The following is a 72,089-nucleotide window of genomic DNA, read 5'->3' as shown; positions in this document are numbered from 1 at the left end:
ACATGTCGTTTATGTATATTAGGAACAGTAAAGGTCCCAATATACTGCCTTGGGGGACTCCACAGCTCACCGAGAGGGGGGGGGACACGGTGCCGTTCACCTCTACCACCTGCTCCCTCCCCTCCAAGTAAGATTGCATCCAGCTCCATGAGGTTTTGTTAAATCCGATTGCTCTGAGCTTATCCAACAGTATAGCGTGGTTAACGGTGTCAAAGGCCTTCTGAAGGTCCAGCATGACCATGCCGCAGTATTTGCCCGCGTCCACCTCATGTTTGATGTGGTCGGTCAGATAGAGAAGGCATGTGTCAGTGGAGTGGTTAGTTCTGAAGCCGGATTGGAATTTGTACATGAGTTTATTAGTGGCAAGGTAACTATCGACCTGTTCATAAACTATTTTCTCCATTACTTTCGAAACGGAACTGAGAATAGAAACAGGTCGGTAGTTGCCAGGTTCCAATTTGCTTCCTTTTTTAAAGAGGGGAGTTACTATTGCTATCTTAAAATATTTTGGTACTTGGCCTTGTGTAATTGATAGGTTTATTATGTGCGTGATGATCGGGGCAATGATGGAGGCAGAGTCCCTAAGGAATCTGGAGGGAATATTATTAAGGACGGTGGCCTTGTTAGGGTGGAGCGCGCTCAATTTTTTAAACACCTCATCAGCTGTGACCATTTCTAATTTGAAATCATCGTTGGATACTCCTAGCTTTCTGTAGAAGGCTTTAATGTGTTCTACACCAAAGCAACCAGAGTGGTGGGACAGCTTGTTGACAAGAGTTGCGACAAACATTTTTGCAGCAAATGACCAAAAACACAAGTGTGCTCCTGTTGTAATGAAGAACTTGGACCATTTTTAACACATTGACAGATCCTTACGTTGACGTGTTAACCTAGCTAGCAAACTTAGAATGAACACTGGGGTCCAAACTTGTGATTTACATAACTGAGGCATTCCTTAAAGCATCCCCTTAGTCCTCTCCTTTTTAGCAGTTATTCATGTTTTTCGTAATGTGATTTATGTAACTAAGAAGTTTATGTTGCTTGCTTATCCAAGATTCTGTCATGAGTCATTTTTTTCAACTTCTTTAGTTATACCAGTAGTGTTCCTCAAGATTCCATTTAGGTCCTCTCTTTTTTATCATTTGTGCTATTCAACTGGTGGCTCGCGAGTACTGTTCAAAAAACTTTTGAGGGACTCACATTTTTGCAGCAGATTTTTAAAAACACTAGAGTGCTGTCCTAGGCATTAACTTTGACTAGATTTTTGCAGAAGGTCCGTGAAAACAGCAGAGTGATCCTGCAATGTTGACAAAGTGAATAGACCAAAACCAAATGTCTACTGTAGAAGATGCTGGTTCTTTGGAATTTCCAAAATATGACTAATAGTGAAGGGAGAAGTCCGGTCCCTAGGTCTTTAGCTTTCTGGAAACCTGGCTTTTAAAGCAATTTAGTTGAGTATCCCTCCTGTAGTTTGGACTTTGTCATTGTGGTTAAGCAATGGCTATTGCATTTGTTGTGTAGCTAGCTATGCCTTGTGTATCATTATGACGTTCAGCAGGGTAATTACACTGCTGAAATGTAAATAAACTGCATTTCATATTGAGAACAAAAACATCCCAGAAGACAATTCAGGTCTTGGAAGAAAATCTATTGCATAATATCATCTCTTGAATAAAACAATTTTGAGGTAAATCAGAGGGCATAAAGATATCATGGAAAAAAACAAGGCAAGGCTACAACAGTAATAGTGTATGGCTACACAAAAATATATTTTTTCTCTCGACATTTTTTCCATGCATGTAATAATATACATGTACATGCCAGACCAGTAGATGGTGATGAGCCACACATGCAAACCAGCTGCTCCTACCTCCTGGACAAAACCATCTGTTGAGCAGGCTTTGACAGCATGTATTTGATAAGTGAGTTAAGATTCAAATACGAGTGACACGGCCATATATACGATGCAGTAAATCTACATTTTCTCTGGGAAGCATTGCAAGTGTTGTACAGCAGCATTGTATACTGATACTACTGCTTTTACTGTGACATATTTGTACATGCCCAAACTGAACATTGCAAGGGCATTCCATACATGTTCACAGACCACCCGTTTTTAAATGTTTGTATTTGTGCAATGTGTCATGTACGCTAACAGTCAAAGCAACATTGTTTTTGGTGATGTCAGTTAAAATGTGCTCATGTAAACAGAGAGAGAAAAAAAAGAGAATACTTGGGCCATATTATCGTCACGGCCAATTTGTCTTTCTCTTCGTTTTTACAAAGAACCAGTCGAGACTGGCTTTACGACCACTAAAAACAGGTGTACATTTTGCGTAGCTGCATTTAAAGTTTGACCTGGATTTGTACCAATATGGAAAGATATTTCGTCAAAGCAATGTTTTATGAAGCTCACAAGCTACTGTCATCCATTGTTTCTACATCTTCTTTCCGTCATAGCTAAGCCTATTTTTGGCAATATGCAAAGTTTTCAGTGCAAAAACATTTAAGACAGTCTGAGCACACACACTCAGCAAAGTTAGGTTATTATAATTCATCAAACAAAATAATAAAAACTAGAGATACAAATTAGACAAAGTAGTAGCAAATAGGTTTTTAAATAATACATAGACATAACCACATAAATCCGGTTTCTCGTAGCTCTGGATTAAATCACATTTTAAACCAAAATTTACTGAAATGGCTTTCTCAGACATGGATTAAAATAGGCTCAGAATTGTCCGAGTATTGAGTTTAATAATCTCCTTTCTTGAAGGGAGAATAGAGCTAATTCAGGTCTAAATCAAGACTTAAGTTAAACCCGTCCAGTTGCAGGTTTCCCTTCAGAGTAAAGGCTGTACATGCATCACGGCGCATAGTAAGGATGAATTACATTGTCATGAAACACAACAATTAAGCAGCACTTCTTACTTCTTTAGATGAGGCTGGAGGTCGGTGTAGTGAACGTTGCTGGTTAATACAACAAATAACAGAATATGTTAGTTTATGGGAACTACAACGGAAATAACCATGGCAGATTCATACAAGGCGTCAAACTGCTTGTTTAAAACAAGGAAAAATGGTTGTTTTATAAATATATCCACAATGCATCAATTCAAAATTGCTCTACTTATTGGGAAGGCAAAAACACAAAAACGGGTAGTAACAGGCAAGAAAAGTGGATTTTGCATATTATGACACCTTCAAAAGTTGTTTTTTTTGCTTTCACTAAAACACTGATTTGTCATAAAAATGTGGAAAATTACTTTAGATTTTCATTTTTTTTTATATAACTGCGTCATAGCCAATTATGCAAACTATACGATGATGTCATACACCACCCGGGCCCCTGTAAAAAAGACATGCTCTGGTTTTACTTATACCCTGAACGCCAAACCGGCCCATAGGGTTTAGTTGGATCCAAACAAATCAAACCATAGATATGTGTCTATTCCAAAGGGCTTGCAAAAATGTCAACATATTCACAATAAAAGTATGCCACATTATTTGGAGAATGCATACAAATAGCACTACGATCACTGGTACCAAAACATCTAAAGTACTTGCCTGTGTTGGGGGTAGAACTGCAAATTTAACCATGACCGAAACAAAAAAAACAGTCAGTGGAGACACTCGATCAACAGGAAATGTGGGTTAGAGGCCTGTGAGCGGTCAGGTGGTAACAGGTCAGGGGTCAGAGGTGGACAAAAGCTGCATAAGCCCAGCACAGAGCAAGGCAGAGGCCCCCGGACGTCCCTCACTGACTGTCTGTCTCCCTTTACTTCTACCGCCCTCATGCATTAGTGCTCTTGTTTGACATTGCGTTCTTGCATCAGTTTTTCTTTTGTGGTCCTTCAGCATATCTGTCTTCTGTCCATTTACGCCGTACATTGTTTACAATACGATTGCCACAGAGTGTCTGCAAGAAAAGGACTAACCAAACACCTGCAGAAATAACAGCAGTTAAAAGCTTTCGCCGCACCAGCATCGTCGTCCCTTTCCCTGTGTGGCTTTACCGGATCAAAGATGTAGCTGTGTTACAGTGAGAAAGTCCTTTGTAGCTTGCACCCTCGCACAATGTACACTTACACAGACAAACAGAAAAAGCTGTGTATGCCCAAATGCACACACACAGACATGATGACAAAAGTGCATAATGCAGTTGGATCTCTCTAATCCAATGGTTCTCAACCTGGGTTCGATCGAACCCTAGGGGTTCGGTAAATCGGCCTTAGGGGTTCGGTGGAGCCTCCGCCACGGAGGTCAAGCCACACCCGACTCATCGTGTAAATAAAAACTTCTCCATATCGGCGTATCATGGATACAGCAACAGCAGAAGTCACACTGATTTGCAGGTGTGTAATTTGTTGTGAGTTCATGCACTGTTGGTTTTGTTCTTTGAACAAGGTGATGTTCATGCACGGTTCATTTTGTGCACCAGGAAAAGAAAACATATAACTTTGTCTTGAATTTGAAAAAAAACATTTTTTTTTTCACAAAAGAAGGGTTCGGTGAATGCACGTATGAAACTGGTGGGGTTCGGGACCTCCAAGAAGGTTAAGAACCACTGCTCTAATCATACCATGCCAACAACATACGCTCCATTCTAAAGCAGACAATTTATACAAAACAGATTCACAACAATTGCAAGCTTAAAGACCTGTTGAATTTAAAGAGTCCATTGCCATCTTCATCAGGGTTGGAGTGTGTGTGCTGGAGTGGGCTTGTGCGTGAGACTGAATTAATGATGTGTGACTGTTTTGGCAGATGTTCTAGATTACTAATCAGCTCTTTGTACGAGGGCCATATGTGCGTGGGTGTGTGCATCCCTCTGTCATATGCCATGCATGAATATCATACATCAGCAGATAAAGTATGTTAGGGTTGTCTGGTCAGCAGTGGTGACATCATGGCAGCTGATCAGATGCTACTACAAACAAGACATTGGTGCCAGTTTGGTCTTGATTGCAGCAGTGACAGGAAAACAGACTTTGCTCAATGACACATTTTAGTGGTCATGTTTGTTGACTTTATGAAAATAAAGTGATTTATACAGTATGTTATATTATAAATCGTGTATGTATACTGTATATTTTTAACACTAGCAATACTTTAGTACTTAAAGCTTCACACAAATCAGGATTTTGAGGGCTGATCACTAATAAGTTTAAATACTAAGTTATAACCAATGCAATTACATGAGTGAGTAATATACCTACTTACAGACCTTGCTTATTTACTTCAAATATTTATGTTCTGTTTACTGGGTATGGACAAAAAGCATTCTTAACCATTTATGACCATTTTTCCTATGCTGAATAATGTTGGAAAAATAATATAATTGTGACTTCCAGCCAAAAATTGCCATTGCGATTTGATACATGATTTCAGTTTTTTATTTTAGTTTTTTTTAATGATTTTGATACAACTAACAAGTTTTTTTCAATTAGCTGCACCTAATGTATGCAATTAATTAAAAGACGCGTAACTTGTAAAATATACAATTTCTATATAATACAAAATGACTATACACTATAATTTAAAAACACTATATTCTGTATATAATAACTTTGTTTTTATAATAAACTGCATACATCTCAAGCTGTGTCCAGTAAATCTGCATTACTCTCCTCGTGGCCGATATGCTCGGATTCCTTAGACTCCATACAGACCGCGCCTGCGCTCTTGTAATTGGTCAGGGGTCTGCACTGTACAGGTATTGTATTATGTTAGACTTGGTATTGAAAGTAATGGGCTAGTAATGTTATTCATGTGTGTTTCTATATTGCAAAGGTCAGTGAAGGCACCATAGACATACCTTGTGCTGACAACGACTTGTAGAAAACAAAAAACTGTGCAGTGTGTTTTGGTACACATATATATGACGTTGCTTGTGATTATGCTGTCGGACATGTTTTTGGCACAGATTGTAGCTGACAGTAGTAACCTGGTATTGTTTGTCAGTAAACGTCCCTATGTCTTTGTTGAGATGCTAATGTATGAACTATTACCCTTTGTATAACTTCCGTATTATGATTGACTAAGGACCTAGATTGCATATGGCTTGTGTTTTATTTGTCTAATTCATTAGATTATATTAGATTAGATTAGATAGCATTTTATTGATTTCCTGGGCGTGTGCCCTGAGGGAAATTAAGGATTATTGCATTAGGAAAATGAAGTTCCCCAACATGTTTGTTTCATTCAAAATATTGAAAGCTGCGTATGGCGCTGTTCATAATGTACAGTAACTGATTGGTATGGTGAACTAGATGTTAATTGTATCAAAATTCATAATTTTTTTTTTTTTTTCTAATTACCATCCGAATCGATTAGTACCAATTAAATCATTGTAAGGTTTACTAATACTGTAGTAGTAAATACTAGTGAACATACTGTATAATCTAAATTCAAGTATGCAAATATTGAAATTTCTAAATTCTCACAGAACGCAATAAAACAACACTATACACTACCGTTCAAAAGTTTGGGGTCACATTGAAATGTCCTTATTTTTGAAGGAAAAGCACTGTACTTTTCAATGAAGATAACTTTAAACTAGTCTTAACTTTAAAGAAATACACTCTATACATTGCTAATGTGGTAAATTACTATTCTAGCTGCAAATGTCTGGTTTTTGGTGCAATATCTACATAGGTGTATAGAGGCCCATTTCCAGCAACTATCACTCTAGTGTTCTAATGGTACAATGTGTTTGCTCATTGGCTCAGAAGGCTAATTGATGATTAGAAAACCCTTGTGCAATCATGTTCACACATCTGAAAACAGTTAGCTCGTTACAGAAGCTACAAAACTGACCTTCCTTTGAGCAGATTGAGTTTCTGGAGCATCACATTTGTGGGGTCAATTAAACGCTCAAAATGGCCAGAAAAAGAGAACTTTCATCTGAAACTCGACAGTCTATTCTTGTTCTTAGAAATGAAGGCTATTCCACAAAATTGTTTGGGTGACCCCAAACTTTTGAACGGTAGTGTAAGTACATCCTGTAATTTCCCTGGACTTATAAAGCATGCATATACATAATATAAATCAATCTGTCCAGTGTCAAAATGTCAGAGACAGGTGTGCTGCTCTACAAAGCTGCATTTTTTTCCTGTTGTATGGTCTTTAATTATAATTTTTCTGTTTGTGCCATCACGGTAACACCTCTGTGGTGGCATACTTACAAAACAAACAAAAAAGCCGAAGAAAAAACAAAACACACTTGTGAAGATTTATTTAGATGCCACCGAGCCAAAAACTTGAGGTATATGCGAGGTATGAGGTATTGCAATAATGTCATGTGACTTCTTAATCTTTGTGCAACTTTTGAGTTTTTCCACCCAAAAATTAGGTTAAATTCCGAATAGTAAAAACTTAGTCGAGTTGTACTTTAGAGCTTAAGAGTGTTTACATTTCAAGTAAATCAGAAGGCTAATTCTCATCTCTAAACTTATTTGTATTTTATTGACTTTTTTAAATTAAGAATGGTTGCTTTTGCTTTGGATTCAAAATACCTTCAACTTCAATTGAATCTACTAGCATATATTCATTGACAGTACAAACAATCAGGACAGGAACTAGTAAATTACAAAGTACATCTTGTGTTTCATTACAGTGCAAAGTCCTTTATACCCGTAACTTTTTTTTACTATATAAACTGATAAAATGTACTGAACTTGCGATTCAGCTCTTTTATTAGAATAACCCTACTCAGTGACAAAATAGCACATGGTATTCACTTAAGACTCTACACCTGCTTGAGGTGGTCGAAGGTCAACAATTTGACTCTGATGATGTTTGTTTACAGAGACACCAATAAAGCATGTAGCATGCACATGTCGGGATATTTATATATTTTAAAAATACTACGTACATATGAAAATACTGATAGGGGAATAACGGTACACCATTGTTGCTTGTCGTTAGTAACAGGTATAATTGCAATAATTACAATTCTCAAACTATCCAGACAAATACAACAGTAACAGTTTGCATGATCTGAATTATTACATATTTTTTTAGTAAATTAAAGTTTGTTATTGCATAAAGTGCAATGTAAATAGTTTCAGTTTATAACCCATTTCATGAACTCTACTGAACAATTCTAAAACAATGCTTTAGTCTCATCGACTTGTCTTTGTCCGTGTACATATTTCACCAAGAGGGCAAATTATTCCCAAAAAAGACACTATTTATGGAAGACAGTTTCAAGAGCTGGTTTCTCCTTCGCATTATCACAAATATCCCCATAGGAGCCAAAGGCTGGACTGCATTGTATTAGTTTACTGAGTCGATACATGATTGTATCGCAAGGCAGTTATACTCCTCTGCATCTCACGCAATTTGTTCCCTTTGGGAACTCGGCCCACCACATGTTCCTTACCGAAAATTGTAGTTACGAATACATTGCAACCTTACTTTCTAATTAACAAAGAAGCAGCAAATGTATCCCACCAAAACACTATTCTTAATAGAGTAAGCGTCTCGTGCTTCCTTGCAACACAGGCCGTCTTTCAGCGAGGGTCAAGTGTCCACAAACAGATTCCGGCTGTATGAGCAGAAGCTCCTCACATTCAAGAGTGCACCTGACAGGAGGGGCAGGGAGTGTGCATCTCGTGCTGCCAAGCAACCAAAGACCAATGCAAGCACCTGGTTGGTGGAGCCCAAGAAGTGGAGAGAAAGAGGGTACCACTTCAGAATGGTTACCATGCCAAAGAAATTCACACTAAGTGTCGGGATTCACAAACAACAAATGTGGCGCTTGTGGCATGAACAAAAAACAAGGTGCTATTTTAATCAAACAAAACAAAAGCCTTGACGTTGTTCTCTCACCACGGCTTCCTATGTACTTTATCCTGTTATTTATATATGTAATGGGTCTATGGGTGCAGGACCCCGGGGGTTATTTGCGGCCTGTGGCTAATTTTTACTGGGCAATGAAACAAACTAGGCAAAAAGGCACAATGAAAAAGAGAAAAAAAATGAAATGTTCATAGTAACACAAAGCTTTGACTTAAAATAAAATAATATTATATATTTATAATAGGGCTGTTAAAAAGATCGAGTTAACTCATGTGACTCCATCCATCCATTTTCTACCGCTTGTCCCTTTCGGGGTCGCAGAGGGTGCTGAAGCCTATCTCAGCTGCTTTCGGGCGGAAGGCGGCGTACACCCTGGACAAGTCGCCACCTCATCGCAGGGCCAACACAGATAGACAGACAACATTCACACTCACATTCACACAGTAGGGCCAATTTAGTGTTGCCAATCAACCTATTCCCAGGTGCATGTTTTTGGAGGTGGGAGGAAGCCGGAGTACCCGGAGAGAACCCACGCAGTCACGGGGAGAACCTGCAAACTCCACACAGAAAGGTCCCGAGCCCGGTATTGAACTCAGGACCTTCGTATCGTGAGGCAAATGCACTAAATCCTGTGCCACCGTGCTCATGTGATTAAATAACAAAAAATAATCATGTAAATACGCATACTAATCATGAAATTGATTTGGACCGCAAATGCTTCTTTTGTTGTTATAGGGTCAGTGATCAGGCCAGGTCAATGAAAACTGTGTGTTAGTGCAAAGATGACTGAGTAGAGTAAATTTAAAACATTTCACTTCAATATAAACCCGAATGGGGCCTTAGATAAAACTGTTACCAAGTTATGAGTGGAGGCTAAATACATTTTAAAAATCACTTTAAAATACATCCAGATGGGCCTTAAGATAAAACTGTTTGAGCAAATAATTGACTGAATTCAAGTTAAACGTTTAAAAAAATGTTTCCACATACACATACTGTACATATACACTCACTGTACAAACACATATACACATACTGTACATATACATTCACTGTACAAACACACACATACACATACTATACATATACATTCACGGTACAAACACACATATACACATACTGTACATATACATTCACTGTACAAACACAGATATACACATAATGTACATATACAAGTACATATGCACACATACACTCATGCACATAATCACGTTTTATCAAACATATATTAATGTTGTTGCCCTAGGGTAAACTGGGTACAACACATGGCACTCTGACAAAGCTTAACTTATTTTTACTATAACAATCTACAAGGTTAATGTTGGTTGCTTCTCTTTCTTCCCCCCCATTTTTCTGCATTCTTTCGTATCTCAAGTTATCATTACGTATATGTATTGTTGCATTTCAACAACTGTATTGTTGATAATAAAGGTAAAGTATTGGTATTGTTCATTATCAATAGCGCTATTTCTATTGGTATTTGTATTGCTCCATTTTTAGTGTAATAATGCTCATTGTCATTTCTGTATTATTTTTTATTTTCGCTAACTGCTTATTTGCTATTACTTTTACCATCATATTTGTACATGTCGTATTTGCTGATGTTGCTCTATTGTTGTTGTTGTTGTGTTTGCTGTTGTTGTTTTTGTCTCTCTGTCTAATCCCCATCTTGTCCCCACAATTCCTCCCTCTGTCTTCCTTTTTTTCTCTTTCTATCCCCTCCTGCTCCGGCCCGGCTGCACCAAATGATAATATAAATATATTTAATAAAGTCAAATACAAATAAGGCAACAAGAGAAGTATCCTACACTTCTCTTTTGTAAAGTAAATCTGAACAGCCGATATGGGCATCTACATCAACTATATGATTTGCCTGAGAAGCTGGACAGGACATAAAAAAAATTAAATAAAAAAAAATTAAAACATTTTAAAAAAATGTTTCCGTATGACATTCTGAAAATAAAATTGCATTTGAGTCCAATTATTGGGGTATTTTTTTAAGTTAATTTAAATTATGCAACCAAGTAATAACCTGTAATTAATCATGATTAATCCAAATTCAAATGTGTGAATAATCTGATTCTAAAAATGTATCATTTGACACCACTATTTTAAAAGTAACTCTTTATTTTTTTTAGCTTTTTTACAAAATAAATATATATGAAATATCAAAGTGGCCTTTGGCTTCCTTTGATCTTTCGGTATGCAGCCCCAAGGGTAAAATATTTGGTCACCCATGATTTAGGTCTAGCAAAGTTTTAGAACTCTGTGCCATAGCAGAACAAATGGATTTGTCCCAAAAACAAACGAGCACCCCTTTGGGGAAAAAATTGTTATCAGCTTAATAATCACCATAAATCATACGTTTAATAGCACATGGCCCAAAAGCAAAATGTTGCACAGCAAATTCAGTTGTTCTGTTATCCTGATGCCTATTAAAACTTTATTGGAACAATATAATAACAAGTATCCATTCATGAATAAAACAATACTTTAGATGAGCTGTAATATAACCCTGTGCTGTTTTCAGTTTAGTAAATTTTTCAACAAACGGAGACAATGTGTCCAACTACATAAGAAACCAAGCATTAGTGGCCCTTTATTTTTTCACTCACCTTTCAGCCTGACTGTCTTCGAGAGTGTCTGCCTGACGAAAAAGGAGAAGTGGAAGAGGAAGAAGAAGAGCGAGACAAGCCTGCTACTGACTGTGTGCGCTACCTGATCCACCACCACCTACGGACAGACGGACATGGTCACAGCAATGCAGAAGAGGAGGGGGCGGCTGCAGAATAAAGTGAAGTGGTGCCGCCATTCCGCGTCACCCTGGCAACCAACGCTCTTTCAAAGAAATCATCCAATAGTAAACACAGGCGATTGTTTTCAGACAAAAAGTCACATGACCGCTCCTACACCACTCCCCAAATTGCAGAGTTGAGAACGAAGGGGGGAGACAGGCGTTTGTGACTGGAGACTTTAGACAAGGAGGGAAAAAATGAAAGTTACAAATATAAGATTACAGTTGAAAACTTACTTAGTTCCATTATTAAATTACAGCACCCATCATAATACAGAATAAAAAGTTTGTTTGTGTGTGTACATGCGTGGTAAATCATCTTAAACTACAGTAGCGTTGGATATTAAAGTCCAAGCACCAAGTATACCAAAAATGTTATATTGTCTTGAATGTATTCCCAAACATACTGCTCTCCTGTTAACATGGAACTGTTTTTGGAATTTTGCTTATCATTCATAATCTTTGTGTGAGACAAAAACACATAGATGATTAGATAACACTTTGTCATTACACTTAAGAAGTACAACAAAATAAACCCGTTCAAGAACAGACATACATTGTACAGGGTAGACAGAACAAGAATGCTGTAAACGATGGGAAAAGGTGGAGGCGGTGGAAAAGGCATTGGGTTTACTGCGTTTCCCTTGAGCCAAGAGAGAAATAATTTACGTTTATATTTTTTGTGCGGTCTAGATAGTAAAAAAAAATTGCAAGCAAGAGGCAGCTAACAATGCAGGTAATGGGATTCATTTAGTCCGCCTCTTAAGCGCTTTAAAAAATATCCAGAAACGCTACGTTAACATGCCGTGACCTAACCAAGATATAAGGCATAGTTATTGTAAGAGCTAACACAGAAGAACTACTTTTCTGGCATTGTGAAACATCGCCTTGCTCACACTGCTCCTCCGACCAATAGTGAGTAGCCGGCTACGAGATAGCTTGAGCTAAAAACGTTGGTTGCCACACGCCATAAAATAAAAAAAGTTTGAGCTACTTCTGCTGCTGCTGTATTGTCTTTGAATTAGGAAAAGTTAATGTAAATTGTAAATCATGCCTCGCCTGTATCGTAGAAGATTGTGGCACCAAGCCGGGAAGTTGGTCAACTTTAAAAGTATTTTTTAAAAATGGCTCTGAACTTGGCTCTAAACAAATGGAACCCAGCATAAAACCATTGCAACATTGCTAGGAAGCATTTTTTTATCTGATGTGTGAAGATTATTTTTAATTTAGCAGGTCAAGAAAGATGCAACATCCCATTTGTCGGCATCTCAGTGAGAGCTGACATTGTGAGTCACTTCTTTATGTTCTTATTTGAAACATTTAAACACATAGCAAGAAATGCGACCATTAGCAACGACCGCTACTGTTGCTCTGCGCTCTGTGAAATCAATGCACCCAGGAAAGAAGTTACGGTAATGCTTAAAATGACTAAAATACTGTAAATATTACAGGTTATTGTGAATGTGTCCTTTACTACATTACATACACACTTACAGCCTGTACTGTATAAAAAACATTGTTGGAGGTTTTTAAAGTGCATTATTGTCGGATAAAATCGTATTGTTAGCTGCCTTTTACGAGCTGTTTTTTACTATTTAGTATACACAGAAAAGGGAAAGACATGGGTTCTTGTTTCATATAAGGATTGTGGATCCATCCATCCATCCATTTTCTACTGCTTGTCCCTTTTGGATGAGGGGCAAAATTCCAAAAAGAGTTCAGTTCTCCATTAAGGCAAACAATGTGAATCATGATTATTTTTAGTATTGACATTGCAATCCTCAATTTTGCGTTCGCTGGCTAGGCTGAGCTGGCTCTAATGTCCTGGCCAGCAAGGCGCACTCAGGGACGAGGGACACTGAGAAAAGCCTTCAAAAAAAATAATCTGCATTCAGAAATCGGCTTGCATGTATTCCTTTTTTGAGCAGCCTTATCTCCTGTACTCTGTGTAGTCAACCAAATTACAATTCCTATCCGACTGTTAACACAATGTACTGCACTTCCTCTGCAATATAATTGTGCACTTCAACACACATGCATTTCCTCTAGCCAGTGCAATATTGCACTCCAGGTCGAGCAGGCATATAACAACTGAAAATTGTCCAATCTATGTATGAATGTGACGAGAAAGCGGACACATTTTGTAATGGAAACCCAAACCAGTGTTGTTCTAAAAACGTGATAAGCTCATTCTGCAAATATTTCAGAAAATATTCTCACTGTTATTCACAGTATCCTCAATAAACTCCATAGAGCTACGAGATACAAAAACTAGATATGGAAAAGATAAAGGAATAAATTGAACTGAAGCATCAAAACACTTGACTATCATATTCAACTTGACCAAAAACAGATACAGTAAATCCTCCTCCTATGAAACGTCTGCTAAAGACATACTCTGTTAAGTGGGCAAGAAACCATGACAACAAGTCAGGAACAGACGATAAAAGTGGGAAGTAATAACACAAACTCATAATGGAGGCAAATACAAGAACCAAAGAAACAAGTATAATCGACCCAAAAAAAGAAACGTAGTTTTTAAGAATAATACAATTGGTAGCAGTCATGCATATATGAGTGCAACGCAACTTTAGGCAGTCTTCAATATGAGTAAAATATTAAATTTAATTGTCATGCGCCTAAATTTAATTGTCATGCGCCTAAATGTAATTGTCATGAGCCTAATAGGTCGAATGCAACTGAAACAAACTCATGTTGTGGGTATGGATCGTATTCAAAATAAAATGATCAAATCTATCCATCTAAATACACTATGTAATACATTTTGTGTGGGTAAATTTATAACACTGAAATATTACAAAGTTCAAAAAAGAGCTGCAGCGAGCACGTCGTCACACTTGCTTCACGCTGTTGCTCCAGTTGGACTTTCTCTCCTTAAAAGCTGCCATTGTCCTCTTAATATTTACACATTTTGTAGCTCGCTGCTTGCGGGTATATCAAGGATACATTAAAATATGTCTACATTGCAGCCATGCTGACTACGCCCAGATAATCACATGCTTCTTGTCTACTTCATCACAATATCCGGTTTTGGCAACGTTGTTTTCGGTGATCAACGTCTTTTTTTCGCGGCCAAATTTTCAGTGCATCAAGAGTCAATAGCGCGCGAATAATCGGCTATATATACCCATTCATAATGGAAAGATCTGCTGGTGGTAATGTTTTATGTTCATGTGGTTTTGATTCGATGATCACTTCTACCATAATACTAAAAACACTGTCGATGACAAAAAGCGGATTGGCGAAGAATGAGTGTGTTGTGAAGTGTTGTTGTGTGTCTGAGAGTGAAGCACAAAGACAAAAGTGTGTGCATGGGAAGTAAAACCTGTTGGAAATGGGCCAATTGTCATAAGATTGGCAATAAAAGTTCAAAATAGCGTCGGTCTTTGTGTGATTTCTTCTGGAGGCTCCAATAAATTAAAGTAATATAATGTAAAACCCTATTTTCAAGCTGTGGCGGCTACGATTTTTCGTGGTGGTGTGCCACGTTTAGTTACATTAAGGGCAAACCTGTATTATGTGTTGCCTTTTGGTGCCATTATTACTCACTACTCCGAATATTATACACATGCACAATTCAACTCGATCAAGTATCGCCTAACCAGAAAGAAGGATGTTCTTTAGTTGCTCTGATTTATCATTACTCGGGCTGTCAAGTGATACATTTTTTTTTTTTAAATCAGATTAATCACAGTATAATTTTGTGATTAATCATGATTAGTCACAGGTTATTTAATTGCTGGCACAAATAAAATGTTCTTTAAAAAATACCCTAATATTTGGATACAAATTAAGGATGTAACGGTAAACGGTATAGTGATAAACCCGAGATAAAATTCCTGACAGTTAGCATAGTTTCTCTTGTTATATTCTTATTTTTACTGTTATATGTGTATTGTTATTGTTGCTTTTTATGGTTATTCTTATTGTTATATTTTCCATTTTATTTCCATTTATACCCCCATTATTTACTTTTTAAATTTGATCTCAATTCTGTACACTGCTGCTGGAATTTGTATTTTCCTGAGGGGACTCTCCTGAAGTAATCAAAGTACTATCTATCTATCTGTCTATCTATCTATCTAATAAAATCTATTTTTTCATTATTGAAAACCCGTCATTTATTAATGCATTTTAGGCAACACTGTGCAGTTCCTGAAAACAAAGTCAGGCGCATGCGCACTAGCGTCGTTTGGCTTGAAAATCTGGAAAAGAAAAAAAAAGAAGAATAAATATATATATATATATATATTTATTTTTTTAAATGTATTTATTTATTTATTTAAATTTAATTGTATTTATTTGTTTATTATTATCATCCAAAGACATGCACCTGGGGATAGGTTGATTAGCAACACTAAAATTGGCCCTAGTGTGTGAATGTGAGTGTGAATGTTGTCTGTCTATCTGTGTTGGTCCTGCGATGAGGTGGCGACTTGTCCAGGGTGTACCCCGCCTTCCGCCCGATTGTAGCTGAGATAGGCTCCAGCGCCCCCCGCGACCCCGAAGGGAATAAGCGGTAGAAAGTGGATGGATGGATGGATGGATTTGTTTATTGCCATTTCCCTATTGGGTGCTGTTTTATTTTTGTCGTTGTTCGTGTTGTACAAGTATATATTGCATCATATTGAGTGGCGTTTTTCATATTTTGGTGACCTCGCAACTTGTGAATTAGCACAACCACCATTAAAACACTGACTAAAACAAACGCTGGTTTTAATAAACGCCAAATGTAAATTTAACACCGATAAAGTATCATTCAGTATCACAGTTATACAAATTCGTCTGTGTGATGTTTATCTTTGAGTCAGCAGGTGCACCACTTGTTGGCACACTCTCACCAAGCGAGGCGTGAGAACGGTCATCCAGTTTTTCACGTAACAAATCACAAAGTCAAACAACTCAACAAAACTCACGTGAAGCATTCAGCAGCGGCGGAGCTTCGTGAAACATTATTAAAAGACTAACAGACGACTTTTGGCAGTCCACAGACAACTGTTGTCAAGCCATTCCGGAAAAGGTCATCATTGAGCATCCGGTCGGTATTTTCAAACTAAACGCCGACTGGTGACGGGCCTGACGGCAGTGGTTTCTTTCGAATAATGTTATATTAAAGTACAGCACGTTTACACTTGAAAAACATGTCTGAAAATATGTTTTAAAAAAAAAGAAAAGAAAAAAGAAAAAAAAAAGATTAAGTTGATTTATTTCTAAAGTACATCACGTTTACCTCCTCCTTCAAAACCGCACTAAAAGAACACCTCCAGGCAACTTCAACCCTAAACTAATCCTACCTCCCCGGATTGTAAATAAATAATCAAATGTAAATAATCAAATGTAGATACTTATTCTTATGCTTTCTGATCTCTCTCTCTATGTCCACTGCTTGCTGTACATATCCTACCAAGTCAGTCCTGCACTGTTGCAATGTCCATTTCTCTGATGATGCAATTGTTGATGACTGAAGTGTTGATAGCAACCAAACCTAACCCCCCCTCCACATCCCACACCCCGGATTGTAAATAATGTAAATAATTCAATGTATATACTCTGATGATTATGTGTGATGACTGTATTATGATGATAGTATATATCTGTATCATGAATCAATTTAAGTGGACCCCGACTTAAACAAGTTGAAAAACTTATTCGGGTGTTACCATTTAGTGGTCAATTGTACGGAATATGTACTGCACTGTGCAATCTACTAATAAAAGTTTCAATCAATCAATCAATACACTTGAAAAACATGTCTGAAAATATGTATATAAAAAAAAAGAAAAAAGAAAAGATCAAGTTTATTTATTTCTATACTTTTGAGTTTCAAAATTATAGTTTGATTTCCTGCGTTTAACTAAATGTTCAAAACAGTGTGATAGTATTAACAATAGCTTCCCCCCCCCCCCCTGATGGATTACGAAACAGAAATATAATAAATCAACTGATAAACACTATATAATAAACCAGTCCTTTTGACAAAGACATCAAAGACTTGGACAAATATAAAGTTGACACTGCTTTGACAACGACGATGATAATGGAGTCTGACACCTACATTCAACACCAACACTACTATGTTCCAAGGGACCACCAAACAAGAACACCTGGATTCAGGAGTGCATCCACCTACACTTATAGAAATTATTGAAACAGCATTAAAGACTGCTGAACAAGAAAATATGGATCTGAAAAACGTCTGCAACAAAGACCATAAAAGCCAGGATTTGGAGAATTATATAAATCCAGATACAATTTTTTTCTCCCACATCGGTAACAATTGTTCTTATTATACAGATGAAAAATATAATAACAACATTAATTTATTATTAATTTTAACAGCAGAAGCTTGTACACAAATTATAACTACATGAATCACTTTTTGGAACAATTCAACAAACGCTTCAAAGTGATTGCTGTCACAGAAACATGGATTAATGATTAAAAAAAAAAAGGAATAGATTTTGATCTGGAAGGATATGAACTAAACTACATCGACAGAACCAACAAATACAGAAGAGGAATAGTGGTGCATATGATGAAGAACCTGAACTACAAAGTGATAAAAACACTTGTCATTTGCTATTGATAACATCTTAGAATGCATAACCATTGAAATATGTCTGGAAAAAAGCAAAAACATATTCATCAGTTGTATATATAGATTACCTATGTCAAATATTGAATTGTTTGAAGACTGTATCAAGACACATTTCATGGACAATGGTCAAGAAATAATTTTCTTATGTGGTGACTTCAATATTGACTTATTGAACCCTAACAAGCAAACGTCCATTGATGACTTCATTGATACAATGTACAGCATCAGTTTATATCCAAAAATCACCAAGCCAAGCAGAATCACAGGACACTGTGCCACACTTATTGATAATATGTTTACCAATTTTGATATCAACACTACAAGTGGTCTACATATAACTGACATTAGTGATTATCTGCCGGTTTTCACAATATATGGAAACTACAAAAAGAGGAACATGAGTGACAAAAATACATTTCAAAGACTTTGCACAGAAAAGAGTATGATTGCTTTCAAAAATGAGCTAGAAAAGCAAAATTTGGATCATGTGTGCAATAAAATGATGTTAATAAAGCATATGGTAAAAATGTAAAAACACGTTCATGATGCTTTACGACAAACATTGTCCATGGAAACAACTCAGTAGAAAGCAGAAAAAGAAGAATCAACCATGGATGACAAAAGGATTGAAAAATGCTTGCAATAAGAATATATTGTACAAATAATTTCTAACACAAAGATCTACAGGGGCAGAAAATAAGTACAAAGTGTATAAAACAAACTAACTAGCATACTATGAACATGAAGAAAATAATATTACAGTCACTTATTAGACAGGAACAAAAACAATATGAGAGCAACGTGGGGCATCCTCAATAGCATTCTTAAAAATGGTGTTGAGAAGGATTATTCCCAATGCTTCCCAGACGGGAACGTAAACAATGACAATGTAAAGAAAGTACTTGAAAGTTTCAATCAATACTTTGTAAATCATGGACCAAATTTGGAGGAAAGGATTCTAGACCCAGTTTCAACTGAGGACTATAATGACACCATAGATAGAAATCCCAAATCAATGTTCCTCACAAATGTGACATAGAAGGAAATAGTTAATATAATGACTAATAACAAATCCAAGACCTCAATTGATTGTAATGTAATTGATATGAAAATAATTTAAAATGTTATTGAAGAGATCTCAGGACCATTAATGTATATTAGTAACCTGTCATTTCAAACAGGCACATTCCTAAACAAAATGAAAATAGCTAAAGTTGTACTGATTTATAAGGCAAGAGACAAACACCAATTTACAAATTATAGACCTGTTTCTTTACTGCCATAATTTTCAAAAATCATTGAAAAACTGATCGATAACAGATTAGAGAGTTTCATAAACAAAAACAGAATATTTACTGACAACCAAAATGGATACAGAGCTAATATTTCAACATCGATGGCTTTAATCGGAAATAACGGAAGAGATTACCAATGCAATAGAGTGTAAAACATGTGCAGCGGCAGTGTTTATGGATACAACTAAAGTATTTGACACCATTAATCACAATATTTTAATTAAAAAATTAGAACGGTATGGTTTCAGAGGACTGGTTTTGAACTGGGTAAGAAGCTATCTTAACCAACAGAAAGCAATACATGAAGCTAGGTGAACACATGTCGTTAAATATATCCTGTGGCGTACAACAGGGTTCAATACTGGGACCAAAATTGTTCAATCTTTATAAAAATTACATTTGTAAAGTTACAAAAGACTTAAAGTTAGTACTAGTCGCAAATGACGCAACTGTGTTTTGTTCAGGAGAGAACACACAGAAGCTAATACAAATAATAAACAAAGAAATGATCAAATAAAAAGATGGTTTGACAAAAACAGACTTTAAACCTCTGTAAAACTTAAATATTGTTATTTGGTAACAGTAGAAGAACACAAATACAAATAGAAGGAGTAGACATTGAAAGAGTAAATGGAATCCAATTTTGGGTGTAATAATTGATGATAAAATCTATTGGAAATTTCATATAAAAATATACAACATAAGGTGGCAATAAATACATCAATAATGAATAAAGGAAAATAAGTATTGGCCCAAAAATTACTCCATATTCTTTACTGCTCGCTAGTGTTGCCATATCTGAGTTATTGTGCAGAAATATGGGTAAATAAATACAAAGGTACGCCTCATTGACTAACTGTGTTACAAACAAGATCCATAAGAATAATACATCAAGTTGGATATAGAGAATATTCAAAACCTTTTTTTTTATTGAATCAAAAATATTGAAATTCAACGATATAGTGAATTTGAAAACAGCTAAAATTATGTACCACGTAAACTGTAACCTGCTACCCAAGAATGTACAACAATTCTTCTCAGCAAAAGATACATATGACCTCAAAGAAGAATATAACCTAAAACATAATTTTTTTCGCCCAAATAAGAGTTAGCATGCAGCATTTAACTCTTTTAACTCCGCTGCAATAAGTTATTCTGAAAAACAGGCAATACGCACATAAAACAAGCTGTTAATGACATTGATCAACCACATCACATTGTTCAACCGTATCACATTGTAACGACTCAACAGACTTTATGTGTGGTGTTGGTGTTGTCCGACTGTTTTTGTGGCTATGAAAGCATCACTGGCTGAGTCGAGTGTGTGCGTATTTTGGCGCAAATTAAAGAGATCAACTGCTGTCAATACGATATATGGTTATGGTTATGGTTTGATGCATTTCGAACATGAATACAGATACAATATGATACATCATATAATTCACACATTCTCAATTTTTCGGGTGTGATTACAGCAGAAAGTGACCATTTTTGCTAGATATCAGTGTTGTTGCTGATGTTTTGCTGTGATTATGGACGTTTTGCGCAATAAAAAGATTATTGATGCAGACCACCTCCTCCTCCTTAAAACGTCTCGGCTGACGTCATCATTGTTTTATCTTAAAGGGGGTTATTGAAATGATTAACATTTGAATATTGTATGGCTTGTAGCTTTGTTTTAATTTGCCAACACAGATAGACAGACAACATTCACACTCACATTCACACACTAGGGCCAATTTAGTGTTGCCAATCAACCTATCCCCAGATGCATGTCTTTGGAGGTGGGAGGAAGCCGGAGTACCCGGAGGGAACCCACGCAGTCACGGGGAGGACATGCAAACTCCACACAGAAAGATCCCGAGGCCGGGATTGAACTCACGACTACTCAGGACCTTCGTATTGTGAGGTCACAGTCAATGAAAAACCTCTACAAACTGTAACAGAATATAAATACATACCAAGCAGGTACAAGACATTAAAACAACATTGATAACTTGTTGAATTAGGTCCTGATAGAAAATGGATGGTCGGATGGAACTCAGATACGGCCACAAGAGTAACCAGAGGTACTACTAGAGGGCAGTGTAGTATCCTAAAATGTAAGACAACCTTTGCCCAGTATGCTTTCTTTTCAAAGGCTGTGAAACAGTGGAACGAGCTCCCATCTGAGCTGCTGAGCTTGAATTCACTCACTTCCTTTACAGGAGAAGCAAAAACATGTTTTTTAGATAACCAAAGATGTGATTTAAGTGTATTAATGGGATTTTAATAAGTGATTGACTTGTATTGTATGCACGATGAAGGTTGCACCTTATCTGAATGTTAGTAGTGTGTTGAGTTGTGCTTTTTTAGATATCAGTATGGATGCCGTATGTATGTATGTATGTATGATATTTGGATGATGCATTTGAATGGTGTTTTAACTTGCACTGTATACATCATGCACTTTGACCCCTACCCCTTAGCACTACAGATGGAAATGAGCAATTAAAGGCCTACTGAAACCCACTACTGCCGACCACGCAGTCTGATAGTTTATATATCAATGATGAAATCTTAACATTGCAACACATGCCAATACGGCCGGGTTAACTTATAAAGTGCAATTTTAAATTTCCCGCTAAACTTCCGGTTGAAAACGTCTATGTATGATGACGTATGCGCATGACGTCAATCGTTGAAACGGAAGTATTGGTACCCCATTGAATCCAATACAAAAAAGCTCTGTTTTCATCTCAAAATTCCACAGTATTCTGGACATCTGTGTTGGTGAATCTTTTGCAATTTGTTTAATGAACAATGAAGACTGCAAAGAAGAAAGTTGTAGGTGGGATCGGTGTATTAGCGGCTGGCTGTAGCAACACAACCAGGAGGACTTTGACTTGGATAGCAGACGCACTAGCCGACGCTAGCCGACGCTAGCCGACGCCAGCCGACGCTAGCCGACGCCAGCCGCCGACCGCACGGATGATCGGGTGAAGTCCTTCGTCCTTCCGTCGATCGCTGGAACGCAGGTGAGCACGGGTGTTGATCAGCAGACGAGGGCTGGCTGGCGTAGGTGGAGCGCTAATGTTTTTATCATAGCTCTGTGAGGTCCTGTTGCTAAGTTAGCTTCAATGGCGTCGTTAGCAACAGCATTGTTAAGCTTCGCCAAGCTGGGAATTATTAACCGTGTATTTACATGTCCATGCTTTAATAGTATTGTTGATCTTCTGTCTATCCTTCCAGTCAGGGATTTATTTATTTTGTTTCTATCTGCATTTGAGCCCGATGCTATCACGTTAGCTCAGTAGCTAAATAGCTTCGCCGATGTATTGTCGTGGAGATAAAAGTCACTCTGAATGTCCATTTCGCGTTCTCGACTCTCATTTTCAAGAGGATATAGTATCCGAGGTGGTTTAAAATACAAATCCGTGATCCACAATAGAAAAAGGAGAAAGTGTGGAATCCAATGAACCCTTGTACCTAAGTTACGGTCAGAGCGAAAAAAGATACGTCCTGCACTGCACTGTAGTCCTTCACTCTCACTTTCCTCATCCACGAATCTTTCATCCTCGCTCAAATTAATGGGGTAATCGTCGCTTTCTCGGTCCGAATCTCTCTCGCTGCTGGTGTAAACAATGGGAAAATGTGAGGAGTCATTCCTCCGGTGACGTCATGCTACTTCCGGTATAGGCAAGGCTTTTTCTTATCAGCGACCAAAAGTTGCAACTTTATCATCGTTGTTCTCTACTAAATCCTTTCAGCAAAAATATGGCAATATCGCGAAATGATCAAGTATGACAGAATGGATCTGCTATCCCCGTTAAATAAAAAAAAATCATTTCAGTAGGCCTTTAAGCGACAGTCTGGTACAAGCATCTCTGTTTTAATGCTTAATGTAATTGTACATTGTCCTAATTAATAAATAAATTAAATGAAAAATAGATTAAAATATTAGACACACCGTCTATCCAACCATATAATTAAAAATTGTATTGCTGCTGGATGACTTAAAGGGCTGATTTAAAATACATTCAATTCAATCATTTTTAAATGCCGTTTGTTTTTCTATACAGCAAATATATTATATATAAAAAATGTACAATGAAAAATGCATCGATCACTGCTGCTTTTGTGATGGTCCACAACCTCCCTGCACAACTTATCATCAATGCGCTAAAAATAGTTGCGGTTTTGTTGATTGCGATTCCATACATTGTTGCAGAAGATGTGTTGCAGATTATAGATGGGTGCCGCTTGTTCAACAACATTGCACACAGGTTGGAGAACATGATTGTTGTTGGGAACATAATGCACCACTTTTTAGTTGTACAAACCCCATTTCCATATGAGTTGGGAAATTGTGTTAGATGTAAATATAAACGGAATACAATGATTTGCAAATCCTTTTCAACCCATATTCAATTGAATGCACTACAAAGACAACATATTTGATGTTCAAACTCAAACTTTATTTTTTTTTTTGCAAATAATAATTAACTTAGAATTTCATGGCTGCAACACATGCCAATGTAGTTGGAAAAGGGCATGTTCACCACTGTGTTACATGGCCTTTCCTTTTAACAACACTCAGTAAACGTTTGGGAACTGAGGAGACACATTTTTTAAGCTTCTCAGGTAGAATTCTTTCCCATTCTTGCTTGATGTACAGCTTAAGTTGTTCTACAGTCCGGGGGTCTCCGTTGTGGTATTTTAGGCTTCATAATGCGCCACATATTTTCAATGGGAGACAGGTCTGGACTACAGGCAGGCCAGTCTAGTACCCGCACTCTTTTACTATGAAGCCACGTTGATGTAACACGTGGTTTGGCATTGTCTTGCTGAAATAAGCAGGGGCGTCCATGGTAACGTTGCTTGGATGGCAACATATGTTGCTCCAAAACCTGTATGTACCTTTCAGCATTAATGGCGCCTTCACAGATGTGTAAGTTACCCATGCCTTGGACACTAATACACCCCCATACCATCACAGATTCTGGCTTTTCAACTTTGCGCCTTTAACAATCCGGATGGTTCTTTTCCTCTTTGTTCCAGAGGACACGACGTCCACAGTTTCCAAAAACAATTTGAAATGTGGACTCGTCAGACCACAGAACACTTTTCCACTTTGTATCAGTCCATCTTAGCTGAGCTCGGGCCCAGCGAAGCCGACGGCGTTTCTGGGTGTTGTTGATAAACGGTTTTCGCCTTGCATAGGAGAGTTTTAACTTGCACTTACAGATGTAGCGACCATCTGTAGTTACTGACAGTGGGTTTCTGAAGTGTTCCTGAGCCCATGTGGTGATATCCTTTACACACTGATGTCGCTTGTTGATGCAGTACAGCCTGAGGGATCGAAGGTCACAGGCTTAGCTGCTTACGTGCAGTGATTTCTTCATATTCTCTGAACCCTTTGATGATATTACGGACCATAGATGGTGAAATCCCTAAATTCCTTGCAATAGCTGGTTGAGAAAGGTTTTTCTTAAACTGTTCAACAATTTGCTCATGCATTTGTTGACAAAGTGGTACCCTCGCCCGATCCTTGTTTGTGAATGACTGAGCATTTCATGGAATCTACTTTTATACCCAATCATGGCACCCATGTTGTGTATCAGAGAAGGGAAGGAGGCGACAACCAGGGCAGGACTGCGGTTTACAAGGTTTATTTGAAACCTTTGATGAATACGTGGCGTGTGTATGCTACTCAAAGTGAGTGAGTGTTGACTATGTGTAAAATTAATAATGTAAATGTTACCAAGGGTTGTTGTCTGTAAATGTTGGTTGTATCTTTTGTCGTTATCCAAGGGGGCAAGGCGAAGAGGCAGTTCGTGGACAGGCAAGTGGTCGTGGGCAAGAGCAGGGCAGCGTGGTCTAGGTCCGAGCAGGGAGGTCGTGGATCGAGGAGGGCAGTTAGGAATCCGGATGGGTGTCGAGTGACAAGGCACGATCACGGAGGTCAGGAGAGTCACTGTGGAAATACAAAAGGGCATGAACCAGGGGGAAACACGGAGAGATAGAGCAAAACAAGGACGAGGAAATCACTGGGAAAGGAATGCCAGACGTGATGCTTACTGGAAGGTTAGCGACGTTCTGGCAAAGGTTCCTTGGGTCCGCTGGTCTTTATGCCGCTCCCCCTCGTCAAGTCCAGGTGCTCTGATGAGTGATTGTTTGCAGGCTTGTTGCTGTGTGGGCGTGTTGTGCTCAGCGCGAGCAGAGGTGTGTCTGAGTGTGCTGCCAGCAGAGGGGTTAACAGAGGCGCCTGCAGCTGCAGAGGAAACGTGGGTTCGACTCCGCGTCGTGACAACCCACCTGTTCCCAATTTGCCTGTTTACCTGTGGGGTGTTCCAAATAAGTGTTTGATGAGCATTCTTTAACTTTATCAGTATTTATTGCCACCTTTCCCAACTTTTTTGTCACGTGTTGCTGGCATCAAATTCTAAAGTTAATGATTGTTTGCGAAAAAAAAAAATGTTTATCAGTTTGAACATCAAATATGTTGTCTTTGTAGCATATTCAACTGAATATGGGTTGAAACTGATTTGCAAATCATTGTATTCCGTTTATATTTACATGTAACACAATTTCCCAACTCATATGGAAACAGGGTTTGTACATGCAGTCTTAGTAGATCATACAGTTTTATAGTTTGCACATGCTATTCAGCCACTACTATTTGGATCTTAGTAGATCAGGCGAAATGTTTTATGACATTCATGTCAGTAGTATAGTATATGCAAATATCCTGCTCTGAGTTATCACCTCTTTCTTAAGAAAGAAATAATAGAGGCGATATGAGGGAATCATGAAACCAAGGTCTGTTATTTAACTGTTAGAATAGTTTAAAATAACATGGGCATGCTGTTTTGTAAAGCAAACATTGTTGGTATGGTGACTCCAACATGAAGGGCACATGAAATTGGTAGTTGTGTGTTTTGGCAAGTTATAGTGGGCTGTGAATACTAACAGTACACACCTTGCATTTCAAGCTTATGCAAAACATCTTGGAGGAAGCTGATCACTTTCTTCTCCTTAGATGTCCCCTTTTCACTAAACTGTGGCTGGCAGTTCATCATAATGAAATCTGCATCAGGCTAGAAAGACATGTATCCAGATTTGATAAATACAAAACCCAAAACCAGTGACTTTAGCACGTTGTGCAATTCGTAAATAAAAACAGAATACAATGATTTGCAAATCCTTTGCAACTTATATTCAATTGAATAGACTGCAAAGACAAGATATGTAATGTTCGAACTGAGAAACTTGTTTTTTTTTTTGCAAATAATCATTAACTTAGAATTTAATGGCAGCAACACATTGCAAAAATGTTTGCACAGGGGCATGTTTACCACTGTGTTACATGGCCTTTCCTTTTAACAACACTCAGTAAATGTTTGGGAACTGAGGAGACCAATTTTTGAAGTATTTCAGTTGGAATTGTTTCCCATTCTTGCTTGATGTACAGCTTAAGTTGTTCAACAGTCCGGGGTCTCCGTTGTGGTAGTTTACGCTTCATATTGCGCCACACATTTTCAATGGGAGACAGGTCTGGACTACAGACAGGCCAGTCTAGTACCCGCACTCTTTTACTATGAAGCCACGTTGTTGTAACACGTGGCTTGGCATTGTCTTGCTGAAATAAGCAGGGGCGTCCATGATAACGTTGCTTGGATGGCAACATATGTTGCTCCAAAACCTGTATGTACCTTTCAGCATTAATGGCGCCTTCACAGATGTGTAAGTTACCCATGTCTTGGGCACTAATACACCCCCATACCATCACAGATGCTGGCTTTTGAACTTTGCGCCAATAACAATCCGGATGGTTCTTTTCCTCTTTGTTCCGGAGGACACGACATCCACAGTTTGCAAAAACAATTTGAAATGTGGACTCGTCAGACCACAGAATACTTTTCCTCTTTGCATCAGTCCATCTTAGATGAGCTCGGGCCCAGCAAAGCTGGCGGCGTTTCTGGGTGTTGTTGATAAATGGCTTTCGCTTTGCATAGTAGTTTTAACTTGCACTTACAGATGTAGCGACAAACTGTAGTTACTGACAGTGGTCTTCTGAAGTGTGCCTGAGCCCATGTGGTAATATCCTTTACACAGTGATGTCGCTTTTTGATGCAGTACCGCTTGAGGGATCGAAGGTCCGTAATATCATCGCTTACGTGCAGTGATCTCTCCAGATTCTCTGAACCTTTTGATTATATTACGGACCGTTGATGGTGAAATCCCTAAATTCCTTGCAATAGTTGGTTGAGAGATGTTGTTCTTAAACTGTTCGACAATTTGCTCACACATTTGTTCACAAAGTGGTGACCCTCGCCCCATTCTTGTTTGTGAATGACTGAGCATTTCTTGGAAGCTGCTTTTATACCCAATCATGGCACCCACCTGTTCCCAATTAGCCTGTTCACCCGTGGGATGTTCCAAGTAAGTGTTTGATGAGCATTCCTCAACTTTCTCAGTCTTTTTTGCCACTTGTGCTAGCTTTTTGAAAAATGGTGCAAGCATCAAATTCCAACTGAGCTAATATTTGCAAAAAATAACAAAGTTTTCCAAGTTCGAACATTAAGTATCTTGTCTTTGCAGTCTATTCAATTGAATATAGGTTGAAAAGGATTTACAAATCATTGTATTCTGTTGTTATTTACGATTTACACAGCGTGCCAACTTCACTAGTTTTGGGTTTTGTATCTTGTTTGTGGACTGTTTAATTGTGGACTAGACTTTTAAGAACATATGAAATGGAAAATGCAATAAATAAAAAACGCAAGGTCAGAATAAAATAAGTGGCAATTGAAATTGTTACATTGAGGAACAAACAGGGAGTGGCAAGCTGCAGGGTTTGTAGCCTGCTTGTTCACAAGGCCATACAGCTCCAGGCCCTTTCTAAGCTGCCGCAGCATTAGGATGAGTCTCATAGAGTGTAGGACAATTGCTCTTTGAAGAAGAGCACAGGAAAATTAAAAACAGGTTTTAAAAGTAAACATTTTGAAATTAAGTATAATTAAAGTGTCAATATTGTTTGAACACTTACCAAATGATGTTGTCTTTATTGTCCAGTTTGATCTGGTTGGTGTATGCAGATCTTGAGATTCCATCTGAATATAGAGGATCAAACCGATTATCTGCTGTGTTTTCTGTCTGAAAATGTGTGGTGTAGATATCATTTATAGCAGAGAAAACAATAAGTATAAATATATTTATTGATCTAATTCAAATCTACCAATGATAGAGCATTCTCATCTTGCTGATGAGTGGACTGGATTATAGATATGTTACTTCCTTCTCAGACAGAAGATGAAAGTCTACCTTGGGGTGTCAAAAAAAAGATTTTCGAATGTATACTTGTAACGATTCTTAATCGATTCAAAGCAAATCAAAAATCAAATTTTTTTAAATCTGTCCTGTCCAGCCACTCAGGCAAATCATATTGTTGCTGTTGATGCCCATATCTACTGTACATATTTACTTTAGAAAAGAGAAGTGTTGGATACTTCTCTTTTTTCTTTATTTGCATTTGACTTTATTAAAGGCATACTGAAATTAATTTTTTTTATTTGAACGGGGATAGCAGATCCATTCTATGTGTCATACTTGATCATTTCGCGATATTGCCATATTTTTGCTGAAAGGATTTAGTAGAGAACAACGACGATAAAGTTCGCAACTTTTGGTCGCTGATAAAAAAAAAAGCCTTGCCTATACCGGAAGTAGCGTGACGTCACAGGAGGAAGGGCTGCTCACATTTTCCCATTGTTTACAATGCAGCAAGAGAGATTCAAACCGAGAAAGCGACGATTACCCCATTAATTTGAGCAAGGATGAAAGATTTGTGGATGAGGAACGTGAGAGTGAAGGACTAGAGTGCGGTGCAGGACGTATCTTTTTTCACTCTGACCGTAACTTAGGTACAAGGGTTCATTGGATTCCACACTCTCTCCTTTTTCTATTGTGGATCACGGATTTGTATTTTAAACCACCTCGGATACTATATCCTCTTGAAAATGAGAGTCAAGAACGCGAAATGGACATTCACAGTGACTTTTATCTCCACGACAATACATCGGCGAAACACTTTAGCTACAGAGCTAACGTGATAGCATCGGGCTCAAATACAGATAGAAACAAAATAAATAAACCCCTGACTGGAAGGATAGACAGAAGATCAACAATACTATTAAACCATGGACATGTAAATACACGGTTAATGCTTTCCAGCCTGTCGAAGCTTAACAATGCTGTTGCTAACGACGCCATTGAAGCTAACTTAGCAATGGAACCTCACGGAGCTATGCTAAAAACATTAGCTCTCCACCTACGCCAGCCAGCCCTCATCTGCTCATCAACACCCGTGCTCACCTGCGTTCCAGGGATCGACGGAGCGACAAAGGACTTCACCCGATCACCGATGCGGTCGGCGGCCCGGAGACGGAGGAAGTCAAGGTGAGGTCGGCGGCTAGCGCGTCTGCTATCCATCTCACAGTCCTCCTGGTTGTGTTGCTGTAGTCCGCCGCTAATACACCGATCACACCTACAGCTTTCTTCTTTGCAGTCTCCATTGTTCATTAAACAAATTGCAAAAGATTTACCAACACGGATGTCCAGAATACTGTGGAATTTTGGGATGAAAACAGAGCTTTTTTGTATTGGATCCAATGGGGTCCGAATACTTCCGTTCTCTCTGTGACGTCATGCGCATACGTCATCATACATAGACGTTTTCAACCGGAAGTTTAGCGGGAAATTTAAAATGGCACTTTATAAGTTAACCCGGCCGTATTGGCATGTGTTGCAATGTTAAGATTTCATCATTGATATATAAACTATCAGACTGCGTGGTCGGTAGTAGTGGCTTTCAGTAGGCCTTTAAATGTTTAGGTATGATTTTATTTAACAAAACCACGTTTCTTTTGGGCAATATGTAAAATTGTCGTAGTTGTTTATCTACTTGATAGAGGAATGTAGTTAATCATAGAACTGGCACCCAAAGTTATTAAAAAAAAGGGTTTATTTTGAATCGAGAATTGCTTTGAATCGAGAATCGATTCTGAATCGAATCATACCCCAAGAATCGAATCAAAGTGAATCACATTGTGTGATTCCCAAATATTCATAGCACTACCTGTGTCTGTAATGCCTATGCTTGCAAAATATATTTTCCTCTCCTCAAGATCTAGCTTTGCTACCTCGAAATTAAGGCACAACATATAACTCCATACAGAATCAACTTTAATGACCAAGTATGTTTCGATAAAAATAAGGAATATTTCAAGATTTTAAAAAACAATTCTAAAAAGAATATCTGATGAGCGATCTAAACACCTTCAGTACCAAACGGAATATATGGTAGATCAACTGACAAAAATGTTGTAAATGAGTAATATGTCATTTATAATACCTAATGAATTCAGGATAAATGATATCAGACACTGTGATATTCATCAGATCCGAGGTTCTTCAATTATTAACACGGAATCTGTAACATAAACCATAAACCAGCACATACAATGACAAGGCTTAGGTCAGGCTGCTTACAAAAACAGTTACTAATTAAAATATACTGTAAAAGGGACTTGTAAAAAAATTATGAAAAATACATTCACACACAATTATGCAGTGCTAAAATAAATACATCAATAATAAATGATAATAAATATATACTGAATATATATTCTCCATGACTTTTGCTCCAGACTTCTGCTAGTTTGAGCTTGTCATGCGTTATTTAGTCAACTAATTCATTACAGCCACAAGTGGGGGGAAAGTTTATTACAACTGAGTACCGCTGCGACCCATAAAGGCTGCAGCTTAGACAGATTTTTTTTGGTGTCCCTTTGGGGGCCCTGTTGGGGATGCTCATGGCTTAACAACAAGCCGGAGTTCAGCAATATCAGAAACGTGGGCTCCATCTAGTGGAACACTAAAAAATCGCTTAAATGAATATTCAAACACAGTGTTACTGTTCAAACTGTGAAAATGTTACAATGGCCCAAAATATTAAATATGCTTTTTAAACAAAACCTATGCTTTGTTTTTAATAAATATTTAGGCTTACTATGCTACTGTATTTTTTTATTGGTCATTACGGTGGTAATTGGAGAGCCAAGTTCTTTCCAAGGTGGTACTTGATGAACCACTGCACTACAGTAGTCAATAAATGATCAAATTAATTCAGGATAAATGATATCAGACACAGTGGTATTCATTTCGTAATGAATGAATTCAGCGTTAATGATATCAGACAATGTGGTATTTATTAAATAGTAATTTCATTTCATTTATTTATATATTAGGACAATGTACACTTACATTATGCATAAAGCAGAGATGTTTGTACCAGATTGTAGCTTAATACCTAATGTCTATCTGTAGTCCTAAGGGGTAGGGGTCAAAGTGCATGATGTATATATTGCAAGTTAAAACACCATTCAAATGCATCATCCAAATATTATACATACATACATACATACATACATACAGTACAGGCCAAAAGTTTGGACACACCTTATCATTCAATGCGTTTTCTTTATTTTCATGACTATGTACATTGTAGATTGTCACTGAAGGCATTAAAACTATGAATGAACACATGTGGAGTTATGTACTTAACAAAAAAAGGTGAAATAACTAAAAACATATTTTATATTCCAGTTTCTTCATAATAGCCACCCTTCGATCTGATTACTTTTTTGCACACTGTTGGCATTCTCTCGATGAGCTTCAAGAGGTAGTCACCTGAAAGAGTTCGCATTTCACAGGTGTCATAGTTTTGACGCCTTCATTGACAATCTACAATGCAAATAGTAATGAAAATAAAGAAAACTGTCATGTCTGTGTGATCATGTTTTGTTTTGGTTATGTTCGGTTTGGTTTTTGGACTCTTTGTGCACTCTTGTTTGTTTTGTTTCCATGACAACCCATTAGTTTTCACCTGTCCTCATGTCACGCACCTGTCTCACGTTTTGCACTCGCGCACCTGTCACTAATCATGTCGGTATTATTTAAGCTTTCAGTTGCCAAGCAGTCTGTCTGGCGACATTAACTCTGTTTGACTTCTGCTACCCATGTTACCCATGCTACCATAGTTCCATGCCAAGTGAGTTGTCTATATTCTTGTCACAGTAAGTGTTTATTTGTTTCATGTTCATAGTTTTTTGCCCAAGTGCTAGTTTTTGTTTCATTAGTCAAGTTTGTTCTCCGCCTTTGTGCGCGCCTTTTGTTTGTACTTTGTAGTTTATAGTAATAATTAAACCATGTCTTTACCTGCATGCCTTGTCCACTCCAACCTTCCTTGCAACTCGGGAAAACGAACATCCCCATAGTCCACGTTATGACAGAAAACAAACAAGAGTGCACAAAGAGTCCAAAAACCAAACCGAACATAACCAAAACAAAACATGATCACACAGACATGACAAAAACGCATTGAAATGAGAAGGTGTGTCCAAACTTTCGGCCTGTACTGTACATACATACATACATACAGCATAGTGCATACATACTGGTATTATATAAAAAAAGCACAACTCAACACACTACTAACATTCAGATAAGGTGCAACCTTCTTCGTGCATACAATACAAGTCAATCACTTATTAAAATCTCAATAATACACTTAAATCAGATCTGTGGATATAAAAAAAAACATGTTTTTGCTTCGTCTGTAAAGGAAGTGAGTGAATTCAAGCTCAGCAGCTCAGATGGGAGCTTGTTCCACTGTTTCACAGCCTTTGAAGAGAAAGCAGACTGGCCCTAGGTGGTCTTACATTTTAGGATACTACACTTCCCTCTAGTAGTACTTCTGGTTACTCTTGTGACCGTATCTGAGTTCCGATGGACACGTTCTTTGGTTGGAGATGGAGTCAAGTTGTGAACAATTTTGTAGACCATTTGGATATGTGAGAGATATAAAACTGTCAAAAGGAAGGATATTATTGTATTTGTTTAGAAAGTTGCAGGGATGATATTCTTGGCCTTGTTTGTAGATGGATTCTAAAGGTTTGGTTGTTTTGTTTGCTTGAGACCAGCTGGTACTACAATAAGAGAAGTGTGACATGATCATTGCATTTAAGTAGCTTACAGCGGCATCGACGGAGACCGAATTCCGTATACCTTTGAAGATGGCTACATTATATTTAAGTGTTTTTGTCATGTTTTTTTTTTTAAATCGAGGAGGGGTTAAGTATGAGTCCCAGGTATTTGTATTCTGTAAGTTTGTAGAGGTTTTTCATTGACAGTGAGAGTGGGGTAGCGGTCATATTTCTGTTTGTTGGTGAAATACATGACTGCAGTCTTTTCAATGTTCAGTGAGGCAGGAATCGTGGAGCCAGTGAGCTGTACTGTCCATGGCTGAAGTAAGTTTGGCTGCAGCTTCAGCCATGTTCTTTCCATGAGTGTATATGGCGGTATCATCATCAAACATTTGTATTTTGACATTGTTACATACTGTAGGTAGATCAAATGTAATAAATTATTGAATTCAGGATACTTATATCAGACACTCATTACCCAATGAATGAATATTGCATAAATGATATCAGACAATGTGGTATTCATTAAATAATAATACATTTTTGAATTAATGATTAATGACATTAGACACTGCGGTATACATTAGGCATTGAATGAATGCAGCATTAATGATATCAGACACAACTGTATTTATTAGGAATGCATAATTTTAGCATTAATTATATGAGATAGTGTGGTTTTGATCAATATTAATACATTTATTCAGGATTTTTTTTTTTTTTACTGGTCTTTATTAAATACTACAAAAATGAATGAATTCAGGGTCAATGGTATCAAAACTGGTATTCATTGAATAATAAATTAACTAAATGAAGGCTAAATGATATCAGTTGCTTTGGTTATCAGCATTCTGCTTCTTCCTTGTACCGTGTAAACACAATGCATGCATGGACTGCCTTAAACTGACCTGAGACTGAAAAATATATTGTACTATCACATGTTGCCAGACTACTAGACCCATTATATGTGGGGAAACAATTAGTTACCTATCCAACAAAACATTGGAGTGCAAAGGAAAGCCTGAAAGGCTTTTGTCTTACTTTTTTCCCTTTAGGATTCACCTGTATCTGCAGTAATACAATATATATTTGGATACATAGTGTCTTAACTTTTTAGTTCAGCTTTTTCTGTGATACATTTTTATACTTACTTGCCAAGAGGTAAATTCTGCAGTCTGTCATATTGCTGTGAACGGAATGTTCCTCCTGAATATATCTGGTGGTCTTGCATTTAGGACTGTACAAACAGCCTTCACAGAACTTGTCTGAACTCACTCTCGGTATTTTCAGGTATTCCAAAGTACAGCGTCTTTATGAATGTGACTCATCTGATGTCAAAACAAAGATGTGTCCTAAGGCAAAAAAAATCAACAACATTCCATGAGTTTCTATGGCATGAGGGTGTTGTGTACAATTCATTCACATTTTAGTTAGGTGTGGTCGGAAACGCATATGTAGAAAATAGTTAGGTTACACTGCGATTCAACATTAATTTGCTTTTCTCAGTTATCTCAGAACACAACATGTACTTGCATAAAATATACAGACGTACATTCATGAGTACAAACATAGGATAGTAAGCATGGTACAATGGTAATACAACAAAGTGTAAGACAATAGACCCACAATCGAAGGATGATTAAAATCATGTATTATGTGTGGGAGATGTCTTCCAAAATTAGAGTGGAAAATCTGGCATGCCTCTAATAATGTGTAAAAATATGCGTACACATGACAAGAGACTTAATTTTAATTTTGATATTGCGCCTGCTACTACTTGTTCCACAGGTTTATGTCCAAACATTTACATCAAACATTAGTCTATTACAGTTACTGAAATAAATATAGTGGGGTTTTCTGTTCCAGAACATCAGACCAAGAACAAATTGTAAAAAAACTAAAACTTTTTTCATAATTTTTTCGTAAAAAATAATGAAAGACCTCGAAAACTATTAACACAAAACACATTTTAGAGAATGATTATATTGTACATGCATTATACAAAGCAAAATGCATAAAGATGACAAATAAAATGGGTATGTGATCAATCTTACCTTTATTAAAGGCTCTTACTGGCGAGAAGTGTTGAGGGAAAAAGGAAGGGGAAAACCAAGCCTACTTTACTATGAGTACTTTCTTGAATTCAAGTGTTTCTCACCATCTATGTAGTAATGCTGCCACTTGCAACTTCATTTGGTCCCATGGTGGTTTGTTTTGCACTCAATTTAGCTAAATGATAACTCAGGCAAGCACAGTGTTTGGCCGTACGATAACAGAGAAATAAACCGTGACATATTGGAAAAAATTTCTGTCAAGACCTGAATTATACAAAAATATAATACAGCAGGGGTGACAAACTTTTTTTTAAATGAGGGCCGCATACAGAAAAAAAATATTTTGATTAGGGCTGTCAAAAATAACAAGTTTACTCATGTGATTAATCACAAAAAAGTATTGCAATAATCTTGTGTATATATGTAAATTAATTACGCAATTTATTTTGAGCGCATATGCTCCTTTGCCGTAACTGAAAGGCAGGGTGGGTTGTTATACCGTCAGTGATCCGGTCAATGCCCACGTCAATGCAACGATGATTGAGAAGACTCTGACTGTTGTGCTCACTGGCAAATTTTAATTTAAAATGCACCCTGACGGAACTTAATTTAAAACTGTTACCAAGTTTTAAGCGAATAAATAGTGTGCATTGAAGTAAAAAGTACCAAGAACATTTGAAAAATGAAGACATTTTCTTGGATGACATTCTTACAAAAAAATTTCCTTTTTGTCAAAATACTGGGTTCTTTTTTAAATTAATTTAAATAATCTAAGTGAGTAATAACCTGTGGTTAATAATGATTAATCTATATTCAGAAGGTTGATTAATCTGATTTTTTTTTTCAAATATATAATTTGACAGCACCAATTCTGATACGGTGACATTTGGTACATAACTAATCCAATTTACAATACAAGTCAATATGTGCTAAGCTTAAAAAACAAAATTCTAAAAACATTCTGATAGCTGTTACAGGAGAAAAATAATCCAATAGTTATTATGGTTTTATCCACTAATCACCTCAGTAAACTAAACTACAAGCTGTGGGCTGCAACACCCTTGTAATATACTATCAGTTTTTTGCCCAAAATATCCACAAATTGTTAACCTGTTGGTTTTCAGAGACTTCTATGAATCAACAGTATGAAGGACCGAAGTTTTATTCGCCCAGATGCAGATAGACGAGGCCCCTTTCTGGAGCCAGGCCTGAGGTGGGGCAAGCGCCTGGTGGCTGGGCCTGCCCGAATAGGCAACGTGGGTTCACCTTCCAATGGGCTCACCACCCATAGCAGGGCCATAGAAGTTGGGTGCTCTGTGAGCTGGGTGGAAGTCAAAGGCAGGGCCCTTGGCGGTCCAAACTTCGGCTACAGAAGCTAGCTCCTGGGACATTGAACGTCACCTCGCTGGGAGGTAAGAAACCTGAGCTTGTGCGCAGGGTAGAGAAGTTCGGGCTGGATATAGTCGGTCTCATTTCGACGCACAGCAAGGGCTCTGGAACCAGTTTTCTCAAGAGGGGCTGGACTCTCTTCCACTTTGGGATTGACAGTAGTAAGAAGCGACAGGCGGGGTGGCTATGTTTGTTGCCCCACGGCTCAGAGCCTGTACGTTGGTGTTTAACCCGGTGGACGAGAGGGTAGCTTCCCTCCGCCTACGGGTGGGGTGACAGGTCCTGACTGTTGTTTGTTCTAACGTACCAATCAGCAGTTCACTTTACCCGCCCTTTTTGGAGTCCATAGAGGGAGTACTGAAGTGTGCTCCCGCAGGTCATTCCCTTGTTCTACAGGGTAACGGGCAACGACAGTAAAGTGGAGAGGCGTTATTGGGAGAAACGGCTGTCCTAACCTGAACGAGATTGGTGTTTTGTTATTGAACTTTTGTGCTCGGCCCAGATTGTCAATAACAAACACCATGTTCAAACATAAAGGTGTCCATATGTGCACTTGGCACCAAGACACCCTAGGGCACAGTACTATGATCGAATTTGTGGTTGTGTCACCGGATTTGCGGTCTCATGTTTTGGACACTCGGGTGAAGAGAGGGGCAGAGCTTTCAACCAATCACCACCTAGTGGTGAGTCGGCTCTGATGGTGGTCGTGGATGACGGACAGACCTAGCAGGCCCAAACGTATAGTGAGGGTCTGCTGGGAATGTCTGGCAGTGTCTCCCGTCAGAGAGTTTCAATTCCCACCTTTGGAAGTACTTCTAAATTGTTACGAGGGAGATGCTGGACACTGAGTCCGAGTGGACTATGTTACGTGCCTATATTGTCGAGGAAGCCGATCAGAACTGTGGCTGCAAGGTGGTCAGTGCCTGCCATGGCGGTAATCCCAGAACCCGCTGGTGGACACTAGCGGTGAGGGATGCCGTCAAGTTGAAGAAGGAGTCCTATTGGGTCCTTTTGGCTCATGGGACTCCAGATGAACCGGACAGGTACAGACAGGCCAAGCGGTGTGTGGCTTTGGCTGTTACAGAGGCAAAAACTCAGACATCGGAGGAGTTCGGAGAAGCCATGGAGAATGACGTCCGGACGGCTATGAAGCAATTCTGGACCACCATCCGCCGCCTCAGGAGGGGGAAGCTTTTCACTGTCAACACCGTGTATAGTGGGGACGGTGTGCTGCTGACGTCGACTGGGGATGTCGTGGATCAGTGGAGGAAACATTCCGAAGACCTCTTAAATCACACCCACACGTCTTCCAATGAGCAGTGCCTGGAAACTCTGTGGTGGACTCTCCTATTTCTGGGGCTGAGGTTGCCAAAATAAAAAAGAAGCTCCTCTGTGGCAGGGCCCCAGGGTAGGATGAGATCTGCCCGTAGTTCCTTAAGGCTCTGGATGCTGTGGGGCTGTCGTGGTTGACAAGACCACTGTGTGGACATCGATGGCAGTGCCTCTGGATTTGCAGACTGGAGTGGTGGTTCCTCCATTCAAAAAGGTGAACCGGAGGGTGTGTTTCAACTATCATGGGATCACACTCCTCGGCCTTCCTTGTAAGGTCTAGTCAGGTGTACTGGAGAGGAGGCTACACCAGATAGTCGAACCTCAAATTCAAGAGGAACACTGTGGTTCTCGTCCTGGTCGTGGAACCGTGGACTAATTCTATACTTTCGGCAAGATCCTCGAGGGTGCATGTGAGTCTGCCCAACCGGGTTTTGTGGACTTTGAGAAGCCATTTGACTGTGTCCCTTGGGAAGTCCTGTGAAGAGTGCACAGAGAATATAGGGTATCGGACCACCTGATTGTGATGGTCTGCTCCCTGTTTGATCAGTGTCAGAGTTTGGTCTGCATTGTTGGCAGTAACTTGGACCCGTTTCCAGGGAGGGTTGGACTCCGCCAGGGCTGCCTTTTGTCACAGACTATGTTTACAACTTTAATGGACATAATTTGTAGGCGCAGTCAGGGTGTTGAGGGGATACGGTTTGGTGGCTGCATGATTAAGTCTCTGCTTTTTGCGGATAATGTGGTCCTGCTGGCTTCATCTGGCCCGGATCTTTAGCTCTCACTGGATCGGTTCGTAACTGAGTGTGAAGCGACTGGGTTGAGAATCAGCACTTCCAAGTCCGAGACCAGGGTTCTCACCCGGAAAAGGTTGAAGTGCCATATCAGGGTAGGGGAGGAGAACCTGTCCCAGGTGAAGGAATGCAAGTACCTTGGAGTCTTGTTTACGAGTGAGGGAAGAGTAGATCATGAGATCGACAGGCGGATCGATGCAGCGTATGTAATGCGTACCCTGAATCGGTTCGTCGTGGTAGAAAAGGAGCTGAGCCGGAAGGCAAAGCTCTGAATTTACTGGTTGAGTTACGTCCCTATCCTCACCTATGGTCATGAGCTTTGGGTTATGAGCAAAAGGACAAGATCACGGGCGGCCGGAATGAGTTTCTTCCATTGGGTGGCGGGGCTCAACCTCAGAGATAAGGTGATAAGCTCTGTCATTCGGGAGGAACTCAAAGTAAAGCCGCTGCTCCTCCACATCGAGAGGAACCAGATGAGGTTGTTCGGGCATTTGGTCAGAACGCCCCCCGAACGCTTCCCTGGGAAGGTGTTTAGGGCGTGTCTGACCGGGGAGGACCAGGGGGAAGACTCAGGACACGATGGAAAGACTATGTCTCCCACCTGGCCTGGGAATGCCTCGGGGAGTAGCTGGGGAGAGGGAAGTCTGGGCTTCTTTTCTAAGGCTGCTGCCCCCGCTACCCGACTTTGGCTAAGTGGAAGAAGATGGACAGAGGGATGGATGGTTTTCAAATCATCTGATCATTAAAAAGGAGGTCTATTTTATAAATACCACATCATATACAAAACCCCTACTGCCCAACAACAAGAATTAACAATGCCGTTACCATGTCCGCAAACAATGAAGCAACAGTGTAAATAAATGAAGTATGGAGATTAAATTAACCACATTATCTAAGAGCTTTGTCATGGCTTAATGGCAACGAGCCAACACACGCTCACAAGCTCGCAAGCATTCCTTAGCTGACGTGTTTACGAAGAAAGAATTAAAGGGGCTCTCAAAGATTTACAGTCAGCTGTATGCTTTTGAATCATTGATTGTACGCTGGTAATGTGGGTGATGATGACTGCCTGAAAAATATTTACCTCCAAAAGACATTGCTAATCATCTTACAAATCACAGCACAGCTAGTTTTATTTAGAAGGATTACCTCACATGATATGGCTTTGATGATGTCAGAGAATGAGCTCTCGTCCTGTTACAATGCAATGATATCACGGCTATGATGCCATCAATCATGATATACAGGAAGAATTCCATATGACCGTTTAATTGAGTGTGTTATCTTATAAATAGGTTTTCTCAGTCCGTATAATAACTAGAAGAACTTTAACCATGAAGAAAGTTCCCCCCTGACAGAAGACGGATCATGTTACAGCATAAGGTTAGGTTAGAAAAATGTTTATTTTTATCATGTTTTTATTCAAATTAATTTTGTGAAGCTTGCTAAGCAGCTATTGTGTATAATATGTAAATGATGCAAAAATGTGCAATATCTTGCCACACTATAAGGTTATCAATGTGTTGCCTGTATAAAAGTATCTAATCCATCAATTAGTAAAGATTATCAGAACTAGAAAATATGAAGGTTTACAATAAGACTTACAAATAATACTTTGTCAGACAGTGCTTTTTACCTGCCTTCCTCATGACAAACAGGTAAAAAATGCATATACGAAGTGAAAACAATTGTCACCCCATCGTTTAGGAATTCACAATAGTAAATGTCATCCATAAATTAAACTGCTACGTGATTATGAAAAACCGAATCAAGTAAATCCATATTTCCTATAGTGTGAAAAACAAGTATGTGCAGAAAAGGATCGGACGTGTATTACTATTTTTTCTAGCTCAGCAATCGCTGACAGACCTCATTTTACTGCCCAGAGCAGTGGTGTGTGGATTGAAGGAGCGCCCTAAGTGGCTGATCCGTTGGCGGTCCCGTCTTAGCGGGATTGTGCCGAAAATGTAATTTCAGTTCTTATGTGTCTTGTACATGTTAAGAATGGACAAATAAAGCTGCTCTAATGCTCGCTGTAATTGAAGTGAACGATGAGGAAATGAGACATTAATTCTTGTATTTTCTTTTGTTTTTAAGGTTGGTCAGAAAACCTCCCCGGAATATATCCCCAGCCACAAAAAAATCTGCTTACTGCTCTCTAATAATACAAGAAAAACTTTGCATGGTTTTCTACAAACCATCTCCATTGGACTTGAGGAAACCCAACTAAGTTGCCGCCCATGCCAGCAGAGTGTCTGCAAACCTAACAACAAACCTGTTAGACAAAGTGTCGTGCAACCGGTCTCCTTGACCCCTAGTTTATCCACACTCCAACAAAGCTCCCAAGAAAGGACTGTGCACCAACCAAGGACGGCTACTCAAAAGAGTATTGGTCGGGAGTGTAGGACACATCAACAAAATATTCGCCCTTCAATACACAGGACTCCCAAACACACTCAAGAATGTTTTCCACAACCACTCTCGATAGGCCCCAAAATAACTAAATTGGATGTTAGTCCCCTTCGGCGGAGTATCCCCCCGATAATAAATAATAAGAATGCAAGAGGCACTCAACAAGTTGTCTTTCAATCCATTTCATTGGATTTTCAAAAACCCAAACCAAATCTGAGCACCTGCCTGCCAAGGACACACACTCAGAAAAATAACCAAGAGTGTAGTTTATACGAGAAGAGTGTACGTCCACTAGTCCACAAGGATGCAAGGTATACTGCCCAAGATACTCCAAAATCCATCCCCACGGTCTCTCATACAAGTCATTTGCAGTCCAGGCCCCATCAGCAGAAAAAACCTAACATTGAATGCAGACACAATCAACAGAGTATCCGTATACCACTTCGCAAGGATGCTAGACACCATCATCAAGACATCTCCAAGGGCCTTCAGATAACCCGACTTGAGTGTTCCAATAGACAAAATGTCCGACCAATCCACAGGTACGATAGAGACACTCGGCAAACTGTTGTACAACCTATCACCTTGATCTCTGATATAACCCAACTGATGTGTAGCGGCCATCAGCATTGTGTCCGCCCACCAATCAACAAACATGGTATTAAATCTAATCAAGGCATTCTACAACCCATCTCTATGACAAAATATAGCACAGTCCCAAAGGATATTCGTGATCTGGACACTCATTTAACCCGAGTAGAATACTGTCCTCATAAAAACAATATTAATAAAATCCACAAGAGTACTAAACACACTGAGGCAGTTGACACAAAACCCATTTCCATGTGTCTTCAGATAACGCCACTTTAGTGTAGTCTGCAATGTCTACAGTCACCAACTCACAGGGAATCTACACCTGCCAAACTGTCCTATTCAGCATGGGCATTCAGACAATCCAGCTTAATTGGAGCCTCTGTCAGCAGCATTCCCACTACTACCATTCTGCAACACTTCCTTGGTGCTAGGAAGACCGACACTGGCCCCCGACTTGTAGTTCAACGTGAAGGATTGGAACTACACTGGACTTGGCTTAAGCCAGAGGTTTCCTGTCTGAGCTCCTGTTGGAGCTCTGTCTGTTGCAGATCAAATTAGATTTCCGTTCTTCGTATAAGAAGGGGCTGTGCATCTGTACCAAGATGCAATGAGGCTTTTGAGGACTTTCATCTGGTGTTCTGACAAGCACATGGTATCAAAAGAAGCTTGATGTACCTGGGGTCAAAAGTCCACTCCGTAGTAACCTGCTTAGAGACAACCCTTGTCATCTGTATTAGTTTTCAATGTAACTATTGTACAAATAACTTTGTTTATGGTTGTCTCCTGTGCAGCTGCATACGCTGTATCTGATTAGAGTACAAGTGCAATAAAATTAAAAGAAAACAAACCAAGGTGTCTATAAGAAGGGTGTAAGAAAGCCCTTTCGTCTTAACTCTTGCAACTCTGACACCAAATAAGAGGCAGGTGTGGAACGGTTAACAAAATCCATGGTTTGGATAGGTTTACGGTTTTGTGACATGGTTGTACGTTTGGTTCGGTATACATTGTTCTTTTTAACACCCCAGAATACCATTTATTCCAATAATCTACAATTTCAATTAAAAAAATTGTGGTTCTTTCAAAAATATCTTATAAAACTTCTGAAGTTTTAATCCTTGAATTAAATGAAAAAGATCTGGCGTAGGTCATAATGTAGAGCGGCCGTCCAGAAACTTTAGGGATTCCTGGTACGAATCCATCTTCTGCCATCTTAGTCAATGCTGTTGTGTCCTTGAGCAAAACACTTTGCCCACCTTGCTCCCAGCGCCGCTCACACTGATGTATGAATGTGTATAAATGTTTGATGGGGTCGCATAGGCCGTAGGCGCAAATTGGCAGCCACGTTTCCGTCAGTCTGCCCCAGAGCAGCTGTGGCTACAAATGTAGCTTACCATGATCAATGTATGACTGGATTTAATTAATGATGCAGTTATCCCTGTAAAAGCACGATATAGATCTAATCCATCCATACATCCACCCATTTTCGACTGCTTGTCCCTTTCCATTATTGTTATTATTAAAGCCTTACATTTATTGATACAATACATCTTGGATGATTCTGCTCAGTATTTAAAGTCACAACATAATAATGCAACATAACAATGTCCCAATAACTTTAAATTTAAATAAAAAAAAAACAAACAGAAATCCCGTGTAACGAAGGCCAGCCAGTGTTGCCGGGCGATGTGTATGCTGGTAAACCTTACTCCCAGGGAGATAGGAGCTTACATTATACTTGCCAACCTTGAGACCTCCGATACCGGGAGGTGGGGGGTGGGGGCGTGGTCAGGGGTTGGGCAGGGGCGTGGTTGGGGGCGTGGTTAAGAGGGGAATATATTTAAGCTAGAATTCACCAACTCAAGTATTTCATATATATATATATATATATATATATATATATATATATATATATATATATATATATATTTTATTATACATATAAATAAAAGAAATACTTGAATTTCAGTGTTCTGGAGGCTATCCAGTAGATGGCAGTATTGTCCTGTTTAAGAGTGTCACAACATTGCTGTTTACGGCAGACGAACTGCTTTACGGTAGACTAAACGTGACTGCTGTTGTTGTGTGTTGTTACCGCGCTGGGAGGACGTTAATGAAACTGCCTAACAATAAACCCACATAAGGAAACCAAGAACTCGCCCTCGATCATTCTACAGTTAGGAAGTCATTGGGCAGGCAAGCTGTTTATATTGTGGGAAAGCGGACGTGAGAACAGGCTGTCCTCACTCAGGTCCGCATTGAGCTGGAGGGGGCGTGGCCTCCAGCTCCGGCTGAATACCGGGAGTTTGTCGGGAGAAAATTTCTGCCGGGAGGTTATCGGGAGAGGCGCTGAATACCGGGAGTCTCCCGATAAAAACGGGAGGGTTGGCAAGTATGGCTTACATGTCCCCCCAGTGTTGGAGAAAGACGTATTTGTCCCACCAAAAAAATATACAGCGGAAGTAGAAGTGCTTTTATTTTGACTTCTTCGCCAGCTCTGAGAGCCAAGTACAACTAGCTGCGGCAGCAGACACTATAAGTCGGGTTCACTTTAAGTCTAAGTCGCGCCCACTCTAAGAGGCGTCCACTAAAAGACGTGCCCACAGGGGTGAAGACAACGGAAGTGAAGTGTGTCTTAAACGGAAGTGAAGCTGGATAGGCAATTTGTAACACGGAAATCAGAAATAAATAAATACTGGTGAAAATAAGTTTTACTCAGCTGCGGTCTTTAAAGTAGTATGTAGTTCCATGCGGTTTATGAATTATTACAAACTTAATTTCTATACGCGGAGCTACGAGAAGTGAACAGACTCTTTTAAACGTATTTACAGAGTAATATAAAGTATTCGGTCGGACTTCGAAGCGTCGAGGCGTGGTGCTTCCTGGGACTCAGACCTCGTAGTTCGAAGATGAATGTGAAATGGACCAGTGGAACAAAGGGTAACCACATTAAATATTCACTATTTACTGTGTTACGTGTTGTAAAAGTAGTCAGTGACACACCATTTGTGTAGTTATTCTTCTCAACCCAAGTGAACCGAATGCTAATGCTAACTGGCTAACGCTAAATCCGATGCGTACGTTGTCACCGTGAAATAAACACTGACATTTATTATTTATATATTTTGTTATTTCCAGCTGAAATGGGCCATAAGGAATTGCCTGACCCTCATTAATTCTGTAGTTACTGAAAGGACAACTTTCTGACTGTTGGACATTGCGGACAAAAGCTTAACTTTTTATGTAAAATCTGCTACTTTGTTTTTAAATCATATTTTGTATCTTATTACTTCGAATTTCATGTACTTACTGTTTAGTAAATAAATATGACCTAATATTGTCTATTTATTTACATGGTATCAGTGTGGAAATATTCTGTACCATTCATCCATACGTCATCAGCCTGATTTTTAAAAACTACCCGAACTGGAAATGCAGCGGAAACACAAACCACACACTTCAGAAACCTATAGATCCAGGAGCTAAAGGTTTCAGGAACTTAAAGTTCATGAACTTTTGGTGGAAATAGCCTCATTGGTTTATGGTTTAAGTTTATTTTGAACATGCATACAGTTACAATATGATACATCACCATTTCCAGTTTCTCTTTTCAACATGTTTGAAAATGAGTAGGAAGAAGCAGATCTTATTTAATCATACTCCTTGTCCATTTTGTAGCAATTACTAACACTTTTATTTACTTCCTGTTCTCAATTTGTACACAGTTTACGCCATAAATAATACAATTATTTCAACAAAGTAAAGTCAGTCGTAATTTTCCTGAGATTAATTATATTATCTAATGTAAATAAGTTCAAACTGTTTATCATGACACTTTGAGTTTGACCACAGAACTTTCCTCCAGAAGGTCTTATCTTTGTCCATGTGATGTCAGATGAAACAAAAATGGAGCTGTTTGGCCACAATACCCAGCAATATGTTTGGAGGAGAAAAGGTAAGGCCTTTAATTCCAGGAACACCATGCCTACCGTCAAGCGTGGTTGTGGTAGTATTACGCTCTGGGCCTGTTTTGCTGCCAATGGAACTGGTGCTTTAAATGGGACAATGAAAAAGGAGGATTACCTCCGAATTCTTCAGGACAACCTAAAATCATCAGCCCGGAGGTTGGGTCTTGGGCGCAGTTGGGTGTTCCAACAGGACAATGACACCAAACACACGTCAAAAGTGGTAAAGACATGGCTAAATCAGGCTAGAATTAAGGTTTTAGAATGGCCTCGTCCTGACTTAAATGTGTGGACAATGCTGAAGAAACAAATTCATGTCAGAAAACCAACACATTTAGCTGTACTGCACCAATTTTGTCAAGAGTGGTAAAAAAATGCAACCAGAAGCTTGCCAGAAGCTTGTGGATGGCTACCAAAAGCGCCTTATTGCAGTGAAACTTGCCAAAGGACACATAACCAAATATTAACATTGCTGTATGTATACTTTTGACCCAGCAGATTTGGTCACATTTTCAGTAGACCCATAATACATTCATAAAAGAACCAAACTTCATGAATGTTTTTTGTGACCAACAAGTATGTGCTCCAATCACTTTATCACAAAAAAATAAGAGTTGTAGAAATGATTGGAAACTCAAGACAGCCATGACGTTATGTTCTTTACAAGTGTATGTAAACTTTTGATCGCGACTGTATATAACTGGCGGACCGCGGGCCACATCTGGGCTGCCAAAGCTTTTCATTTGGCCCGTAGAACATCACCCAAATATGCTTGATGGAACCATTAAAATTAGGGTTGCTTTTGTATGTAGTACTTCCGCTATCCCACGGGGGGCAACACCGAGGCATTTGTGTATCAATGACGCAGAAGTGGCGGGAGTAGACCACTTATTCAACCCTGAAAAAAATCAAAATAAATAGAGAAAATCTGACTTTTTAACAACAATTGGACAACAAAGTATGAATGTTCTGCCCAGAGCAAGTGCTCAAGTCATTGTTTCCTGTCGAACCTTTAAAACGACAGACACATTGTTCTAAACAAGCAGTAACAATGGTCGAAATCCACATATGTAAGCTTCATCACAAAACTTTGTCAAACATTTGTAAGTAGATATTGTGCATAAAGATATTTAGTTTGTTTTGTATTGAAATTGCTGACTTTGTGGTGTCTGTTGTATTCTTGGTTGTGTTGTTTTTTTGTCTGAGAGGAACCCTGGCGATCAAAGCTTGTTTAATACATGTAGCGCTAAATTTGTCCAGTTCAGGGCAATAAGGTAAACTTAGGTTTAGTTGAAATGAGTCCAATGTTTGATGTGGATGTTGTTTAATTTCTATATGCGTAAACATTTGTAGTTTATTGTGTGAATGCATTAACACAAAACATTCTATTGTATTTATGTAAAATACACAATTGACGTAATATTTTTGTAATGTTTATCCATCCATCCATTTTTTACCGCTTGTCCCTTTCGGGGTCGCGGGGGGTGCTGTAGCCTATCTCATTATTTTACGTTTAAATTTTTAGTCTTGCAGACCTAAATGAAGGAAGAAGTGTAAATAAACAAAACTGAGGAAGGGAAATAGTTCCAAAGAAAGAACATCAACCCTCAACAAATCTTCCGGAGCTTCTGTTTCTTCATGCTGTTAACTATCTGTCTAGCTGTACACACTGGAAACGAGTAGCAAGGGCAGAGTAATTAATTTATTGACAGTGCAGTGCGAAAGCCGATGTGTTGCACGTTTTGATGTCCGGCCCTTGAGCCCTTTGGCTCTTGAAACTGCGGCCCTCTGTAGTTGAATAGCCCTGCTATAAACTAACTGCTCACAGGCTAATCTACAATACTGGGCAGAGGTTGAGAGCTAGCACCCCACTGGCTAAGGCTTTGCCAATTATTTTTCATAGATACATTGGCATCGTGTCCTGGCTGTACATTCTGAACAACACAGTCTGTCTACCCTTGCAAAAACCACTTTACAGTATACAGTATAAAAGCTTATATCTACAAAATACTGTCACATAATCACTACCAGTACAGTAAAGGCATAAAGCTTTTTGTGGGAGTTCTTCTTGACATAAATGTAGTTACCCTTACCACATTCTGAACCAAATGATTGGGGATCCAGAGTGCACACTCCCTTCCACCAGAGATGTTAGCAGGGATTTGCTATGTTTGTCTGCTATCCCGCACGGGCAAAGCAATTCCACTAATTTGCTTTAATAACAAAAGCACAGGCTTACAACGCAAACAAACCACTGACAGTTCAAAATACCATGTGCATATGCTTGTTTTCCAATAGGATTTATGATTGTTCTTATCTTGGTGGACCTATGGACACACAGACTACAACCAAGCACAACCAGTGAGACTTAAATCTTGTTTCATTAACCAAAGCTAACACATCCCCTATTACGACAGCCTGGATTAAGATTGTACTACCATTTACCCAACTTCTTTTTGCACATTGAAGTTAAAACCCTGACTGTACCCTTATGCATATGGCTCCCTCTTTTGGATTGTTTTATGGATGAATATGTTTAGACATAGTGCCCCCATGTGGTATTCTAAAGTTATCACACCATGAGTTGCCATTATGTCAGCATAACTACACCTAAGCCAAACTTTTATTTACTTTACACTTAATCCAAAATAAAATTATATTTCCTATTTGTAAATTGAATGGATATAATACATAGGTAGGAAGAAAATGGAACATTTCAAGTGTCACAGCAATTAAAACAACAAAACTGAGGGGTGAAGTCATGCTAAGACTAATGATGTCTTATTATCTTTGTTTTGCCAACAATATTTTGCATACCATGCAACCTGAGTGAGATTCTGCAGATGAGTTTGAAAATTGTATTCCTGGTAATTAGCTGCATTCTGTTTCAATAATACAAAAAGAGGCAAGAACTGAATAATGCTTTACCATGAATCCTTTAACCGTCCTCTCAGGCTACCAATTTTACATGACTGAGTCATGCGTATAGGTGATGGCGGTCGAAGCGTTTTAGTTCTCGTCACCTGCTGGATACTCTTGATTGGCAGCTCTGTATGTGTAGCCTTTGCAACATCGCTGTAAGAATGAAGTATGTGTTCTGAAGTGCCCCGGTTAATTCGAATCCTCTGTGAACAGATTCCTGTTGGGTTCTTATTATTACCAGAGGTTGGTTTTGAACCTAAAAACTTAGGAGGAGGACAAGGCCAATGTGTGATGTCAGAGGACCAGGAACGTTGATCCACATCATGTAACGTGCGTTTAAACTGGCCTGAAAAATATATGAAAAAACATGCACTAAGACACTTTTTACAGCCTGGTATTATACAAGTTTTGCAGCTTACTTATAGTTGATTCAGGTTGATAAAGAAAAAAAAATCATAATATGACCCCTTTAAATGTTATCAAAAATGTATGTATATTTAAAGTGTATTTACCTGAACAAATAGGCCTAAAAGATGAATCGGTACAGTCCTCGCTTTGTTCTTCATAATAACTGTGGACACCATCGAAACCTTCCCCTTCATCATGATCTTCATCATCCTCGTTGCCATGCTGAACAACCAGTACTTGAGGTAACCTGTCGCTCTGTATTTCTTCAAGTCGCCTGAAAGACAAAGTAATAGCATATATGTGCAAGGAAAGCAGGGAATATAACTAATAGATCACATATTTAAATGACATCATCCTTGATATGTAAATCGTTGGATTTCACACTGTATGCATTAGGGGTCCCTTAATAGGCCAGCCAAACCCAATACAAGGGTTCCCATCCCAGTTACCATAGACATATATATCTATGCCAGTTACGGTGCATAGTTTAATTCACCATTATTGTTATGTTTATTAATATATTATCTTCTTGTTTTTAATATTGTTATTATAATAGGTTTAAATTGTTTTTATTTACTTCTGTATTTATTTATTTTTCAATGATACTGTGTCTGCAGAAGAAAATAAAAATATTGGTAAAGAATAGTGGGTGAGAAGAATGTTGGATGAGAAGCCCTGGTTTAACATCTCTTCTCATAATTTATTCTACACCAAACTTATTCATGCGTTCTTTTATGAACCCTGCTCTGTAAAGCACAGCCACACAGAAAGAGAGAAAGGCTTTCCCAAAAAAGTTCCCACAAAACTAAAACCAGCAGGAATCTATATCATAACTGTGTGTACAGATGTATATTCTGTAGTACCTGCTATGTTTCTCCCTCCAAGCTTTAAGTTCAGCAAAAACATCACCACACTCGTTCCCATCATGGTCTTCTGGGTCATACATGTGCTCTGGTATATGGATGGTCAGGTCACGGGGGTTAAAAGTTGACACACAGGGTGCAGTCTATATGAGAAAAAACATTACTTCATGAGTCTGTGGACTATAAGTAGACATTTGGAGTCACATGCTGAATTTTAATTGATACTGGCTGGTATTTCACCTGGAGCTATGGTACCAAATTCGGTACTTTTATAGCTACCGACTCAATTCCCTGTGTACAACCAGGTATCGATTCATGTAAAAACGAACAATACCATTTTCAATACTTTTGATGCACGTGACATCACGTCCAGTTGCAGACGAAACACCCGCTTAAACACTTGGCGGGGAAACCAGTACTCAAACAACACTCACAGTAGACTCGGCCGAACTGCTCCTAGGCAATGTTGAAATTTTCCATACCCACAAAGCAAGTACGCCCGATAGAAAAGGCTTAAACGTAAAGTAAGGCTTCACTTTTCAAAATGTGTTAGCTTGATGCTAATTTATATTGGCTTTGCCATATATGTGCTACTTATTGGCATTAGCGATTTCACATGGTGATTTCAATGCCTCCAAATTTGTAAATTAAAAACTACAACTCAGATGCACATTACAATCAAACAACTCTTGTGTAATAAGCACAACACTTACAATATAAACACTTTGTAAGGAGCCACATAAGGCTAGACTGACCCATTCAACCTAATGGCAAAGACTACTTCCTAGCCAGGCACCACGCCGTAGTCTAAACACTACTGCCATCTAATGTCTTGAAATTGCAACTGCATGCAAAGTCCACTACAAGTATATAACACTTGCAAATGAGACTCAGAAGTGAAAGAACACAGGATATAACAACTAGACTAGTGGATCTTAACCATTGTTGGGCCACGAGCGCCCACTAAGAGCCGCCAAAAATTATCTGTTTATCAGCTGTGATCCGTATAGGCCAGTGGTAATCAGTTTTATACACTTATCCACCACTTTTGGCCATAATGACAATATCAAACAAAACCGAAAAAGTAAGGAGCTAAAATCAAAGATAAGTTTCTTAAGCGCAAAATTTATGACTAAAGTGGTGAAGCTGTATTTTTATTTGATTATAACTATTACTATTTATTGACAGTTTAGTTAAGAAACATATCAATTATTATATATCAATAATTTTGTTACTAATGTAGTCTTCCAGAGGCGTATCTTAATGAAATCAAACAATGCAGTCCAGCAACTTTTTGTATCTTAACACTAAGAAAACAGAAATGTTGACTATCGGACCTGCTAGACACCAGCACTTATTTGTTAATACCAACTTAACATTTGACAACAAAACAATTATACAAAGTGACTCGGTAAAGAATCTCTGTATTATCTTCGACCCAACTCTCTCGTTTGAGTCACACATTAGGAGTGTTACCACTAAAACAGCTTTCTTTCATCTGCGTAATATCGCTAAAATCTGTCCCATTTTGTTCACCACCGACGCTGAGATAATTATTCATGTGTTCGTTTCGTCTCGTCTCGATTACTGTAACATATTATTTTCGGGTCTCCCTATGTCTAGCATTAAAAGATTACAGTTGGTACAAAATGCGGCTGCTAGACTTTTGACAAAAACAAGAAAGTTTAATCATTTTACGCTTATACTGGCTCACCTGCACTGGCTTCTTGTGCACTTAAGATGAGACTTTAAGGTTTTACTACTCGCGTATAAAATACTAAATGGTCTAGCTCCATCCTATATTGCAGATTGTATTGTACCAAATGGCCCGGCCAGAAATCTGCGTTCTAAGAACTCCAGGTTAATAGTGTTTCCCAGAGCCCCAAAAAAGTCTGCAGGCTTCAGAGCACTTTCTGTTCGGGCTCCATTACTCTGGAATGTCCTACTGGTAACAGTTAGAGATGCTACATCAGTAGAAGCATTTAAGTCCCATCTTAAAACTCATTTATACACTCTAGCCTTTATATAGACCCCTTTTTAGACCAGTTGATCTGCCGTCTCTCTTTTCTGCTCTGCCCCCCCCTCCTGCGTGGACAGGTTGGTGGTCACGAATCAGTTTTCACGGAGGATGCGCTAGTTGTTCCAAGTCGGGACCCGGGGTGGACCACTCCTCTGCATCAGTTGGTGATGTCTCTGCGCTGCCCACTTGTCTACATGCAAGAGGATCCCCTGCTGGCCTCACTATGGACTCCATTTCCGGGAACCATTTCCGGGAACCAGGAATCAAATGTGAAAGGTGTCCATCCCTATTTGTGCCTAGTCGAGCCTAGTTGCAGTATTCTTTAACAACACAGCAAACTAACTCACAAGTACCTCCTGCGAGCCAACATTCTTTTCAGTGGACAAGTTTGTTTCGCATAACATAACTATTTTTTCCCGAAATGTGTAACTTTGGCAAAAGAAGTAGAGAATAAAAACAAATGTCCACAGCAGAGGACGCTGGTTTTAAAAGTGCATATTAATGAGATGACTGAGTAAATACAGACTGCCTAAAAAGACCAAAACGTTTCCCGATGTTGATACTAATGATTTATGTTATTTAATGCGTAACTTCAATTTATCTCATTAAATGAAACTTACTCTCAACTTTTCACGTCTAGCTCGTACAGCCTTGACAGGGTTCCCACAGAACACGATCTTGCCAGCTCCTGCACAAATCATCAGAATAAGAATAGACAAATTTCAGTTCATGAGCTTTATGACTCAATAAAAACATATTTTTTTCTGCACGTTAGGTTAAGAGCATTTGTCATTGTATTGCAATATTAGGAATGAAAGGGACTCAAATGAGTCCAAAACAAAGACAAGCAGACGCTATTACAGATAACTATAAAGATATTTAACCATGCGTGAGGACGCTGCTGTCTGCTTCAACTTCGGCAAAGTCTGAATCTTCAGAACCAGGTGTGGACAAAGGAGACGAAAGAAGCCCAGATGACGATGATGTCAAGGGCCTGGAGTCAGCAGTACTTGCTGATGAGAAGGACCGGAGGCTGGAAGCAGGGCGCCTGGCAGAACTGGGTCGGTTGTAGGGACGTGCACTGTCTGCTGCACAAAAGTATTAAAGAAAAAACACTTTATAACAGTCGGGTCTACCACAGAACAGATGCGTACTGTCTTCTGTAGCCGTTGTGTAGTAGTCTCTGATGCAGTTTCTCAGAATGCTCCAGTCTTCCCACATGGTGCCACTGGAGTCTGGTCTGCCATCCTCCACTCTTGCATTGTCAAGGTAACGCAGCTGAGGGACCAACTCCTTCACTGAATCCCAGTAACTGTAGTCAGTCTGATCCGGAGGGCAAAGGAAATAAGGAAAAAGAGAAATTTATGTGACAAAACTGGGTTGACATTGAAGAACAGGAGAGAACTACTGCATATACAGTAGGCTATATAACAAGTTGGCACTGATGAGATGGACACATCTAGTCCGATGCATTTTCTCACAGATGCAGTCTACGAGACAAGAGGGGAATGAAAAAGATGATGAAAGTGGGGCTTAGTTAAGAGGAAGTCAGCAGCTATGTGTTAAAAAAAGAGTTTGGCAAACCCAAGAACCTCTCAGTCGCTACAAAGCGCAAGCCTAATGCATATTCAGCTCAGCCTCTGCCTTCATTGCCCCAGTTTCCTAATTAATTCTCTGCTGGTGAGCATAAATAAACTCTCTTATTGTGGCCCCGAAACTTTCCACTCTGCTGTAACTCAGTAGTGGGAATGCCTCGACAGTGTTTAAAATATGTAGACACACCAACATGTCATTAAAGATATCAAGGAGACCTCTTTTAATATGTATACACTGTAAAAATGTCAAAATATATAAAATAAAAACACTAGATTTTACCAAAAAAAATACTAAAAACTAGTGAAATTAACTTGCTGCATTGACAGATAATTTTACTTGATAAGTACCTAAATTAATAATTGTATATAGAAATTAGCAGGACTTTTAAGATAGAAATAGGTATATTATTCTGAAAACAAGCATTATTCTTAAAGCTAACTTAAAATTCTTAAATTAAGCATACTCGAGATGTTGCAGAATCTTTAAATTCCATGTGGGGGGAAACCAAAATATCTTATTTGAATATTTACTGTATTTTCTCAATTTAAACTATAGAATAGAAAAAATGTACCGGTAATTATTCATGCTAAAATTAAGATGAGTCAATGACTAACAATAAGTAAATATCTCTTAAAACTAAGGAAATTTCTAGAAATACAATTTTAAATCTTGGCAAGTAGAAAAAAATTGCAAATAAGTGCCGTCGTATGTCATCGTGTGATCTTAATTGGTTCTGTGATGGAGCTCTCAAATCAAAACACTATTTCAAGTCAATGTTGCCCATTGAATAATTTTAATTGGTGTTTTGCCAACCAACCAGACCACCCCAAAAACAGCACAATTTTAACAAGTAACATACCAGAATAGCATACAAGAAAAACTTACTTTTAGATAATAAATACTGTATGAAAAACAATACAATTGAATGCACTACTAAGATATTTTTAGAAGTAATGCGACCCCGAAAGGGACAAGCGGTAGAAAATGGATGGAGGGATGGATGTAATAATTATATACCTGTACATTTACCTAGAAGCATGCACTTCAACTGTATTTCCTTCAAGTTGCTTCTCTTTCAAGTACACCATCAGCAGCTTCTCCATATTTTCATGGATAAATATCTGCCGCCCAGAGATTATTTTAACATCCTTGGCTGGCACTACACTCATTCTGCTTCGGTATGGTGCAGACTAACTGTAATAGGCTCAAATTGCTTAGCCAGGTTTCTTTCTTTAATTCAATAAATATCATCCACTTCTTCATCTCAGCGCTGTCCTTTACACCCACTTTCTTCCTTCCCATGGTTGGAAGTTATTTCCATCCAATGCTAGCAAGTACAACCAGATTAACTTGGAGACAACTCTTATCTCAAAACACCCTTAAAATGGGGTACCACTGTAGATAGATGATTGTTTTAACCTGGGTGCTAAAAGCAAAACTAGTTTTATCCTACCAATTTCTTCAAATCCTGAAACAGTAACTCTCAAATATCTGTGTTTTGCTCTCTAAGGGACAAAAGAGGCTGCAAAGAGGACAGCTCTTGTATCATAAGAAAAAAATAATGAGACTTCATCTAAGATGCTTCATACATGTATCGGTTTCATCTTTATGCTTCCAGTATAACAACACATTTACCGACCTGTGTGGTAGTAGGGTTTGGTTGCAGACACACAGGGTTTCCCTCCAAGGTGAGTGTATGTAGTTTGCCACACAGCCCGAGATATTGAACCTGGACAAGGTCATCCACATCATTTCCCTCTACATCTAACACTTGCAAGTTCTCCAGCATGCCAACCTGACTCAGGTCTGACACTTTGTTAAATGCCAAGTATAGTTCCTGAGTAGGAAAAAAATAACATAATACAGTGTATCAGTCTGACACCTAAAAAAAGATGTTGATAGTCATGTTAAAGGAATAGGGACAGATAAGGCCTCGAAATGTTGATGAGCAGAATAGAGGATACTAATACAAAGTCAATGAACTCTACCCTGAGAGAGGAGAGAGATGAAATGCCATCGAGGTCTTGTAGGCAGCAACGAGACATCCACAGCACCTGCAGTTCTGAAAAGGTAGTTCCCAGATCTCTAAAGAGACAAAACAAGACAAATAAAACATTATATATTCTAATGTAGCATTTTATTATCATTATTATTAATATTATAGTATATAATATGCAATATTTATCTAGTTGTATTTATCCTGTGGTACAGCAATCATGCTTAGATCAGAGCTGATTGACAAATATATCTACAACAGAGGTGTACAACTCATTTTAGCTCAGGGACCGCATGGAGAAAACTCTATTCCCATGTGGGCCGGACAAGTAAAATCACGGCAGAATAACCTAAAAAATACAATTACGACAACTTCAGATTGTTTTCTTTGTTTTACATCGGCCCAAAATAGAACAAGAATATTCTGAAAATGTACATATCACAAATAATCCTCTTGACAAAACACTTCAAGTTAGTTGAAAATTCTGAGGAAAAAATTGGTGCAACTGCAAAAGCACAATGAAGAACACAACTAACATGGACTTCATCTAAATGCATCTACAGAGCTATTAAACTTGAAGTCACAGCCTACCTGAGATTGAACAAAATACAAAATAAAAAAATATTAAAAACTCTTCTAGGTATCAACTACCTCATTTGTAATTTCCACATATTAATCCTGTGCTATCTCAACAAACCTACAAACTGAGGTAGAAACTATTATTGTAGGCATCGCCGTGTATTGATGGAAAAATAAAAGCCGTGCAATGCATGAACAATTTCAACAAACCAAACATATGAACTTAAGAGACTGACAGTATTGCAGTAAATCACATATTGTTCACTTTCTTAAAATTTCCACAGAGGACAATAATTTTCACCGAACTATATCAATGTGCAGCATACTTGCCAACCCTCACGTTTTTAGCGGGAGAATCCCGGTATTCAGCGCCTCTCCCGACAACCTCCCGGCAGAGATTTTCTCCCGACAAACTCCCGGTATTCAGCCGGAGCTGGAGGCCACGCCCCCTCCAGCTCAATGCGGACCTGAGACTGAGTGGGGACAGCCTGTTCTCACGCAATATAAACAGCTTGCCTAACGAATTCAAACGAATGGAAACAAGAATTTCAGTTCATCCAGGACAGTTCGAAAGGGAAGGTGTATGTTGCCTGTAAATATGTAGAACAGACTTCTCCATTGAACACGGTGGCCGAAATGATATACTCATTCATGAACGGAGAAGTTAAACAGGACAATACTGCCATCTAATGGTTAGCCACCGGAACACTGAAATTCAAGTATTTCTTTTATGTAAATAAAATAAATAAATATATATATATATAGCTAGAATTCACTGAAAGTCAAGTATTTCATATATATATATATATATATATATATATATATATATATATATATATATATATATATATATATATATATATATATATATATATATATATATATATATATATATATATATATATATATATATGAAATACTCGAGTTGGTGAATTCTAGCTGTAAATAACCACGCCCCCCCCCCCCCAAACCACCCACCTCCCGATATTGGAGGTCTCAAGGTTGGCAAGTATGATGTGCAGTGATCATGCAGCATTTTAAGTGGGTTTACCAATTGTTTGTTTTACTCCTGAAACCTGGCATGTTTTAGCTTTCACAAGTGCTTCCATATTAGGTGTCACATCTTGAGTGGCAGACCATTTCAGGATGTTATTCAAGTGCTTGTGTGTGAGCCTTGATCGTAGCTTTGTTTTATTGATGCTCATTACAGAGAAAACTTGCTCACAAAGATTTGTGGTTTTCCATTCACTTTTGTGAATAAATAGGAGGATGATCATTTTTCTTGGGACACTCTGAACACTGTGTCAACTATTATTTTCTTTTTTGACATAGACATTTTGTGAAAAGGATGGTGCCAAAGTACGATATGTTCGAAGCAGAAGACATAACTGTGGGTTTTTACGTTGGGTTAAGGGGGAGGAGCCGCAGCCCCGCTTTACTGTGTACCTCTTGCTTGGTATACTTGCCCCTGGTATCCTGGTATAAACAATTTGCTTGCTTAACAGAATTGCTATAGCGATATCCAATGGACATATTTAGATCAGCAGTTTCTTTCATCTAAAAATGCAGCTCAATTTTACACTAAGCAAGCTCATCTTGCGGGCCGGAATAAACCCGCTCATACAGTAGTGTTAGCGTCACACATGCACAAATGTGCAATTGATCCGGTAGTGAGTGACAAGTCACTATAGAATATTTGAGTACAACAGAAAGCATGACGGAACAGTCGACCAACATCCAGTATTATGCACACTTTGCAGGAAGGAGTTTTCTTTTTGATCAAAGCACTTGCATCTTGAAATACAACATAAATAAGACAAGAGGAGTAACAGGTTCACATTAATGTGGTAAATGTTTAACTTTTTTTTTAACATGGTTTAAATGCATAAAACAGGGGGACCCAAAAAAAACAGAACCCACAAAGATTTCTTAAATCTTACAAATTCAAGAAATTTGCTGACCTTAAACTTCAGTCTGTCTATAACAGCCCTTTTTAACTAAATTGTTTTGGGGGCCACATTTTCAAAAAACTAAGATCCGTGTGGACAAACTTCTCCCTTCACTTATTTTCATTTTGTATATTCCAGAATCAGCAACTTCTGCAGTGAACATTTAATTGTTGTTTATTTGGTCAGAGTTGCTAATTATAAAATGTAAATAAATAAAAAATAGCCAAACTCCAAACAAAGTCAACATCGATGTGATAATAATAATAACAATAAAAATAATTATTGATTAGATTTATGTAGCGCGTTTGTAGTCACTCAAAAAACACAGAAAACTGAGAACCTACCATTCATTCACCCTATGATGGTGGTAAGCTACATTTGTTGCCACATTTGTATATTATGTCATTTTTACTCACCGCATTGACATGATCACACTGTTGTTCATTTTGAGCAGCACCAGCCTGGGCAAATAGGTACCTAAAAGATGGTCACATAAGTTTTCTGAATAAAACAGCAGCATGAGCACCTGATTGACTCCTACAATACCTTTGTTTTATTCTAAAGATACCATGTGGTGCTATGCAGCTTACCAATGTTTCCCAGACTATTTTCTTGAGTGTTCACGCAGATTTCCAGCGAGGTCACCTGAGAGAGATCTTTTGTTCCACATAGCAGTTCCTGTGATGGACAGAAATTCAGTAAGTGGACATAGGACTATTAAGGGTCGATTGGGATAAAATTAGATGAATAAACCTTAAAGTAATTTCTTAAATGTGTTGTTAATTAACTACGATTCAAATTAAATACATACAAGTGTTATTAAATGTGTAATAGTAATAATGTTTTTTTTTCAATATTTGTATTAGTTATTATTATTATTAATTAAATAAATTATGAAATATTCATTAAATGACAACATAGTTAAAAAAAACATTTAATTATGCTATAATTAATCAAATCGTAAAGTAATCAAATCATTAAATAATTAAATATGTATTTAAATAATGAATTCATACATTTAATTGTGAAATAATTGAATCATGAAATATTTAAAACAATTCATTAAATCATAAAATATTTATTTAAATTGTGAAATAATTCAATCAATAAATAAATCACAAAATCATAAAATAATGAAATAAATCATTAGATAATGAAATAATGAAATAAGTTGTGTAATGATTAATTGAATAAAGATGAGTTTAAAAAATCATTAAATCATGAAATAATTTATTAAATCATGAAATAATCAAATACATAATTACATTGCGAAATCAAATCAATAATTAATTAAATGATTCAATAATTAAATGTACTTTTACATTAAATAAATTAATGACTCATTTAATAAGACTTTTTATGTATTTTTTTCTAACTTCAACTAATTAATGATACATTTAAGTAATTATTCAAAGATGAATTTATTTATTTGATGTTGTCCTATTTGACCCTGCATAGAAGACAGCATTTACAATAGCAATTTATACAGTCACTATTGATAGGAAGAGTCATACGATGAATCGATCTGCAGTATATGTATATATACTTACTATAGTGGCTATGGAACAGGTGTGTCCAAACTTTTATACCCAAGGGCCACATACAAACATTTTAAAGGATGCCTGGGGCTACATTTTGTGTAATAACATAATGTATCCAGGTCAAAATATGCTCGAATAATACTGTATAGTAGAGTTAATTAATGATTAGTGATTATCTGAATATGTGGATGTAACAGATCCTATAAGTGTAGCTGTGCAGTAGTATGCTGTGTAAACCCCACTGCCGGATGCCTTAACAGTCTTAACAACTACACTGGAAAATAAGTTGACAGCACAGGGCTTTTAGCTGCTCATCAGAACTCCAAATCGGTAGACATGTGTGGTCGTAGGTCCAAGCCAGACACGAGCATGGCTGGACAGCCCAGGATAACCACGATTACAGTAAGGGCCAATATATAAAATTAGGTGCCTGTCAAAAATGTGTCCAGTTCTGCTATACATAGTATCCAGAGGTGGATAGTAAGGTGTTACATTTACTCTTTTACATTTATTGAAGTAACTTTTTGGATAAATTGTACTTGTCAGAGTTGTTTTAATGCAACATACTTTTTACTTTTAAATTAATATCTTTGTGAAGAGGAAACATGATTAATATTATATTGATTACTGCTTGCAAAAACACATTCATTTGGCTTGTTAGAGAGCCTTCTTCCTGTCCAACTTAAACACTAGTAACATTGGAGTCTAGCAGTCCGACCCCACACAAACTGCACATTGCAAAAATTGACATGATGTCAGGCGAGGCAGCACAACTCGTCAACGTTTACTTACAAACAAGGAAAAATAACATGTATATGATGCGCTGTCATCTGTGTCAGTAGAAATGTTCACATTTCAGCCTACAAAAACTCCACTTCCAACTACAAAAAACAAGTTGCGGTAAGTTGAAGCTGTTTTTTTTATGTTTTAGCTGCACGGATGCTGTCAAGTTCCACTTATTGACTCCGTAAAGGACACCAGGACAACTCGGATTTCCAATTGATCAACTTTATTTATCCAACTTTTTGGCTTTGTTGGTTTCTTTTCTGTTGATCTTCATTCAATCAGGTTGTTAACCTTCGAACACAAGTGTTAACAATGGAAAAACAATATATGTACAGGTATTTACAAAAAGGTTCAAATTCAACTGACTCAAACAGGTATTATTTTTAAAGTTAAATTTGCAAACTTTTAAATACCATTGTTTAAACTTTTAAATTATCTAACATTACTTTTCAAAAGGACTCTAGACACTTAGATTAAATGCATGTGAATGCACTGTCAAATTAACCAGTTTCAGTAAAATGAAACAAGTAAATCAGAAAAGTAGTTTTAGTCACTTTAAAGAAGTCAAAATTAATTGATCATTTAATTTAATCAATCAATCGTTTAATTACTTAATCGTTCACTCAATTAATCATTTAACTAATCATGCAATTAAGTAATCAATCATGTAAATTCATTACCATGATGGAACTGAGTAAATCCACCAAACGGAGTAAAGGTAAGTAAAAGGTAAGTATAATTAGCTTAATTAATAAGGTAGCTTAATTAGTAAGGTAAGTATAAAGGTAAGTATAATTAGCTTAACTTTAAGCAAAAGTTTTAACATTTTTATCCTTCAACTTTGCTTTTATCTTTATTACTTTTAACTTTGAACCATAATCTTTGACTTTTTATCCCTTTAAATTGAGCTTATTTAACAATTCAATTAACTCAAGCTTTTTAATTATCAAACAGTAAGAAAATACCCAGATGCAATTAATGCTCAAGGTTGGAGTAAATTTGCTGTGGTTCAAACTAAAAACAATTTAAGACAGGTAAGTAAACCAACATGTCAAGGTGAGTTTTAACAAATAAGCATTTCAGCATATTGCAAAGTGGGTATATTCACCGACCATTGGTGTGTTGGAAGTCTTTTAAAGATGGATCTTGTAGATTTTTGCGTCTTGCCGCTCTGCTCGCTTGCATGAAATGAGACAGCACCACCATTCCTTAACAGCTGCCTTGAATCAGCCAATTGGTGGCCATCTTGACCTTGGTGTTCTGGGAAATGTAGTTCTTTCTGGTACTTCACCAAGGAGTAAGATTAAGGAGGAGACAGCTCCTTACTTCCAGGGCAGGGACACTTCATTCACACTGAGTTTCAACTCCACACCTCCCACTTGGCCCTCATGGTTTTCAAAACCCAATGGGGTCACACAGGTCCTTCTTTCCTTTGTTCTTCAATGGGAATTAGAATGATGAGGCGTCTGACATCCCTATGCAGGATTGTTGCTGGGATTTGATGTCTGAGCCTCTTGGTTTTCGTGGTCGGTTTTTCTTTGTCGCTTGTCTTCTTGATGGGGACAGGATAGCTGGGAAAGGTCCTCACAAGCACGTCTCTTACGATGCCTTTGCTGTCCGTATTGGCTCTGACTACTCTGGCCAGCTTGTACTGTCCTCTCAGGGCATTTTGGTCAGCCAACCAGACCACATCTCCGACAGAAACATTTCGCTCTTTGGTGTGCCATTTGTTTCTTATGAAGAGGTTGGGTCCAGCTAGTTGGCTCCATTTCTTCCAGAATTTGGTGACTTCAGCTTGAATTACTTGCAGTCTTTTATAAGGATAGCGATCAAACTGGAAGTCTCCAGGATCTCCCTTAGGGTTGGCACGCCCTAGGAGCAGAGAGTTCGGGGTGATGTATTCCACACAGTCTTCCCTGCTTTGAGTTCTTGCATCGATTGGTCGCTCATTTGCAAGGTTGGCAGCCATGTAGAGGAAGGTTTGAAATTCACCCCAGGTGAAGACACCATCTCCGCCGACATTGGTCAGGGCCCGTTTGACCACTCTGACAGCCGCTTCTGCAGCACCATTTCTGTGGGGAGAATCCGCAGGGTGGATCTTCCAGGACCATTCTGTTCCATGGTTGGCAGCCATGTCTTCGACTTGAGACTTGTCCAGTCGGTCAAGGAATGTGTACAGCTGTTCCAGAGCAGGTTTTGCGCCCACAAAATTTGTGCCGGGGTCTGACCAGAGCTTCCTGGGATGTCCTCTGAGTGACGTGAACCTCTGATAGGCGAGGAGGAAGCCTTGGGATGACTGGTCACTCACTAGTTCAGTGTGTATGGCACGGGAGGCCATGCAACTGAAGACGATTCCCCACACTTTCAGTCTGGTTCTTTTCTTGACTTCATCCTTCACTTCATAAGGGCCGAATAGGTCCATGGTTGTGAATTCAAAAGGAGCAGCTGGGGTGGTTCGCTGGGGAGGTAAGTCTGCCATGATTTGTTGACACTTCTTTGCTCTGTTCTTTCTGCAAACTATGCAGCTGTCAACTACTTTCTTGGCAATTCTCCGGCCCTTTATTATCCACGCTGTCTTCCTCATCCGTAGAAGGGTTCCTGCTACCCCCTCGTGGTTAGCGTCATGGGATTCTTGTGCCAGCAATGTTGACACCCATGCTTCAAATGGCAAGACTGGCACGGCTGTCTCATCTTCGTTAAATATCTGGATCCTCCCTGCACAAACGAGGAGTCCAGTTTTCACATCTTTGAATACTGCCAATCTGCTCAGAGTAGTGACTGGGAATGTTACACCTTCTTGAGCTGCGAGGAAGACGTCTTCACGTGCACCTTCTAGTTCAGTGCCAGCCAATCCAGCCTGCTTGGGTGTTGCCTCCCACTTTGGTTGTCCTGGGTTCGACCTCCTCTTCAGCCACTGCTCGGCAGCTCGTCGTGTCCAGGCAACAACTCTGATCAGTTTTGTCAGGCTACTGAACCTTTTTACATCCACAAGATGTTTCACCCAGCTAGTGGGTTTTCTTCTTGGCATAATAAGTTTCGATTCTTCACAGGGACTTTCCTTTTCCGGAGTGGCCAGTGGGTCTTCTTTTTGCCGACTCATCTTAGCTTGAGCTCTGGTCAGTGCAGCAGAGAATGCCTTTCTTTGAAGCTTGTTTACACTCTCCCTGGCCTGGGCTGCAACTTCTCCAGCTGACTGAATAGGCCACTCCTCCACTGGCCACTTCAGGAACTCTGGTCCGTTTTGCCATGTGGATTCCTCATTTAAGTCTTTGGGATTGCCTCCTCTTGTTATTAAGTCAGCAATGTTCAGATCTCCTCTGATCCACCACCAGTCTTGCACTGGCCCGGACATCTGGATTTCGCCCACTCTGTTGGCGAAGAAGGTTTGGTATCCGTATGATTCTCGTTGGATGGCCCCGAGGACTGTTTGACTGTCCAGTAGGTGGAACCATTTCTCAATCTTCATACGGGCATGTTTCTCCACGTACTTCCGAATTCTGGCAGCAAAGACTGCGCCACAGATTTCTGCTTTTACAGCATCTCCCTTTTGGTCCAGGGGTGTCAGTTTGGCCTTTGCTTCCACGAATCGAACTTCAGTTCCGTGACTTGTCTCCCATCTGACGTACATCACAGCACCATAGGTTTTGTCACTTCCGTCAGAAAATGTGATGCCGTAGGGTTTCCCTTTCCAGTTGGGCGGTGTGAGGCTCCTGTGGAATTTCACCTGTCCAAGCTGAGCATATTCCTCGAAGAGCTGTATGGCTTCTTCCCTGAGTCTTTCTGAAAGAGGTTGATCCCAGGTTTCTTGGGTCAGCTTGCCACCCCCTCCTTCTTGGAATGCTTTACGGACGAGAATTGCTCCCTTCTGCTTGACCGGTGCAACTAGGCCGATTGGGTCGTACAGTGCAGCAACTTGGCTTAGGAGAGCTCTCCTCGTCAGTGGGTTAGGCGTTTCAGCTCTCACCTCCTCTTCAAGAAGATCTTTGCCAACTCTCATCTTTTTCTTCCTATTGGAAAAGTTAACCGCCGTCAGCATGTACAGTTTGTCTTTGTCCACCTGGTAGCCGATGCCCAGGGCTTTGTTCTCTCCTTCTCTTATTTGGTTTGGAAGAATCAAGGTGTTTCCTTGCTCTGGCTTTAGGACATCCGCTTCAGTTTCTTTCCTCCCACTTTGCCCTGACCTGACCCATGGTTTGAGGAAGAAGCCTCCAGCCTTTAGGACCTCTTCAACTCCAGCTGTGATTTGGTCAAGTCTGTTCAGGTCATTGTGGGAGGTCAACAGGTCATCCACGTAGCTGTCTTCTTCAATGACTCTGCGTTCATCCTGCAGGTGAGTGAAGTTGGGCAGACTTGCAGTTTCCCTCATGGCCAATTGAGCAATGCAGTCAGCAGGTTTGTCGCCCATATTGACTCTGGTGACGGCATACTCACTGATTTCCTCTTCTGGGCTGTCTCTCCACAGGAACCTGTGCAGATGCATCTCTCGCTCATCCAACCAGACAGAGTTATACATCTTTCTGATGTCGCCCAGAGCTGCGTTCACTCCTTCTCTGAATCGGAGCAGGACAGCTCTGATGGGGTTGAGAACATCTGGTCCTTTTAGGAGAAGATCATTCATGCTCACTCCGTTGTATTTTTGGCTGCTGTTCCAGACAATACGAACTGGTGTAGTCACTGAATGGGGATTTGGCGCCACCAAGTGGCTGACATACCAAACTGGTCCTTTCCACTTCTCCATGACTTCATTGGTGAGTTTTATGGCTGCGCCTCTTTGGACCATTTCATGGATCTGGGTGGAATATGCAACTTTCCAGTCTGGGTCTTTGCTCAGTTGCTTTTCCATTCTCAAGAAGCAAGCTTGGACTGCTCTTTTGTTGTTGGGGAGAGAGGCTGGATTTTCAGTCCAGGGATATTTGGCATCCCAGTGTGGAGTTGAGGAGTGAGAGTCCTCCATCTTGTAGGTGAGTCCTCCTTTAATGATCTCAAACTCCCTCTCCTCCGCCAGGGTCATGTCCTTTCCTCCTGGAGGACAGTTTCCACACCGGCAGCTTCCACATTTCGGCTCACATGCAGCTCCGATGCTGTCCCAGTGCCACCAATCAAGAAATTCACGGTTACTGGCAGATGTAGTTGCGTGGGCCACATCGTCCTGCTGTAGCCGGCCTGGCTCAGACGCTGGGACTGTGATCTCTTGGTATCGGACAGCAGCGGTTCTCATGGAGCGGGCAAAGTGGGTTCTTGACTCATATGCTGCCACCTCCACTTCTTCGAGCAAGTCAGGGTGTGCTCCACCGACTGTTTTGCCCAGGGGGCTCTCCCATAGGACAAGGTCACCGATGACTTTTAGTCTTTGGGGTGCGAGTCGTCCCTCGCGATGGCTTATGAGGAGCTCGACTACCTCTGGTCTTTCTAACTCCTCAAGCTGGACATCTGGGAAGAAGCTTTTCAACTTTTCGGGTTCAGTTGCTTGATGGACCTTTGCAATTTGCTCCAGGCCATAGCAGACCAGTTGATGTGCTCGCTCAGTCCCCTTGGGAGTCTTGACTCGGACCTTCAGGAGGTACCTTTTCGTCCTGACTTTCATTGTCATGCCTCCAACTCCATGTACGACCAGCGCTATGTCTTCACTTCTCAGGCCAAGTCTTTCGGCAGCTTTGTGAGTGATGTAATTTGTGTCGGATGCCAGGTCTATAAGTGTGCCAATCTTCTGACCTGCGTTAGCTGTGACCATCATCAACATCATCATCACTGGTAACTCAGCCAGCCCAGTTTCCTTCAGCAGTTCAGACTGGCCTGCTGATTTGAGAGTCATTGAGGCTCGGTTTGAGAATGCCTTTCTGCCCTTCTCTGCCAGTTCTGGGGCAAGTTGTGACAAGAAGGCCTCCTGTTCCTCAGTGAATTTACCTTTTCCTTCTTTTCCTCCTTTTGCACCTTTGCTTCCTTCTCTTCTGGCCTCTGCTGTTGGGCATAGGAAGTAGTGGTGGTCAGGTGTGCCGCTTGCCCTTTTGCAGTCTTGGTTTCCGCATAGGAAGGTGTCTCTGCAGTAGCCACCTGCGTCGTGATACCCAAGACACTTCCTGCACGCTCCCAGCTTCTTCAGGGCCATTTTCTTCTCATGTAGCTTCAAGCCTTTAAACTTCTTGCAAAAGTAGATCTTGTTGGTGTGCCCACCACCACCACAAATGCCACAGACCTCGTCACCATCTTTACTCGTAGCCCTGGTAGATGCAAACTTTCTTTCTGGCTTCTTCCTGTCTGCTTCTTCCGCTTTGTCCACCAGCTTTAGTTGCTCGAGTCGTTCCAGTATTTCCTCCTGGCTCTTTAGGAACTTTAGGAGCATATCAAAATGGTTGTCTGGGGTTACACGGTTGGTGGGCTCAACCATATACATCAGCCAGTCTCTTTTTATGAAATCTGGTAACTTGCTTTCAATCGACCTGATGACGAGGGGGTTTCTGATGGCTCCAGAGTTTCCTAGCTCCGTCAGGTCAGCCAGGGCCTTCTCCACAGCTTGTATTAGGTCAATGACCTTCCTGGGCTGGTTCCCCTTGACTTGTGCCATCTTGTCCAGCGCTTCCAAGATTTCGACTGTGATCGTTGATTTGTTGCCGTACCTGTTTTCGAGGACCCTGAAGATATCTGTTGCTGTGGTGTAGGTGGACAGTCTTAGTTCCTTGGCAATGGAATCACTGACGCTCTCCAACAGCTGGATCTTCTTTACCTCTGGTGATCCAGTCGGCTCCCCTTGTTTCTGGAGGCTCTCCCAATCCTTCTTCCACCTGTGAAAGTCTATTTTGCTCCCATGGAAGACTGGTAGGGATGTAGGCTTTATCCTCACAATGGGATGTGTTGGTTGGCCAGGTCGTCCTCCTGCACCTTGATCAGCCAGCCTCCTGGATGTGGCGAATTCAGCTCTCCTCAACTTGAGCATGTAGTGAGCTGCTTTCACTTGTGTTAGTTTGTCATCCATCTCGTCCTTTAAGTGCTGAGGGATCCATTTCTCCCAATGGGCCATGGTATGGATGGTAACACTCACCGTCTCATTCAGCAGGGTGAGGTAAACGTCATAGCCTTCCACGTTGTTGCTTTCAACTGCTACATTTTCAGCCCTTTGAATGGCGTCCTCTGCCTCGGAAATCGCTGCCTTCAGCTCAGTCTTCCCGTATCTTCCCCACAGGTTGGTCTGGACAATGTCCTTGATTTCTGCCATCTTATCTTCGGCATCTTTTATAGTTGCTCGGATGTCATTCTCCTGCTGTTTCTCGAGCTCCCCATCTGGGTCATCCTTCTTGACGTCAGCCTCCAGGCCAATCTTGAAGTCCTCGTTGGCATCCAGCAGTGATGTGAAACGGTCGGCAAACTTGGCAAACTCCTCTTTTAGTTCGGATTGCAGCATGGTGCCTGCTCCTCTGGAGATCAGGTTGGCCACTCTGGTCAGGTTCCTCTTGGCTGTCGTCCTCTCCTGCTTGAGGATCACGGCAGTCTTCCCCAATACCTCTTCGGCCATCTTTATCCCGTTTTCTCCGGCGTCCACAGCTCCCCTGGGTCTTGAGGCCTTTGATCTTCACTGTCCAGGGCTGGTCCGTGGTTAACAACTGTCAAGTTCCACTTATTGACTCCGTAAAGGACACCAGGACAACTCGGATTTCCAATTGATCAACTTTATTTATCCAACTTTTTGGCTTTGTTGGTTTCTTTTCTGTTGATCTTCATTCAATCAGGTTGTTAACCTTCGAACACAAGTGTTAACAATGGAAAAACAATATATGTACAGGTATTTACAAAAAGGTTCAAATTCAACTGACTCAAACAGGTATTATTTTTAAAGTTAAATTTGCAAACTTTTAAATACCATTGTTTAAACTTTTAAATTATCTAACATTACTTTTCAAAAGGACTCTAGACACTTAGATTAAATGCATGTGAATGCACTGTCAAATTAACCAGTTTCAGTAAAATGAAACAAGTAAATCAGAAAAGTAGTTTTAGTCACTTTAAAGAAGTCAAAATTAATTGATCATTTAATTTAATCAATCAATCGTTTAATTACTTAATCGTTCACTCAATTAATCATTTAACTAATCATGCAATTAAGTAATCAATCATGTAAATTCATTACCATGATGGAACTGAGTAAATCCACCAAACGGAGTAAAGGTAAGTAAAAGGTAAGTATAATTAGCTTAATTAATAAGGTAGCTTAATTAGTAAGGTAAGTATAAAGGTAAGTATAATTAGCTTAACTTTAAGCAAAAGTTTTAACATTTTTATCCTTCAACTTTGCTTTTATCTTTATTACTTTTAACTTTGAACCATAATCTTTGACTTTTTATCCCTTTAAATTGAGCTTATTTAACAATTCAATTAACTCAAGCTTTTTAATTATCAAACAGTAAGAAAATACCCAGATGCAATTAATGCTCAAGGTTGGAGTAAATTTGCTGTGGTTCAAACTAAAAACAATTTAAGACAGGTAAGTAAACCAACATGTCAAGGTGAGTTTTAACAAATAAGCATTTCAGCATATTGCAAAGTGGGTATATTCACCGACCATTGGTGTGTTGGAAGTCTTTTAAAGATGGATCTTGTAGATTTTTGCGTCTTGCCGCTCTGCTCGCTTGCATGAAATGAGACAGCACCACCATTCCTTAACAGCTGCCTTGAATCAGCCAATTGGTGGCCATCTTGACCTTGGTGTTCTGGGAAATGTAGTTCTTTCTGGTACTTCACCAAGGAGTAAGATTAAGGAGGAGACAGCTCCTTACTTCCAGGGCAGGGACACTTCATTCACACTGAGTTTCAACTCCACAGATGCTTAAATAGTTGTTTTTATTTTGAGTTTATTTATTCAAAAGGACAATGCACATTAATGAACGCAACACAAGATGTGTAAATATGACGGATTATAGCAAGGATGCTAATTTCCATCCGCAGTCCCTAAACATGAATCAAATCAACACAACAGCACAATAAATTACACAGCACAATACAATACATTAAAAATAAATGAAACAAGCATATAGTAGCAGTTTTTAAAATAAAGTAAAAATGTCCGCATGTTTGAAACTTTGCTTTTAGTTGTACCTTAAAAGTGTGCAGCTCTTCCTGATTTAAATTGGATTTAAGCATAAGAGTGCCCAAGTGCTTAAGCGCTCAAGTGCTACAGTGCCTGAGCGTTAAGATATACAAGAAGACAGTTATCAATAACATCAATTACATGTGATAATACAACACATCCAGTGGATTTCAAGATTCATTATGAGTGCAGTTTTGATTTTCAAGTAACCACAGTTTTAGATGCTTATTGAAATAAGTAAGAGTTTGTAAGTCTTGCGGTATTGTGTTCCATAAGTGTGACACACGATATGAAAAAACTGACTTCCCACAACACTTTTTCTGAATGGGAACAGGTAGTCACCTATATCCTGACCTAATCAATCGATATAAGTTTGTCTTCATGAATTATTTTAGTGCAGGTAGAGCGAGTCCATGGAGAATCTTGTAAACTAAGGAAGCATCTGCATAATTAATTTGTTTTCCCCCAACTCAGCCATTCATGTTTCTTTAAAATGTTACCATAATGGTGTGTGTTGGCTTTTTTGTCTAAGACTTATAGAGTTTGCTTCTGTGCAATTTTCTCTGAATACTTACTTACTCTTAACTCAAGCAATCATTAGGGTGAGTACTTTTTACTTTTACTTGAGTCACTTTACTCTTAAGCAACGATACTTTTACGTCAGTACAATTTTTGGCTACTTTACCCACCTCTTGATTGTATTTTTAATTATTAATTAAAGTGGGCAGCAGCGGCGCCGCGCCCGGGAATCATCACTATTAATATCCGTGTGAACGTCAACTAATGTGAATACAATAGAGTTGACATCGTTATATCTTGAAACTAGGGCTGTAAAAGTTAACGCATTAACTCTTGCGATTAATCAGAAAACCGTATCGCATTAATTATATAAAATGCAGATTATTCATGTAATTAATTTTGGAGCACATGCTCTGTTACTTTAATCTTTACAGTGTTTTTACATCAATTTACTGCAAATTTTAAAATGCTACCAATGTTATTTTTATGGTAAAATTTTGCCAAATGAGCTGCTTGTTTTCTTTTTATTGCCGTAAAATAAACAGTTGTTGTTTTTAGGGTGCATTAATGCAAATAAAAAAATGGCACCACTTTTATTGTTAATATTTAAATGTCTGGCAACTGACCTGTCAGTATTTTTACCCTACAATTACTGACTCATTTTTCAGCATATATACAACCGTTTTAAGCAATTAAATGACAAATTAATTCAAGTAAAACAATTAAAAAATATGGCCTTCTAATAAGAAAAAAATAATTTGTGTCAAAATATGGGGGTCTTTTTTTCGAGTTGATTTAAATTTTGCAATGCAAGTAATTTACTGCAATAATTCACGATTACTTAAAATGCAAAAGTGTGATTAATCTGATTAAATGTAAATATAATCCTTTGTTCGCACTAATTGAAACGTAACATTTGTTTGTTCCTATTTTAACCCATTATGTAAGGCTAATATGTTTTCATTGCCAACTTGCTGTAAAATACAGCAACACTGCAGTAACAGTAACATTTCGTTTGAAGATAACAATAAACATATTAGCCGCTGCTTACCAGCTTCTCCTTGGGGAGACAAATAAGATGCACTGTGTCAGCCTCATCTCGGACTTTAACGACAGGAACTGGGTTGATTGGGCCAGATTCATTCATCTCAGTCACCTGCACCCGACCAGAACCAGGCCGAAACTCCCGTTTTACAGACGTGGTGTCCATTCCTCACCGCTAGCTTCACCTATGAGGAAAACAAGGGGTTACAAAGACATTTCTTTCTTTGCTCCGACGACTTTTAGCTTTGCCTTGTTGGGTAAAAATGATAATTCCGCCATGTTTCAAACTATACGAACGTTCCACAGTGAAGTCAAATGTTTGCCTGACAACTGCGATCAACTTCCTGGATACGGCAGTTGCATCATGGGAAATGTAGTTGTCTAAAAGGAACCTGCCGTTAGTACTTCCTGTGACTGAGCTTAAAAGTACTAAACATTTACGGTATTTAACCTGTTGAATTAGTAATCGTAATAGTAGTGGAAACAAAAAAATGTTTAAAACAACATTTACAAAAATAAGTGCTGAATTAAATAGACCTCAAAGAAATATGCATGCAAGGATGATTGATTGATTGATTGAAACTTTTATTAGTAGATTGCACAGTACAGTACATATTCCGTACAATTGACCACTAAATGGTAACACCCGAATATGTTTTCAACTTGTTTAAGTCGGGGTCCACGTTTAAACAAGTTAGTCATGTAGATCAGTGTTG

The 72,089-nt window shown here is 39.0% G+C and overlaps 2 protein-coding genes across 6 annotated transcripts in view; both read right to left on the bottom strand.

Annotated features, from left to right (window-relative positions):
• Nucleotides 1-16,692, bottom strand: part of LOC133641529 (ras association domain-containing protein 8-like) — a 72,432-nt gene extending 55,740 nt beyond the window's left edge. The window contains exons 1-2 of one of the 2 annotated variants that reach the window (XM_062035323.1): nucleotides 16,537-16,683; nucleotides 11,421-11,538 (exon numbers count right to left, since the gene is read on the bottom strand). The gene's annotated coding sequence lies outside the window, so the exon portion shown is untranslated. Of the gene's footprint in view, nucleotides 1-11,420; nucleotides 11,539-16,536 lie in introns of both variants that reach the window. The other variant, XM_062035325.1, reaches the window with a different exon arrangement.
• An 11,394-nt stretch (nucleotides 16,693-28,086) lies between these two features.
• On the bottom strand, nucleotides 28,087-71,664 carry LOC133641432 (leucine-rich repeat-containing protein 56-like). 4 transcript variants are annotated; one of them, XR_009824275.1, is made up of 13 exons: nucleotides 71,381-71,664; nucleotides 58,998-59,085; nucleotides 58,824-58,884; nucleotides 55,872-55,968; nucleotides 55,523-55,720; nucleotides 53,442-53,610; nucleotides 53,172-53,375; nucleotides 52,908-52,975; nucleotides 50,268-50,410; nucleotides 49,509-49,678; nucleotides 49,235-49,342; nucleotides 49,003-49,149; nucleotides 46,960-46,972 (listed from the first exon to the last, which is right to left on the bottom strand). XR_009824275.1 is itself a non-coding variant. In XM_062035163.1 (12 exons), coding segments are annotated over exons 1-12 (1,698 nt in total). In that variant the 5' UTR covers nucleotides 71,540-71,664; the 3' UTR covers nucleotides 28,087-28,607. The 4 variants fall into 4 exon arrangements, 3 of the variants coding, with proteins under 3 accessions (XP_061891147.1, XP_061891148.1, XP_061891146.1); XM_062035163.1 differs by lacking the exon at nucleotides 46,960-46,972 and adding an exon at nucleotides 28,087-28,608 and having other exon boundaries at nucleotides 49,003-49,342; XM_062035164.1 differs by lacking the exon at nucleotides 46,960-46,972 and having other exon boundaries at nucleotides 48,142-49,149.
• Between the last annotated feature and the right edge of the window lie 425 nt (nucleotides 71,665-72,089).

This window comes from Entelurus aequoreus, linkage group LG24, assembly GCF_033978785.1.
Source record: "Entelurus aequoreus isolate RoL-2023_Sb linkage group LG24, RoL_Eaeq_v1.1, whole genome shotgun sequence".
Lineage (NCBI taxonomy): Eukaryota > Metazoa > Chordata > Actinopteri > Syngnathiformes > Syngnathidae > Entelurus > Entelurus aequoreus.
This window is presented reverse-complemented; position numbering and strand designations above follow the sequence as displayed.

Bases quoted from the DNA above. Each gene is read 5' to 3' on its own strand.
- LOC133641432 (XM_062035162.1), bottom strand. From the start codon at position 71,539: ATGGACACCACGTCTGTAAAACGGGAGTTTCGGCCTGGTTCTGGTCGG. The intron at 58,885-58,997 runs GTAAGCTGCATA...ACCATCTTTTAG, and splicing joins AAATAGTCTGGGAAACATTG to GTACCTATTTGCCCAGGCTG. The intron at 53,611-55,522 runs GTCGGTAAATGT...CCTCCGGATCAG, and splicing joins CAAACCCTACTACCACACAG to ACTGACTACAGTTACTGGGA.